Raw genomic sequence first — 72,089 nt, forward strand, 5'->3', positions numbered from 1 at the left:
TCTACTGTCCAATAGCTTCGTTCAACACATTTTTCTCCCATTTAAAGCAACATGCGCTTGTTCATAATTTCATGTTCAAGAGGCTGAAAACATGTCCAAATCCAAACAGTTTAAACTGCAATACATAACACTGAAACATAAACAAAGGAGTTCACACAGCGTTGATTAAGCTCCACATGAGTCTCTCTGTGAGTGTTTAGATCTTATTGCCTGACATTTTCGCGCTGCACACGGGGAAGTGAGTCAAGGCAGCAAGATTGAGTACAGTTGTGCTCATAACTTTACTTACCCTGGCATAATTTATGATTCCTTAACCACTTGTAAGAGAATTTGAATGAAAACACAAAAACTTTTCTTTCACTCAAGGTTAGTGGTTGGCTGAAGCCATTTATTGTCAATAAATGTAACCCTAACCCTACTCTTTTTAAATCATAATCACAACACAAACTACCAAAATGACTCTGATCAAAAGTTTACATGCCCTGGTGATTTGGCCTCTCTGGAAAAATGTTCTGGCTGTTTCAAGATGCACAATAAGGAGGCACTTGAACAAAGATGAGCTGCATGGTCGAGTTGCCAGAAGAAAGCCATTACTACACAAATGCAACAAAGTATCACGCTTACAACACACCAAACAGCACAGAGACAAGCCTCAAACCTTCTGGAACAAAGTCCTTTGGAGTGATGAGACCAAAACTAAACTTTTTGACCACAACCATAAACACTACATTTGGAGAGGAGTCAACAAGGCCTATTATGAAAGGTGCAGCATTCCTGCTGTGAAACACGGTGGTGGATCGCTGCTGTTTTGGGGATGTGTGAGCTACAAAGGACCAGGACATTTGGTCAGAATGAATGCAGAAAACAAGATGAATGCAGTAAGTTATGAAAAAATACTGGAGGAACATTTGCACTCATCAGCCTGGAAGCTGCTCATGGGACGTACTTGGACATTCCAACATGACAATGATCCAAAACACAAGGCCAAGTCCACCTGTCATTGACTACAGCAGAACAAAGTGAAGGTTCTGGAGTGACCATCTCAGTCTCCTGACCTCTATGTCATTGATCCACAGCCCAAGAATTTACAGGAACTGGAGACAACGACCACAAAAGACTTCAGGCTGTCATTGATGTTAAAGGGGGAAATACACACTATTAAGAACTGGGGTATGTAAACTTTTGATCAGGGTCATTTGGATAGTTTGTGTTGTCATTGTGATTTAGAGTAAACACAGTTGTTTGACAATAAATGGCTTCAGTCAACTACTAACCATGAGTGAAAGAAAAGTTTTTGTGTTTTCATTCATATTCTCTGATAAATGGTTAAGAAATCATAAATTCTGCCAGGGTATGTTAACTTATTAGTACAACTTTATGACGATCATGCTTCAGAAGTGACTTCTACTGATAGTTTTTGTACACAAAGATCAAATAGAGGCATACTTACATTAACAGCAACAAAATCACAAAATGTTAAATGCAAGTGACACATCTCTGAAGGTTCTCATTCATCCAGGTCATAATCATCTTCATGAGTTAGCTTGTTCTACTTGTATTTGTAGCAACTTTTACAACTATTTTTGTGATTGAGGAACTTGTTCATTGCTTTTGTGTGTGTGTGTGTGTGTGCATGCGCACGTGTGCGTGCATGTGTGTTGTTCTCATTTCTGGATCTTTGCTGAATAGTTTCCATTCTTAGCAGCTTAGGAAGCTGGAAAACAAATCACACACACATCATACTGTCTGCCAACTGCACCTGTTTTCCCTATTTTTGAGGCACTGGAGCAGAAGCCATGCAGTGACAACAATGATTCTTAGTTTTAGATTATTACACACTCATGAAAACACATGTATGAATTAGGACTGCAACTAACCACTTATTTCATAATCAATTAATCTGTCACTTGCTTTCTCGATAACTTGTGTGGTCTACAAAATGTCAGAAATTGTTGATACCTCAAAATGTTTATGTACTCAAATAAACTTCAGCACGTGAGGACTGGTGAAAGTAATGCAGGGTTCACATTGTGTTGAGCTATTTGGAGCAACTTACAAGATGCATTCAAAGACCCTGGTAAATGTCATGACTTCTGCGGGATGGATGATGGATAGATGGGAAACTTCCAGATGCATTTAAGAAATCTCGTTAACACACATGGATGGGCCCACGGTTGGTGTAGTGGTTAGCACTCGCCTTCGCAACAAGAAGACCCGGGTTCCTGGGTTCTAACCCCGGTTGGAACAACTTCTCTCTATGTGTGTATGAATGATAGTGGTGGTCAGAGGGGAGTTTGGCGCACAATTGGCAGCCTCGCTTCCGTCAGTCTGCTCCAGAGCAGCTGTGGCTACACGTAGCTTACCACCAGCTTAATTAATTAATTTATTTGTAAATTGTGCTTTGGGTATCTCCAAAAAACCTTCTGAGCGCTGTCTGTCTTTCTGATCCCCTGCCCCTATTTAAAGGTGCTCCACAAGGATCCATATTTTGTCCAACATTATTTATTTTCTATGTTAACAATATTGCATAGGCTGCAGGTGATTCTCACATACAGTACATCTATATGCTGACGACACCATTATTTATACATCTAGTTTCTCCCTTACTGCATTGTCTTCATTGCAGGCTAGTTTCAATAATGTCTAACATGCTTTTGTATTATATTAGTAGTGCAATCCTATTAGTGGACTTTTTGTCCACTAAAATGCATGTAAAATGATCAATATACAAGCTAATGTGAGTAGATAGCACCATACATTTAAATACCATGTGATGTTCATATAAGGTAGGCCACTTGATATTGTTGATTTGATCATTTGAGAGTCACAATTAACATAATGTTGGTGTAGTGGTTAGCACTCGCCTTTGCAACAAGAAGACCCGGGTTCCTGGGTTCTAACCCCGGTTGGAACAACTTCGAGCCCTGGTTGGAACTTACATGGGCATGTTTATCTCCCCGAGTGTGCACAGGTTTTCTCTGGGTTCTCTCTATGTTAACATGTTAATTGTGACTAAAATGAGCGACAGTTTTAGGCCACTTTATGACAAAACAAACAACACAGTCATACACCTGCAATCATGGATATATATAGATATGTATTACAGATGCATTATATTGTAGGCTGTATGCACAGTATACAACCAAGCATAGCATATTTATCTAGACCACATGGTCAGGATGAAGTCTGGATGCAGACAATGGCTGTTTCCTTCTTTACAGAGGCTACGCATGCATGCACGCGCACACACACACACACATCCATTTATGGATGGAATAATGAGACCTTTCTAGACTAAAACAGGACACTCTTTAATTGAAGCAGTCTGCAGAATGTGGGAGGAAGCTTCCATCCACCTTAATAAAACAGCAGGAGAAGGAATGCGAACACATGTCGTCCACCTTTGGGTTAAATGGCACCACAGTTGACTTTGGTCTATTGTTTTATTGTTGATGTGGTAAAACTGGCAGCTCCTCCAACCAATGTGGTATAGGGTTTGGTTTGGGCTGCAACTAAGGATTATTTTCACCATCAATTATATTTTCCCATAAATTAAATATAAACACAACTATTGTTGTAGACATAATGATTTTTGTTGTTGTTGTTGTTGTTGTTGTTTTTGTTCCAGATCAGAAATATGTGCAGAGATAAGTTATTTTCCAGGTTAGTAACATTTGCTTATGTAATGAAGAGATTTAAGGGGAAACTGTCTCCTGAGATACGTCACATGCTGGTTTCTTCATTTCCATTTCCTCCAGTATTCCATAAAATAGTAATAAACTAAAAAATACCACTATTAGTTCTACACCTATGTGGACAATGAAATGTTTATTTTATAACAGTATATATGTGATTTTTTTAGGATGTTTTAACTGATTAGGGGTCAAATCAGCAGTTAGGCTTCGAGGGGCATGAAAGAACCGAGATTTCTAACTCCAAACTGTGCAGGGCAGCTTTTTACTTTTTGGTGTGCAGCCTGCCAGAATTTATTAGGTGAAGAAGAAGGAGAATTGGTGAGTTGTGAGTGTGGACACAGCTACAGTCTTTCAAACACATGGATGAACACTTAAACATTGTGTGGCCAAAAGTAAAAAAACCAAAACATTTTCTTTTGGCCTCTTGGGGATTAAATTCCGTGTGTGTTATATGAGTTTAAGTCTAAAATCAAACTGTCAGTCACTGGGAGGTGAAACTATTTGTTTTAATTTATCTTTTATATGTGCTAACATGTTGTTTTGGTGTTTTCCCTGTAGGTAATGAGCCGGTGCTGCAGACACCACAGAAAAACCACACTTTCCACTCTGGCTCATCTGGAAATCTCTTGAGTAGCATTTCCTCAGCGTCTCCCTCACAGATGGACGTGTGCTTCCCACGCAGACGTTTGGAAGCATCAGTGTAGCTGTCGGTGAGAAACCCACCAAAAAGGCCCAGGATGCCAGGATGCCCATCACTCAGGACAACGCCTTCAGCATCCTCCCTCTGCTGGAGGACTGGCAGGGGGAGCAGAGCACGAGAACGCAGCAGGAGCGCAACCTGAGTCAGGACACGTCTGGCTACAAGGTACGATAGTGTCCTCACAACAACACATTACATAATAATTACATAGTGATGCTATTTAGGTCAGTTCTTGCAACTTCAAATGATTTTTTTGAAGGGTTAAGATTTGGTTTAAGTGTTAAGAGTTAGAATAAGGGGGAAACTTTACCTGCCACAAATAATATCAGATCATTTGAATAATTTGGATCTAAAGATGTTACAGTAGCATGGTGACATTAAAATTATATACAAAATATAAGACATAAAACAAGAATAAAATATACATAAAACCTAAGAAACATATGCAACAGCTATGCAATGAATAAATAATTATTATTATTTAATAAATAAAAATGTATAAAATATATGAAACAAAGTATTATTTGCAGGTATTAACATTATTATTTAATTTATCCTGCCATATTTACATATTTTTTTATTTTAGGGCTTTGTGGCGAATGTTTGAAATTCGCCAAAAATGGCGAGGGTTGCCATGGCCACAATGTTTTGAGTCTGCCAAACCTTTCAACACCATTTTGTCTTTGAAGTGTCTAGTACAAATGTGTGTGTTTTCAAACATTCAAAATGGCTGACTTCCTGTTGAATAGAGGCCATGGTTATGGTTGACCTTTTTATTCGTCTTGGTCTATAACATCTTCCTACCAAGTTTCGGGTAATTCGGTGGAACTCAATTTTGCCTATGTTTTCACTGTAGGGGGTGCTATAGAGCCCTTGAGCAACGCATGGGTTTGGAACCTACACCATGTGGCATTTTCGCTGGACCTGATCTCCATGCCAAAATAGAATAATAATCTGAAGCATAACAATACGAATAACTTGGGCTCTAATTAATCCAGCTTCTTTCACTGCTTTCGCCGTGTTTTTCTTCCTCCAGCATGTGGATCAGGACTGCAGCCAGACTGGAGAAGGGGACAGCGTGTGCAGCAGAAGCAGTGTCAACAGTGTGAGTGTGGAGGACGTGTCTCTGTGTCTGGCTGCCATCCAGAAGCTGGTGGAGTACATTAACTTCAACTTCATGGAGGATGAAGCAGTGCCATCAGTCAGTCCATCAACCAGCACCTCCTCCTGCAGGGGGGAGGGGTTAGACGTGGAGGTCCACGCCCTCTCTCTCACCAAAGATGAAGGGGACGCGCCCGAGTTTGGCCTCAGCTTTGGGAACATCCCCATTTTCGGGGACCCCGACGGAAGAAAGAAGGGGGGTCCGAGGAGGAGGCGGGACCAGGGGCCCGTCGTGGACGTGGGCTGCATCTGGGTTACAGAGGTGAAGAAGAAGAGCCCGGCTGCTCACTGTGGGAGGATCAAGCTGAGGGACGAAGTGCTGTCGCTGAACGGACAGCTGATGGTGGGAGTGGACGTCAGTGGAGCCAGGTAATGTTATTTTAAAGCGATTCTATCATAAATTGCGATAAAAGTGGTGAGTTGCAAATATATTGTGAATGTGGTAACACAACATTTCAACATTTTCTGACAGTTTTTCTTTATAATTAATCGAATAATGTGCAGATTTTTGAGAACACCTGATTCTGTCAGTCCACAGCAATTGTGCTTTTTTAAACGTCCTTACATTTAGCAAGAGAATGCAATGACAACCCCTTAACTGAGTCAAAATGCCACTAGCTTGCTTCAGTTCAGTTCCCCCCTCCCCAGCCCCTTTCACCCAGCTGGGTCCTCAAAATATACAACCTCTTTATCATGTTGAGGTTTGCTCACTGAACGGCATCTGTCATCATGTGGTTACTCTCTAAACATGACCTTCTCACCTCTGTCATGTCGGACAGAGCAGCTCCTGCAGGATCCCCTGTCACTAATGATTCAATGCGTGCTGGATTTCATGCTCTCGCTCACAAAAGGCTTATGTGTCAGTGTCGTGGTTAAGAAAGTCAAACAGCATCAATACAGATCCTGACCAGCACAGGTCTGCGTGGAAAGCAGCTCCGTGGACGTGTTCCAAGCTGGACAGCTTCCAGTGTGAAGATGGTTTCAAGAGATTTTCCAGCTCCCTGTGGTTTAACGTGATATCCATGTGATACTGCAAAAACCTAAGATCTCATTCCAGTTCATTTGTCCTCATGTGTGGATCCTCATCTCCCCGTTAAAATACACCAGACACCCGACAAACCTGATTAGCACACAGTAATAGTAGCTTTCCCAGAGTGTGTGGTTGCGGAATTCTCCAGGGACTCTTCCATCATGTCGTTAAAAAAAGAAATGTGGAAAGCTTCTGTTTGTGCTGTCGTTTGTATGAAGTCGACGGAGGTTAGCGTCTACCTCGTCTGCTACATCGACACACGGTGCCTTCACAAATGAGATCCAGAAATGCTTCTGTGAGCCTGAAGGCACTCAGACTGATGATCTACAGCCAACTTAGCCCACACATGAACCTTAAAGGATTGTTGATCCACTGCTGCCTCCATCAGGGGAGTTCAAATGTGTTATTTTGTGACGTCTGTGTTTGACATCATTGATATCGAGTCCTGTACAAATATAGGACTCCTTATACCTTAAACCAATACCTTGCCATTGGTGCTCTTCTCCTAACCAAACCCAACATATAAGAGATACTGTAGTACATTTACACTTTCTATATACTTACCTACATGTCTAATATTCTTGCAGTTACCTGGCTGACCAGTGCTGGAATGGAGGCTGCATCTACATGATCTTGCTGCGACGAGTCAAGCGAAAGGCTCCTCTCCCTCCGTGTGAAGTGAACGGCGGCGTCAGAGCCACTGTCTGTGACGACCAGCAGCCGGACAGGTCTGCGTCGCAGCCCGGCGATGCGTCAACAAACTGCAAACGCACCCGCAAGTTTGGCGTCATATCCCGATCGTCCTTCACCCGAGACAACAAGGACAGCACGGACTCAGAGCTCCAGAGCTGCTACAATGGTTTCAGCTCGCCTCTCCCCGCTGATCCCAGCGATGACTCAGGTTTTATTCCCTCCTCTCACGCGTCGATGGAGGAAAACTTTGTCCAGATGAGGGCCACTGCGCCGCATCTGCACAGTCGAGGCACTGCTACGCTGCCTGCGAGGTGTCACAGCGAGCTGTTGGACTGCAAAATGGATTCATTCAGCAGTGAACCCTCAAGCCAGGTGAGACACACAGCTGACATTCAGAGCTTTGTTACCTCACTTACACCAGTATGGTACAGTTTGTACTGGTAAAGCCCAGGGTCAGGCTTGCGCTTTGACTGAGAACAGTACCTCTACTTGGTAGGCGGCGTGTGCGTAGTGTGACATTGTACTGTTGCGACAACGATGAACGACGACATTGAACGCGACAGCGAACAGACAACAAAGCAGGACATCCAGCAGCTTTTTGTCCTGCTTGGTTTGTGGCTGTTGTTCTCAACAAGACTTCAAGCTTTGTAAGAGAATAGACTGCAGGTTTTTGCCTCGATTTCCATGATCGCAAGGGAGGGACATTTTTCACCCAATTAGCTGACTCTTGTGGGTGGAGCCCTTTGTGAAACTTTTAATTTTAAAGACCCCACTGTCATATTCCTGATCTTGTTCACAAGTTGTTTCCATGTTATGATTAAATGTCTTCTTTTGTCCACAAACCTTAATGTTGGGTTTGTGGACAGATTCAACAACGCACCACTATTTCTTTTATTCAAATATTAATAGGACACAAACATAGTCGACCTTTTTTGGCTTTCCTCTGTCTCGGGGTTGCCCTTCCTTTTCACAAGCCTCCCATTTTTCCAGGCTTGGGACCTGCACTACAAGTACACACTGGATGTGGCCAGGGTTTCGAACTGGCAATCTTTTGATTATAAGCCAAGATCCTTCTCTACAAGGCCAAGGCTGCCCCGAATTATAGACAGGATCAGGGTGAAACACTTAACTTGATCACTCCTCCTCCTTTGAGAAAGAAACGCAAATAGATACATACATTTAAAAGTGTGGTCACAATAGAGGTTGTGTGTTTCATTTTACACCTAGTCTTTAATAAAAGCCTGTATTTAGAGATTGATATTCTCTGGGAAAATAATGTATTATCAGCTCGTTGAGCTCTTATGGTACCTGAGCGTCAAATGCTTTGTATGTGTCCCACTGCCTTAACTAAAACAGATATACCATAATACTCTAAGCCATATGAAGGAAGTGAGGACTTTGACTGAGTCCCTGCCTGCATCATAGATAAATTTAGACTTCTTGATGAGAACCAGATCAAGTCTGGAGTATTGGGTTCTGGTTCTTACTGTACGCTGCATCTTAAAGACCTGGCTGTGATTCAGGAAAAGATTGTGGTTTCGGTGCTTGGAGTTGTCTAAACAGAAGCCTCGAACCATAAATCACGATCCAGTTACCAGAAGAACATACTGCAGGAAAAATATAGGCTACTGTACACAGGCAATGGATGCTTTACATATCCCACAAAACAGATTTGGTAATGCCAAGCTTGTGGTATAAAAATGTATCTTTTTATTGAGGTTGTTTTGATTTTTCTGTGTTATAGTGGCCCCAAATATAAACCCAATCTTGTTTTATATCTAACTCTGCTAACTTTAAGGTCATTTATATCACTTAATCAGGCTGTTCTGACTTGACATGTTGATAAATAAGTAAGATAATTGCATATGTTTATGCATTTTATAATAATAGAATAGAATACATGCTTCTCATCCTTCCATTTTCCAAGTTTGGTTTTTATCAGACTTACTATAGTGGAGTTATAACACTTTTGTGTGTTGTTGTTGTTTTTTTGTCAATTTGCTGCTACTTTTCTGCCCCCTAGTGCCCACACCATGTGACATTAAATGAAGCTTGTGATCGCAAGAAAGCTCGAGGACAATTTCATTCAAATTACACATTTGCGAAATCTCCATAATGAGCCCAAAATGGCCCGTTTGATCCAAAATGGCTGTCTGCCCACTGAAAACTGAAATCATTTAAAGCTCACATAGAGTGGTCCTGTTGCACATATAGTTATGGAGGTCTACTTACATACATTAACTTGTTTTTATGGTCAAAAACCTCCTTATTGCTGTAAACGAGCCGATTGAAATCTGTCTTTTCTGATGCTGTTCCTGAGTCACGATGTTTCAGAGTGAACTCTCACCCCCAGAAGACAAAGTCTTGTGATTGGCCAGTACTATTCAGCACATCCACTCTCAGAAGCGCAGCTCCCCCCTCTGGAACGGTGGATGCACTGCTCCTCATTAGCAAAACATTGTTTTAACAATGTTTAAAAATAGCTTCTTCACGACTCCCCGTCGCAGTCTCTTTTATGACTTTGACCCGGAGTCTGACCCAGAGTCAGAAGACACTGTTGCTCGTGAAACACCTCCACAACGGACGTTATTCTTCTTCTCCGGTTCAATGTACGGGTTTTTTCAGAGATCTCGCTGAGCCTGAGATTACAATAAAACACAGTGTTCTCAGCAGTGGCTGAACTATTTGTTTAGAACCTTCAGGGCTTCTTAAACAAGGTAATGACGCAGATACACACTAAAAAACAGCGTTAATTTGAACTTCCGGTCTAGGTCCGCTTTAAAGTGGGTGGGGCAACAAAACAATTTTCCCTTGAATTTTCACCAATTGAGTGCTTTGTTTATGTTCTTTTGCAGCCCAGAGAAGGCGGCCACATCTGGAAGATGCATATGGTGAAAGGTCAGGAGGGCTTGGGCATACAAATCACAGGGGGTCGGGGCTCCAAACGCTCTCCCCATGGCATAATTATAGCTCATATCGAGGAGGGCGGAGCCATTCACAGGTACACGTTCTTTGATGTGGCTCATATTTCTTTTATTTCTACCCTTTTTTTTCTTTTCTTTTTTTTTAAAAAGTAAAGAAATGCTTGAAATTTATCGAACAAAGTTAAAAAAAATCAAACATTTGATTAAAAAAATTATTGCATTAATCCTGATTGTGTTTCAGGGATGGTCGTCTCCATGCTGGTGATGAGTTGCTGATGATCAATGGTCAGTCTCTGGTCGGTCTCACTCATCAGGAGGCCGTTGCTATCCTCCGCTCCACAACTGGTCTGGTCCAGCTGGTGGTGGCCAGCAGTGTAAGTCTGGACACACACACACACACACACACACACACACACACACACACACACACACACACACACACACACACACACACAACAACAATGGACAAAAGACAACTGACAAACTTAAATATAGTTCATTACATCACTAGAGGAAAAGGGAAGCAGAGTGACCTCCTGCCAATGTGTTTTCCTGTTTGGTCACATACTAATAATAACAAGATAATAAGATAAATAAGTTCAACAAGAATTGTATTTATTCATTTATTGACTTATTTTGAATTATTCACCTATTTCTTTGTTGTTTTGACTTCTCGGTGATATAGACATTAGATTTCTCTCGGAAGGAGAAGTAAAATAGATATAAATGATTTCATGCCAGATGAAATCCCACACATCCCAGTATCTGTGTATACGTATAGAAATAGATTTAAAAAACTAGAAAAAACTAGAAACTATCATTTCAATGCGTATAGCAGCACTGTGAGGGAGAGGGAGGGAGCTACGGAAGCCCGAGAGGGACAGAAAGGTAACAGTAGCAGACAGGCTTCTTTTTTTTTTTTTACAGAGAAAACACACAGTAAACATACATTCACAAAATAATGGTAAATGTATCACAGTATCCTGTGTATTGTTGTCCCTGTAGGAGGAGTCAGACGTGGGTTTCGAGCGCTTCCCCTCCACCAGTCTGCCCGACCTGGTCAGCACCTGCAGTTCCTCATCCTCCCTCTCTCAGGCTGCTGCCGCTCGCTTGCCGCAGACGTCCAACAGCAGCATGAGTCTCTACAACCCTTTCCCGGTACACACACAACGTAGTGCAGGTTTATGTCTATCGAGCATATAGTTAGTGGTATTTGGGAAAAGGTTGGTTCCACCTTTTCATGGGACAGGTGGGAAACATAATCTGGGTCTGTGCCAGTTAATCCAGACGGAGGAATGAGTCAGATGCATTTTGATCACAGGGCTGGACCTTCAACAGATTCCTTCCACTCCACTCAAATGGAAAGGCCACCGAGGTGTATACAGGATATTTATTACTGTAGTTGCAGCATGATGGCAAATAAGTAATGGACAAAGTTATTCAATACAGATTATCTGTGTATGAAATTGGTTTATATTGGGGTTTATAACCCATTGCATGACTTTCAATCGGAAAACTAGGTGAAAAAAACTCAACCAAACTTCAGAACAATGACACTGACCAAAAATGTAAACCAAATTTATCACAGCAAAACATCCAGACTAAATAATGTATTCACTATTTCACCTCAGTCCAGTGGCCCTGACCTTAATTACCCTGAAATGAAATCAATATTTTTGTATTTTTGTGTGTGTTTTTGTCCGTGCAGTCGACTAATGTGCAGAAACTAGAAGAACAGAGTCAGGTCGAGGCTTCTAAAGGATCCTGCAACAACCCCACACCCATGAAGCTCTGCAGCAGATCCCAAGGTGGCTCCCTCACACCACATGACCTACATCACATGACATATAGTCATTTGGCAGTGACTTACACACTCAAACAGCCACTGCTCTGAGAAAATAAGAAGAAGAAAATTAAAAGTAGTAACATACCAACGTACTTGAAGATTGTTCTTTTGTCTTTTCTCAGGAGGGAGCAGTCGGCTGGAGTCAGTGGGTGAGGACGATGAGCTGTTTGTGGAGAACGGCTTGAGCGGCTGCGACGTAACGGAGAAGCCTCCGCCTGGTCGACGTAAACATTCTCTACCTCAACAACTCGACACTGCTGGAGTGAGACAGGTCAGTCACCCGTATGCTGTATACTGAAAGATTGCGTACTCACAAAATTTAAAAAGAAAGAAAAACGCTAAGAAATTCTCAGATTTATAAAACCTGGCATACACCGAGTCCTGTGCACCTTTTCTTTATACGTCCCATCATACGTGAAACTGAGCAGAGGTGAAAGAGCAACACACCACGCTCTTGTTCCACCCACATATAAAAAATATATAATATTATATATAACTTTTTTGCAGTTATTTTGTTAACGTATGGATTCAAATGGGATAAGGAAATGTGCTAAGTCTCAGCAGCTGTTTGTCTAGTTACATAAAGAATAGATTCATCTGTGGAAAATCAATTTCAGTCGTTTGCTCAAAGTAAGACTGAGAGAAAAGTGTGACACTCACACGTTTGTAGTGTGTGTTTGCGCACTGGATCAGTATTGTCTTCAATGTCCTCTCTGATCTTATCCACGCATGTTTAAATGCATGTGGTGTATCAGTGTTGTCACAGAATAATTCACTGTGTTAAATTTCAGAGCTTAGTATTGCAGTGGCTCCACCTGACAAGATTTTGCAGAGCTAATCCTAACCCTTAACTGAACCCTAATCATCACAACTAAATGCCTAACCCTAACCCTTAACTAAACCCTAACCATCACAACTAAATGCCTAACCCTAACCCTTTACTGAACCCTAACCATCACAACTAAATGCCTAATCCTAACCCTTAACCCAAATATAAACCTAAAACTTTAAGCTTTAAACCATAAACAACCCTTTTAATGAGTGACAGAATGTGAGGACAAGCCAAAATGTCCTCACTTTCCCAATATGTCCTCACTTCCTGTAGTTGGTGTGTGTACAAGTGCACACACACACGCAGACACACACAGATCAAAGCCTGCTCACTCACTGTCACAACAATATCAAGAATAGTCTTTCTACAAACGTTACAATGCTAAGTCAAGTCATCAAACCACAATGTGTACATGTGTGATACATTTTTTGATGATTGTAACTGTTTCTTCTTTTGCTGCTTTTCATATTCATCACTCCTTTAGGATTATCCGATCATTAAGAAATCCGCCCGCTCCCTGAGCACTGTTCAAGTGGAGTCGCCATGGCGACTGGCACAGCCATCTATTATCTCGAGTATAGTGCTAATGAAAGGCCAGGGCAAGGTGAGTGCTCTCCTTTTGACATGTAAGCATGGATAAAGCTCACTGTGTGTGTGTGTGTGTGTGTGTGAGTGTTGTCAAACAATAACACATGCGACCATGTGCACTCACACTACATATCATTCTGTTGCTTTTATATTGTCATGTGCTTTAATAATGCATGCTTGGGTTGTGCAACATAGGCAAAAAGCCTGTCATGACAAAGATATTCACTCTTGTGATTGTTAATTTTGTTTCGACGTGAAGTCGTCGTCATACTTTGAAGATGTGCAGAAATTGGGTTTCCAGTACAAAACGACAGGTGTTCATGCAACACAGACACATTTGCACCAAAGAGAGGAGCCGTGTCTGTAGTTCATAAAATTTTTTGAGATTAAAAAGTCTGACGTTGACTAAACAACGATTTACTGCAATTGTCATCGGGCCTAATTTGTTGCTGGAGGCGTAAACACAAGCAATTTACACACATCTACACTACTTCCTCTCTCATGCTAAATAAATACTGTTGTATAAAAATTGGAGAAATACAGTGATGTAAATCTGTATATAATGTGTTGTGGTGGTGCTGTTTCAGGGCCTGGGTTTCAGTATTGTTGGTGGTCAGGACTCAGCACGTGGTCAGATGGGAATTTTTGTCAAAACCATTTTCCCTCATGGAGCTGCAGCAGCTGATGGACGACTGAAAGAGGGTAAACCTTACTTTCTTTCTCTGTTACTGACGGGAATATTTATGTCATGGGGAATGATGGTCTTTTGATTATATGCTTCTCTGTGTAGGAGATGAGATTCTAGAAGTGAACGGAGAATCTCTTCAAGGACTCACACACCAACAGGCCATCCAGACCTTTAAGGTGAACTTCATGTTTACACTCTGTTCAGACCTGGACTACTTTCATTGTCCCAGATTACAAGCAGAGAGGAAGCCATTATATTTAATGAATTGTATCTCATTTTGCCCCATTTTAGTTTGTGGGTATCGAGCAGACATGTGGACTCAGGTCACATGACTTGGACGAGTCGTTATTTTAATGACTTCGGACTTAACTTGATAAAATTCGCCATGACTTCGACTCAACTCGGACTCGGACTTTGCCTCTTTGACTTGTGATGACTTGAAATGTCTCCAGTCATAAACTACATTTCCTGATCGTTGTTCAGGAAATAGAGAGACTCATTCACTTCCGCAAGGTGAAAAAACATTTTTATCACTCTACGACCAAGATTCACGGATACAGCCCCAAAATAAGAGCAAAACAACAACTCATTTTCAAGAAATACAAGCAGAAATGTTGTTTTACCTTTGCTGTTTATCAAAACAAGTTATTTCCACCGGAACAAAACCGCTTCTAATGTAGAACTACACTTCCCAGCATGCTTTGGGGACGTCTGATTGATCATTACAGATTGACATTAGATCGTTCTGATTAAAGAAGGGCGAATGTCCGCACAAATGCGTCATACGTGCTGACTTACAACACTGTGATTGATGGGTCTGATTTATTTATTTTTTATTATCTGAAGCAGAGAAAAATCAAGTTCAGTGTTGTATTGCTCAGAAATTCTTAGTTTGTTTTAGTTTGACAATAACACAGCAGAATGTAAATGGCTTTGTCAAAATAATAAATAACTTTATAAAGCCACTTTTTGTTATCAAGCTTTTAATTTGCCACAATAATGTAATAATGAATTAAAATGAATATATCTCAAGCTGAGGGCTTTTCTCAGCTATTTTTAGGTGAGATTAAAAATTTGATTAATTAGATTAATTAATTACAGATCATAACGCAATTTTTTTGATATGTTGAAATTTTGATCGTTAGTCTAATAATGGGATTATTAAGTGAAGAGTACATGATGACTTGTTCAGGACTCGAAAAAGCTTGGGACTTGGACATGGACTCGACTGCTGAGACTTGGGACTTACTTGGGATTTACCAAACAGTGACTTGGTCCCACCTCTGGTATCGCTGTTTCCCTGTTAGCTAGTTGGTACCAGGTCAAACACCATTTTTATTCTCTATGCTGACTGAGCATAAATTCAGTATTCTTGTGAGTGACATATTTTTCTTCGTTGTGCCAGCTTCAATTATTCAATTACTTAATTATTGTCTGGTCAAAAACTGCAGCATATCTAGCTACATTTTTACATTTACAGCTGTATCTACAATACTAATATCATTTTTGAAAATATTTGAAACATATACACATAAATATTAACTAAAAGGATTGGAAAATGTGTTTGGGGGTCCAAAAAATATAAACTGCGGCCCATCTGTGGGTCCGGACCCAGTCTTTGGGAACCACTGTTCTAAAATGCCTATAAAATGTCTGTGCTTTGGATTATTTTAGTGGAAAAACACTAAGTCATCCATCTTGTATTTTTCCAACAGCAACTGAAAAAGGGTGTCGTGACGCTGACCATTCGAACACGTCTGCGCAGTCCCAGCCTGACGCCGTGTCCGACCCCGACCCTCCTCAGTCGCTCCAGTTCTCCTAACTCCAACACCAGTGGAGGAACTCCTGTCCCACCGGGGTCTGAAGAGACAGATGGACGTAAGGGTCCCGGTCCTGGTCCAAAAGACTGCATCATCATGGAGGTCACACTGAACAAAGGTTGGCTCCTGCGATATTGGTGTAGGTCCCAAACCTGTGCGTGGCTCAAGGGCTCTATAGCGCCCCCTAAGGTGAAAACATAGGCAAAATTGGTTTCACCGAATGACCCAAAACTTGGTGGGAAGATGTTATAGACCAAGACGAACAAAAAAGTCGACTGTAACTATGACCTCAACGCAACAGGAAGTCAGCCATTTTTAATTTTGGAGTCCATTATGGTCATTTGCACCCTACGTAATGAGCAAATTCGTTCGAGCACGCTTGTCGTACCGACATAAAATAAGTACCCAATTTGTAGTAGACACATCAAAGATGAAATGTTGTTGAAAGGTTTGGCGGATTCAAAAGTTTAGAGTATAGTAATGACTGCTCTATTGTACGGTACACTTGCGTAGATAATATTTATTTTATCATACATTCATGCTGATTCATACAGAGCCTGGTGTTGGTTTGGGGATTGGAGTTTGCTGTCTGACCCTGGAGAACTCTGCTCCTGGAATCTACATCCACAGCTTGGCACTGGGATCTGTGGCCAAGATGGACAGCAGGCTCAGGTTAATAATAAGTGCACGATTTGTGTCACTGATAACAGAGTATTCATGGACTGTTTCTTGGTTCTATTCTTGTGTTTTGTTGGACACCTTTGCTCCTCTGTGCAGTCGTGGAGATCAGATACTGGAGGTGGACTCGGTCAGTCTACGTCATGCTGCTCTCAGTGAGGCTTATGCCATCCTCAGTGAATGTGGCCCGGGACCAGTCAGTCTCATTATAAGCAGACACCCTAACCCCAAGGTAAGAGTCTATACTCTTTGAACATAATTCAAGCCGAGCCACGAATGGCAGGGGCCACAACGGTATTGTTATCCTTAAGATTATTCTATCTGTGGCTTTCCGGTCATTTTTGAGGGGGTTAACATGCATACAAACTCCTGAAAATTGGCATGGAGGTCAGGTCTGGTGAAAATGCGATATTGGCATAGGTCCTTTACCTGTAAACTCAAGGGCCCTATAGCACCCCCTAAGGTGAAAACAAATTGGTTTCACCAAATTACGAGAAACTTGGTTTCTATTGGCTCGTTTACAGCAACTGGGAGGTTTTTTGACCATAAAAACAAGTTAATGTATTTAAGTAGACCTCCATAACTAACATATATATATATATATATATTATGTGCAACAGGACCACTCTATGTGAGCTTTAATAGCAATTCTGCCATATTCGTTTCCACAGTAAATCAGCCGTACACATAGTACTGTTTAATTTTTAAACACTGTCTGTGGAACACGTTGAAATCGGCACCGATGTCACTCCCAGGTTCCAAACAGGGTTATTATAGTTAACCAAAACTAAGTCTAAAACTAAAACTCGCAGTGAAAAAATAATTTAGTTGAAGTAAAAATAAAAACGACAATTAAAAAAAGAAAGAAAGAAAAAATACAATGAACAAAGCAAAACTACCTGCAGGTGTTAAAGGTTAAAGAATGAAATTAAAGGATTTGATAATCCATATTTAGTGTCACACATTCCTTAATCCTTTTCAACGTCAAGTCTTTCTCTTAATACCTGAAAACTAATACTAAAACTAAACTGAAACTAGTCAATTCCTCAAAATAAAAACTAAACTAAAACTACTAAATCATTTGTTGAATGAAGTAAAGCTAAACTGAAATAAAAATTGAAAAAATTTAATTGAAAAACTACATACAAATAAAAACTTGAAAACTATAATAACCTTGGTTCCAACTTCTAAATCCCAAGGTAAATGGAATACAGCATTAGTGGTGAGGGTTAGGGGAAAAGTACTTGGTCAATTCCCAACAATAATAAAAATAATATAATATAATAAACTTTATTCATATAGCACTTTTCTTCACAAATTTACAAAGTGCTTAACAAGAAAATTAAAGAAGAAGAGAGAGAGCAACAGAAAAAGTCTCTTTCTAACACGTGGTCAATAATACATTTTGTGAAACCCTAAATGGGGAAAACTATAACCTATATAATTGTGATTTGCATATCTTTTTAATCTCAGGTGTCAGAACAGGAGATGGATTCCATGATCGCTCGATCCACACACCGGGACAAAAGCAGCAGGAACAGAAACTCGCCTCAGTCACAAGGTCTGACGTGTTTGCTTTTCCTCTCCTATCATATCATTCCACTGATGAGCAGTAAGACTGTGTGTGTGACCTCTGTGGCTTTCACTGCAGGTCTGTCCTATAAGAGTCCCTGTCTAACCATGAAGGACAGACAGGGAAGTGTGTCTCCTGCTCTCAGCTGGACCATGAAGAGATTCCTGGAGCCCGCCAGCAGAGTAAGTGTCCCCTCTGTGAAATAGCTGTATTCGAATGTGTTTATTTCAATGTTGCTTCCACTTGATGTGATCTTGTTGCATGTTCATGTTTCTGAAGCAGGGATCCCTGAGCTCTGAGGCAGAGCTGTCTCAGTATTTCTCCCAGGACACGTCCAGCCACTCCTTCCTGTCCGACTCCATGCTGAGCGGCTTGAACAGCATGGAGGCTCTCCCTCAGCAGAGCAGCCGCACCCCCATGGAAGACAACACGTCACATCCACATGGTAAAGTTTCCAGAGGACATTGACTGAATTGACCAAACAACTAAAGGATTCATTGAGAAAAAACAATCTACAGATTAACCAGTTATGGAAATAACAATAATAATAATTGTTTGTTGTAACCCTATCGGTGAATGTGAAATATTTTAGGATGGAGAGATGAGTATGCACATGCTGCACGTATTTATATATATATGCATACATATATACATACACGTATAAAATGGATGAACCTGTCATACTCTGTCAAGTACTGTATTTTACTATAATATACTATACTACATATTGTTATATGCTATACTAAACTATGCTGTACTTTGCTATACTATACGTATACTACTATATATACTTATACAACTATACTACTATACGATACTTAACTATAGTACACTTCACTGCACTGTACTGTACTGTACTACACTAAACTTTACTATACTATATTGTATTTTGCTATACTATACTATATGGTACTTATTTAACTATACTACACTAAACTATACTATACTTGCTCTACTATACTATACTAATGCTTTTCTATACTATATTTATCTAAACTATACTATACTTTGCAATATTATACTATACTATACTTTGCTATACTATACCTTGCTATACTATACTGTACTACACTTTGCTATACTATACTATGCTATACTACACTGTACTATGCTATACTATACTCTACTATACTGTACTTTCCTGAGATATTATACTGTACTTTGCTGAGATGCTATACTGTGCTACACTGTACTATACTTCATTATACCATATGATGCTTTCACATGTGTTTTGTTGCATTTGTTGAAATCATTACTTTACTTGTGATGGTTATCCAGATGTGACAAGGATTTTACAACAAAAAATGTTTCACAAGCAAATGACAGACTGGAGCTTTAATTGTAACATTGTCTTATTGTCTTATGTGGCCTCTTCTCAGTACTCAGCCCCTCCCAAGCAGAAGTGGGGAGCAGTTCTGTGTGCCAGGCAGCCCGCGGCGCAACGCCGCTCCCTCACAATCACCACAGAGAGGAAGTTTGCCAGCCTGTTATCGTCACCTCCAGTCCCACGTCGGTGCGGAGCCCGCTGCTCCGTCAGCGACGGGTGATGTGCTTTGACGACGAGTTCAGCGACGACGAGGAGTCAGAAAACGCTGGAAACACCGCACGCTTCCACAGAGCCACAAGATCTGACTCTGTCAGCTTGACTGACGCGCCGAGAGCCCACATTTCCAAAACCGAACAAGTCGCTGGAGTCCTCACATCAACGACATCATCGCTAGATGTGGATGGAGAGAGTGAAGATGGTGGGGATTTGCAGAGGTGTGGATGTGTTGACGTGTCGACAACACCATGTGAGGAAGGTATTGCCGATAAGTCGCCTGGTTCTGAGTCACCGTTTATGCCCATCCGCTGCCCGTTTGAAGAGAAAGAGGACGCCAGGGTGGCGAGCAGTGCGGCCACTGTGTCTCATAATCTGACCATTGTGAATGACAACCATACAAACCAGGACGACGGACAGCTGGAGTCAAAGCGCTCGCCCAAGCTCGAGCACAAAGCAGTGACACGAGTCAAAAGTATGATGAGCATTGAAGCACCAAACCTGACCCAGCAGCAAAAGTCTAAAGGTGATGAGCCTTCTCTGTCCCAGCCCCCAGCTCCGCCCACACAGTGTGGACGAATCCCTGGGACAGTTGGCAGCTCGATGACCCATCAGCTCTGTAAGAAGGGGGACGTCAGTGAGCTCGCAGGCGTCTGTGCCATCGATGCCGTGATTCTGACCAGAAGACAGGGCGAGTCTTTCGGACTCGACCTGGAGATCATATCATCTCCTTTGAGAGTCGTCATCACTGGGTTAAAGCCTGGCACTGCAACAGAGAGGGTACGTTTGAACGCTTGCATCAGATGCTGAAATTCTCAGTTTGAATTATTCAAAGCCGCAGTGGGATTTTCCAATCCAATCCAGATGTATTTATGAAGCATATTTAAAATCAACAAAGTTGACTAAAGTGCTGTACCGTTAGACATACACACAAAAACACTAAGACCAACACAACAACATCAAAACATTAAAATAATAAAAGCGTTAAGACCAATAGGAAAGGAAAAAAGGATTAGAAGAGGCAACTCTGCCGAGCCAAAAGCCAAGTGAATAAAAGTGCGTGTTTGAGGTTTGATTTTGGTGAATTTTGTCATTGTTGACCTTGTTATTTGGTTTTTGTGAACAGAAATAATGTAACACGACAGTATTTCGGTTTGGTACAGTATGAATTTCCATTTCCATTAGGAATAGTACCTGGATAACCAGCCCCAACTGTTCCATTCTCTGGCACCCTTTCCCTTGGGATATGAGATTGAAATAGTACAGTACGGTCAGCTGATTGGGTGACTGTACTCTTCATAAGTTTCCATTATAATTATATATTGGGGACACACGTCTTCCCCATTTTTGGCGTCGGTAAACCTGTGATCAACCTTAGGGACGTGAATGCACACCAGGATAAGGTACACCTGGCTTGACCAAGCCGCACCTTCTCATCCTGGTTTGACGTTCAGGATGAACTTGGCATAGGTTAAGGCTCGCTTTCTCACCTATCCTGGATATCTTAATTCTACGTTTGACTTTTTGTTCTATGTTGTGTCCTTCATCTGGTCAAGGGTTACAATCAGACATGACTGAGACAATGACAATGCCTCTTTTCTGCAATTGCATCCCCAGGTATCTCCAGCTCTGCTGTGTCCTGGAGATGAAATTGTCAAAATTGGAGAAATGCTGGTATGTTCCTCGAGCTACCAGGAGATCTGCGAACTGATGCACAACCTCCCTATGACTCTGTCTCTGGAGGTCAAGAGACCAGTGTCAGGTGAGACTTTGTACTGTAATCCCTACTTTGGAGTAAACGTTTTCTGTCCCTGTGCAGCTAAAATGATCTATCTGGAAACAAATGCAGAGGCCTTAAAAGAACTGTATGTAAGAATGTGGCCAAAAACGGTTACTACATTCAAATTCAAAATACTGAGGTCTTTTAGGTTTCGTTTTCTGACGTAACTGGCAACCTGTGGTTGCTCAGCAGCTGAGACTCTATTGACTGCAATGACTCGTAGACGGCGGTAGGTGGCGCCACATGCCAAAACATGATTTCAAAACATAAACATGATTTGCAGTGTGCAAAATATTTTTTTTAATGCAAATATTTTGTCTGTACTGTTGTTGTTGGTGAGTTCAGTTTGTTATATGAACATTATTCCTGAGCCTCTGTGACATATTAGGAGGATTTTATGGCCAGTTTATATTTATTACATAATGCACCTTTAAGAAAGCCACCTTAAAGTATTTGTTCAGTCTTTTTGATCTGTGGTTGTTTGATGTACTGATGTATGATGTGAGACATGGATGCTCCTCCTCTCTGAAAACATGGCTGCCAGCAGGAACACAACGATGAACAGATGACGAGTATAGCACAAGGCTTGCCAAATTAAATACATGCTCCTTAAGTCTATTTTTGGATAGTCGTCTTCAGGAATGGCCCGTCATCAACCATAGCAAGTTTGGTTCAGATCCGACCGTCCATCACAAAGTTAAAAATTCGGAATTTTGCCGCCCCCATCTCGTACGCCATGCGACATATTAGCACTTAAGCTCCTCAACTGGTCCACAGTGAGCTCACCAAGTTTGAAGGTGATCGCATGAAAGCTCTAGGACAAGTTTGTTCAAATATCATTGGTGCAAAATGGCCAAAATAGGCAAAAATGGTTGTTCAGCCCAAGATGGCAGTCTTCCTCTAGGACTTATGACAAAGTCATCATTGACTGTTTGGACCATCCTGACATGATTAACATGTGTAACCAAGTTTTGTTCATGTGCGTGAAACACTAGAAAAAATTCTTATTCATGGTCCTTGAGGTCCCAAAGAAATTACACTTTTGCCATATCTCAGAAACTAATGATGATATTTACTAATGACCATATTTATATTCAACTTCAATTGATAATATAGGGCTAAATCCATTATGTTATTGAAGAAAAACAGATTTTTCTGCCCAGATTTAAGGCCGCCACAGGCACTTAACTTCAGAGGCTTGGTGGGCCCAGTGGACATCAATAGAATTTCATAAAATATCTCATGGAAGTTTACTTGGCAAGCATAAAAAAATGATACTTGGTACAAATTGATTTTCACAAATGGTGCACCCTAGTGGTCATTGGTAGTGCCTTATATCCACACCTCAAAAGGTCTGAACTCTACCTTTAAAATTCTGAATTTAATTTTTTTTTTCTTTTTAAGAAGAACTGGGATATGACTCTTTATGTGGTTATGTTCACGACCCAAGGGTGTAGGACACGGCTGTCACCTTGAGTGAATTTAGACTCCTGTTATGGTAAGAAACAAAAAAACAGGAAATCAACAAGAAAAAAATTTACAGAAAACAACAATGCATTGTTTCACACTTAAAACTGAGCAAGCTATTCTTAGAGGGAATATCCCACAATATTTTAACTTAGAATATGATCATTTGTTGCTTCTGGGACCAAGTCAGAGCTGCACGTGTGTCTCAGTGACACAGCTGGGATCGCTCTGAACCACAGAGACGTCTAGATTTTCCAGGACTGGAAGAATTCCTCACGTCCTGGTCAGATGACTGGCCAAGTGCAACAGACCAGTGTAAAAATGCAGCAAAGTAAAATGTGCAAATCAAAATGAAAACATCATGGTTGAGCTATGAACACAGGCCTGGTTCAAGGCATAATGATTAGTCTAACTGACAGACTTCAAGACTCATTAATGTCTATATTATTACGACATCATTGGGGTTGTCACTGTAACTGTAACTGTAACCTGGGTACTTTGTAATCTCAGGGAGTAAAATGATCTGCTCATCACATAAATATCCCAAATCTCTTGAGTCTACAGATTATAAATGGGTGTTTCAGGTCTCCATATCTGGTCTCCATGGTTTCGTCAACATTTAGCAGAGTGTGTTGGACCCAGCAGTTATCTTGGGTGTTTGAAGGTATCTGGAAATGACTTCCCATTGAGCCTCCAGAGCTGTTTTTGTGCGGGTTTAAAAAAAAAAGAAAAGAAAAAAAAAGGACATTGTTGAGATAGCTTAAGATACTTTTGTAATTTTACTTCCCTCTAAGGTTAAAAAATAATGCAATTTATAGTATTACATTTGTATCTATAGTATCAATAATCTGAAACAGGTCACCTAAAAAATTCAGTTCAGCTATAAATAGATTTGTGGTTTGTGGTTTCTTTTCATCCCCATCGATGCCGTTTTGTTAGGCCTTGTTCCGACATGAGATGTGGTGGTGTGTGTAATTATATGCTTGCTGTGATTCTAAGTCATTAGTGGCAGAATGCTGCTCAGTATGCTATTAAATAGAGAAAACCATCTCTTTCCCTTTTTACGCTGTTCTAAGATGTAGGACCAACCCTCCCTCACTCACTTTCCCAAAGCAGCCTGCAGGCTTCTGGCTTTCTATCCATGGTGACTATATCATACAGTATTACTTGACCTTTAGTTGTAGTATATTTACCCTGTAGTTCAACCCCCATGTATGCATGTAATAATAACTCCGCTTAATGTAGATTTTCAGTAGAGGTGCTGTTAGACGGCTTTTTCCAACACAAAACACCAACTTCACTGTGCTGCTTTTTTTGGAAATGTCATGTGAAATGATGAACTCCACACATACCTGCTTATCCTTTATCTCTGGTCCCAGCTGTAGATCATCTCTCCAGTTTGAAGATGTCATCAGTGAGCAGTGATGGAGCATCCAGACTGAATGCAGCCAGATGTGTGCAGGGGAAATCTGGGACACATTCAGGGAATTCCAACCACGTAACCCAAACAGGCCATGACTGTCAAACGCCAGTCACCAACATAGATGACATTTTCCTTGAAGTGAACCTCTGCGATGATAAAAACCACACACACACTCACCCTTCCAACGAAACATCGTCCCGATGTGTCGTCCAGCATCCTGTCACCGTGTCTGAGGAAGCCGTCACTCACAAACAGTCCGATATCCTGGATACTTTGGATGAAAGAGATGAGAAATGTTCCGTTCTTCCCTTGGAGCGAATGCACGTGACCCAAACAAAAGAAAATACTTCTTGTAAAAATATGTACCCCTTAGATGACGACAGTGATTCCAACAGCGACATTGACAGCTCTCAAATGGTCAGCAGGAACATGAAGGTGAGTTGTCGTGGAGGTCTTCATGAGTCGTCCTCGGACGAGGAAGAAGTGGAGTTTTGTTTGCAAGATGCACAGAAACCTGCTATTGGTCGACAATTTGATTTAAGCCTGTCGCTTAATGCAACTTCACCTTTACAGCAGCACGGCAGCTGTCTGGACACAAACACAGATCAGACCTCTGATCTGACTTCCACAGAGGTCTTGGTAAAAAACAGGAACAAATCTGTGACAACAACCCCCTTCTCTACAGAACATCCAGTCCAGTCTGAAAACAGCCCACCACCTGTGTCCTCTACAGTGTCACAAAATGGCACTACCACTGAATCATGTGACAAAGTTAAAGAGTACAATATTTACAGCAGGCCTTCCTCACCAGATACCCAGTGTGTAACACAGAGCTTATCTGCAAATTTGCAAGCAGATACCTCACTATTCTCAGATTCACCGGATCATTTGAATAGAGAAACGAGTCTCTCGCCTTCAACAGAGACCCCATGCTCCAGCATCAGCAGGTCAGACACAAGAGACTCACCATCAGTGACAACCAGAGACAAGACTTTTGAATGTGAAGCTAATATTAAGCCCCTCACTTGCTCCTCACTCATGAAGAGCTCCAGCCTAAAAGAGCTTGAGAATCCAGACCTGTGTCCTGTGTGGCGCAGTGTGCCTCCACTTCAAGTTCAAGTACCTCAAAGCAGAGCAAACTTGGATGATCCCAAACTGAAAGGCTTCAGTATAAAGAGTGAGAACAGACCACAGGAAGAGCTTGTCCCAAAACCTGCCATGAGTGAAAGTCCAATTCCTTTAAATGACAATGTTTCCCTGAGCCAGGCAACAAAATCAGACATTTCCAGGAACCAGACTGATCTGAACAGCTGCCTTCCTTTGCCCAGTGTAAGCAATACAAGGCAAGATTCACCCGAGCACTGTGCAGGTGGTACATTACAAACTGTACAGGCCAACCATTTATGCTCCAAGACAACAGACAATCCTCAAGGACAACCACCCCAACCTTCCACTCAGAGGACATTTATAGAGGTTCAACTGTCCTCCTCACCCTCACCAGTCCTGCCACACTGTGAATCAGTGAATTTAGACTCTAAACACACTCAAAGGGGCACCAATCCAAAACCGGAACCTGTGCCGTCTCATGACTTTTCCAGTGAAGAAAGAACAAATACCGTGGTCTCTAATGCACTTTGTCCCAGTGAAGAATCGAATGCAACCACAAGTAACTGCTCAAATCCTAGTTTTAATGTAAATGAGAGCCCAAAGTCCAGCTCCTCTAGACTCTATGTAAAAGTATCAGAAAGGCAAAGCTTCTCCAAAGACTCTAGCCTGTCCACAGACTACAAACCCTTCTCTGTCCGACATAAAATCAAATCTTTTGAGAACTTGGCTCACTTTGACAAGCCTGTGGCTAAAAGCAGTGACATTCAGTCATACGCACTGGCATACAGAGCCTCCATTAACCAAAGGATTGCTGGTTATATGGGTTCGGTTAACTCTACTGGCTGCAGGACACGGCAAAGGAGTTTTAGTTCTTACATGGAGAATCGAACCCCGATCACACTCTACTCACCTCTTCTTGGTAAACCCCCATCTAACATTGCCCTCATGAACCTTGAGTATCCACACAAACACTTCAGCACGGCTCCTGCTCTGGAGAACAGTCCTGCTGCTGAGGTTCCACAGACGCCTCCAGTGCTGCGGAGGAAACATGGCAGACTTCCACGCAGCAGGTTGCAGCAGCTTAGAGCTCTCAGTATGCCTGAACTTGAGAAGCTATGCACCGAGGACTTTACCAGCAGCCATGGTACAGCTGGAGATAAAACTGAGACTCACATCTATCCCGCAGGAGATCTCATGAAAGACAGTTTTCCATCCTCTGAAGCTCTGCCCACAGTAGATATGATGAGCCAAGGTGAACCAGGATCCACAGAAGAGAGTCTTCAGGGAAGCCCAGAGACTTGTGGACAACAGGTTGGCTGGTCCATCAGGTGAGGACTTGTCTGAGACAGACTGCAGTGAGGTCATGGTAGATTATTAGAGAAACTCATGGTTATCAATACAACCTCAGGGTGTTTCCAACGCCGCTGAGATGAAGATCAAATTTCAGTCATTCCTAAAGCCTAGTTCTATATCCTCGTATGTTCCATTTGTAGTCAGAACTCAGAGTATCCTGACACAGGAACTTGGATTTCCAACCTCACCAACCCAGACATGGGTTAGGGTTGGGGTTGGGGTTGGGGATTCCAAGATGGCCGCCTCCATACAAACACTGCTATGTTCACCATTAATAGCACATTTGTCATATTTGTCTCACAGTAAATCAGTCATACACATAGTATTGTTTTTAACCTCAGACATTTTCGATTCATATCAGCTCCAAGGGAAGCATGTGTACCACAGTTTGAGAACCATGGCTATACACAGTTCTACACTATGGAACAGGGATGAGCACATGTGCCAAAAGTGTTTATAAATATCATAAAGTATTAAAATAACTAGCTTCTTCTTATTCTGTACATGATTTGGCGTGGAAGTGAATAGAACAGGAGAAAAGTGAGTAATGACAACTGGATAGGATATCAGGAAAAGGAAAATAAAAAGGGAAATATGACACAATCCTGATACAAAAACCCTTAATATTACATAAATACTAGGCAATACTTCTTGAGACTTGGATCATTATGTTTTTGAAATGGCTGGTTATAGTGAGGTTGTAGTAAATGGTATTGCAAAAATCCTTGTGCATCATTGTGTAATAAGCATTTTTTTTGGTTTCTCTTTTGTCACATTTTTATTAACATTATTTTAAGGACAAATGAAGTATTGGCATCCTGGTTTGGAACCATGGAACACATGATCTACATAGCTGATATATGAAACATTGGTTTATTGCTGGATTAGTTTAATTTTCATTTTAGAATAGTTATGGATGTCATAATTTAATGACATTTGTGTAAACTCTTCATTCAACTTTGCAAAAAAAATAAACATAAGAATAATGCTGTGTCATGATTGTTGCTCCTTTTGTCCACAGTTTAAAGGAGCTGGTGAGTTCTCCTGTGAGTCAGCATGAGCTGCAGACATTGCTGCTCTCTCCGACAGCAAGGTTGTTCGTGAAGAACCTGATTCAGGAGGCGGAGGATGAGTCCTTCTCTGAGGTAACACCAGATTCTTTAGACTGTGTCATTTCAGTCCTACTTTCTGTAAAAAATAATTTGTTAAGTGGATTTTGTGTCTGAACTCTCTGCAGGTTACTGGAGACACTCATCTTGTTGTGCTGTGTAAAGAGGAGGGTTCAGGACTTGGCTTTAGTATTGCTGGTGGAGTTGACCTTGAGCAGAGGGCAGTAATTGTAAGTAAAAATGTGAATGGAGAGAATCTTACTGTATGAACTTCTATTCATATTTGTTGTCATTCATTAGCTCTTGGTAAATCTAGTCTGAATCCATGATTTACCACGAGCTAACCATGAAAACAAATTACTGATAACAGTTTAAAAAAATTTTTTGCCTGAGCATGGCCCAGTCTTGAGATGGTATCCATGCTCTACTGTGGACATACTGTTAAAAAATGATTCATGGTTATCTCTTGGACTAGATTTAACCAATAATTAGTCTGCACAGCAACAGTTTACCTCACACTGTGATTACTAAAGTTATGCTACATTGTGTCCATTCGTTTCCCTCCAGGCTTGTAAACGTTCAGTGACTCTTTGGAGTGCGATGAAGGGAAGTTAATCTGTAACATATAGTGTAACTCTGTCAAATTAAATCTACTTTTATATATGCTGCACTACTTTTATATATATTTAAATAAATTTATACACAAAAAACGTATTTATATACAGTTGTTTTAAACCCAATGCTGCCTCTTATTTCTTCTACCGATATGCCATTTCGTTGCCAGTTTTTCACTGTTGTGTTCTCTATATGCAATGACAATAAAAGGAAGTTCTAAGTCCTACTTAGCACCAAATCACAACATACTTTATCTCAAGGCACTTTCCATAGTAAGTCCGAGACCAACAATGTGTATACCTTTGTGTCCAGGTTCATCGGGTCTTCACCAAAGGTGCAGCAAGTCTGGAAGGAACAATCCAGAGAGGGGACAGGCTGGTCTCCATAAACGGTACAAGTCTGGAGGATAAAACCCATGCAGAGGCCGTGTCCTTCCTTCATCAAGCCAGGCTGTCCAGTCAAACCTTAGTGGTCATTAGGAGAGACAAGGATTTGGGAACGAGTGTCTCTGTCAGACACAACTCAGTCAACCATCTAAAGAGTGAGCATTCTCCTAAGAAGTTTTTGGAAGCTGGAGCATGTAAATCCTCAGATTTCACCTTAGCTTTTCTTTCTAACTAGAGATCAGAATCACAAAATCACAGAACAGGATAACAAAATACTTTACGTTTAATAATTGAGGATAATTCAGTATTATCTCATTCATCCACAATGATCATATTCATGTCAGGTGATCTTATCACTTTGACTGTTTTGTTTCAATTATCTTAAATCCTACATGAATGGACCTTCAACTTATTTCTCTCGTTGTGGGTGGTGAATATCTCTTAGCAACAGATGTTGGTCCATGTGGTGTTTTAACGGTGGAGCTTCAGAAGAACTCAGCAGGCCTGGGCTTCAGTCTGGAGGGGGGGAAGTCTCCCAAATATGGAGACAGCAGGCCTCTCCTGGTCAAACGTATCTTCAAAGGTGACCTGCTCTCCATAAGTCTCTCAGAAAGTAGATATTAGAGGTAAATGCTCATCTAGAATCACATGTTGCATGTTTATATCACTTTACCTGTGTTTCTCCTAGTTTTTAGAAGTGTGGTTGTATGAGGTACTGACAAGGGATTATTCCTCTCCAACAGAAGGCACTACAGAGCTGTCAGAACTTATCCAGGTCAGGGATTTGGTCCTGTCTGTCAACAACTATTCTCTGGGAGGTCTCACGCACCAGGACGCTTGGAAAACCACCGTCAAAGCCACTAGTGACCGTAGTGATCAAGAATATGGAAAGGAACAATGTGAAACAGGATGTTGATGAGCAGCAGAAACAAAGACAATATGACCACTTTTTAAAATATATATGTATAAATTCTCTGATAGACTTGATTTAAGATTGTGTTTTATCTTGTGTTGTTCCTATAAAAAAAAGGTAAACGTGGATGGACCACTAATTATTATTATTTTTTTTTTAAATGCTGAATTATTATGGTGAGAAGTGCAGCGTGTGTACAGTAGATTTACTTTGGAGTGCTAAAAGAAATGGTTTGGTTGTCATTTCTGCTTTTCTTAAAATAATAATAAAAAAAAAACAAAGTCACCATGTGAAAAGATTATTCGTTAAGTGATAGAATCCAGATTTGGACGATTCAGAGGAACTTCAGAGTGCATAGAAGTACCACAGCCCTTGACATGTCAGGGTTTCTGACGTGATGACAATATGATGTTCAAGATATGATGAAGTGAAGATGAGGTATTTTTTTGCAGGATGGGAAGGAGAAAGCAGTCATTGTGGAACAGGTGAGTATAGGTAAGTGAAGAGGAGCCCAAAGGTCACACACTTGTGGGTTGAACACCGTGTGTGGATGTCGTGAAACAGTCAAGCAAACCTGAAATGTAGAAAATCATATCTGTAAGGTTTAGTCCTGTACGTAATAATAACAACAAAAAGTGATTGTGTAAGTTAAGTTTTGTCCTGCAGAGGGCAGTAATACTTGTAGTTGCATCCACGCTGCCATATCCTACAAGAAGGAGAAGAACTGAGGAACTAAATGAAAATACTTGATAGTAACTGGTCAGGTATGATGTGTAAAAATAACTGCTCACATTTACAGCTTTCATTGTCTTAAAATTGTGAGAAAAAAAAAATGATGTATCTGATCTCCTATTGTTATTCAATGTAATCAAAATGTAGCTTACAAAGTGCTTCACGGGGAAAAAGTGGATGAAAGAATGCAATAATTTAAGATTACATGACCGAAAAAAAAAAACTCACTCAAGGTAAAGATGGTTATTTAATACCTTTCTATGATAATGATGATGATTAAGGGAAGGAAACGCTTATGTATGCTTATTATATGATCTATTCTTTTATTTCAAAACAAATATAATATTCAACTGGCCTGAAGACGAGGCAAAAATATACTCTACAAATAATGATTTAAAAAAAAAATGCACTCAAACAAGACACCATGGAGCTTCTTCATTCATGCTGTAGCTTAGATCTGTGGACATAAGATGGCGCCATATCTCCATAAAACATGTTTATCATTCCTGTTAAACATGAGAGTGAGCGTCTCCTTAAGGAAAAGAACCCAAAATCTGAGATTCCAATTAAAAAATGTGGAAATTTCTTACCAAACAGAGAAGTTTGTTCAGCAGCATTAGCTTTTAACCACTTCTAACCCTGCTTTTTTTATACTTAGACGTACAAGTATATCACCAGAGTGTCTTTTATTTCAGCACAACCTCTGTAATCTGATGAAAAAAAAAGATATTAATTTCACCTGAGCAAAAACTACTCAAAATGTTTAAAAATCGGATTTAATTTGTGAAATTTGGAAATACGTCACAGTTCAAAGTTTGCTTGGCTCATTTTTATGAACAATAATACAATTTAAAAATGGTCTGTTTTGTGACGTCTGCACAATTATTGCTACGTTATATCACTACTAAAATCAGATATAAAATTAGTCATAACTTAGACTCAACAACACATAAGAAGACGGAAAAAAACAACAGCACATTTTGTAAAGCCTGAATATGTGACCTATAAACAAAATATGTTGGATTCTCTTTGAATTTAATGTAATTCTTCCACTATGTGTGCATTATAAAGTTCATTATATTATTGTCTGTATTTATATAGCCCTTTTCTAGTTTTGATGACCACTCAAAGCTGTTTTACACTACATTTTTCAGCGATTCACTCATTCACACTGCACATTCAACACACATCTTTCATATCCATTCACATGCTACCAGAGAATTGAAGCCACTACTTTTCAGTTTGGACAATGACAATCACTCATTTTTATGATATATATACACATATGCAGTACTGTGCAAAGTTATAACGACAATAAAGTATAATTATTTCTATTTAATTTTACCCGAACACATCCAGAAAATATGTCTGGAGTTTTTTGTTGTTGTCGCTAATATATAAGAGCAGCTTAAAGTAGCATTACGTCATTCCAAATTCACATGATCACAGAATTTGACAGACAGAAAAAAACAGCAGAGCTGGTGGTGCCTGAAACGTTTGCATAGTACAGTATATATGTGTGTGTATATATACACACATATACATACATACAATATAGCGATAAAAATGTAGTATGAAATAATCACTTTTTTCTCATTCAGTTTCAAAATAAAGCAGCGTTGAAAATAAGCTACAATTCAGGCTCTTTCATGTTTAAGATAAATAAAAAGTTAATATCTGTATTGCATTATGTAAATATTATATTGTTTATTGATGGTTAGTGCAGTACATGTATTGATTTGTTTACTTGACTCCCATTCTGATCACATGACCACTAGATATCAAACAGTGTGGCCATTTTGAGTATTTTAAACAAGGGTCGTGTTTGGAGGAATAAGTTTCTTCAGCTAATTAATTTGCATCTTGTTTCAACTCAATAATGATTAAACATAATACATGGTTACAGGTTCTGTAGGTGTTCTAGTCATAGATCATTGACAGTAATGTGCACCAGCCTCCACAAATGCAGTTTTAGGCTTTTCAGACACAGTTTGGTCTTGTATGAGCACTATCGAGTACTTGTATGCACATCTCATATACTTTTTTAATCTTTTAATTAACTGAGGGACTTAAGTTACTGTTTAAATGATGTTAAATTATGTATTATGTTATCTGTCTCATTTAAAGCTTTAGTTTAGTTGTTTAGTTGTTAAGTTGTTTAGTTTTACACCGAAAAAACTAAAACTAAAAATAAAAACAATTTCAAAAAACCCATAAACAGAGCAGCATTGAGGACAAACCTCCTCTGTGACCAAACTGGGTTCCCACAGACTACGCTGCATCTAACAGCTGAAAGATGTCATTACATGACAAGGTGCTGACTTCAGTTTAATGACCGCAATTGCGAAATATCTCGCCTGTGTAATTTCAGATAAAGACGGCACAGAATTATGCCTTACATCCAGTATAATACCTTACCTTTTTCATGTAACCATGTAATGAATGTAATGATTTTAAGTGGAATGAGAGCTGTGGAAAACATTGGCATGTACGTCAGAAAAAATTCCACTCAACTTGCCAGCAAACAAAATGTGTCTTCTGAGAGACTTGGTAGGTGAGTCATTAGTGACACATGTTAATGTGCCATGATAAGTGCGAAGCTGCTAATTGAGCAGAGCATGAGAACTGAGGGTGGTGTTATTTCTTTTTTTTCTGTAGAAGCATAAACAGTTCATAAAACTCTACTCAACATTGAAATCAGAACAAGAACTGCTTGAATGTACAGTGCAGAAACACAATTTGTACATAATTATTGCACTTGTATTTCCATTTTATATACCACTACAGCCATTCAAGAGTTGGGCTTGTACAAACGAAACAACCTGCAAAATATATTCACAAAATAATGTAGGAGCAGCTGTGGATCAGTGAAGTGAGGTTATCTTCTGAGCAGAAGGGCAGGGGTTCAATCCCTAGGTAGGTAGGTAGGTTGATTGGTAGGTTGTTTGGTAGGTTGTCTGGTAGGTAGGTTGGTCGGTTGGCTGGTAGGTAGGTAGGTAGGTAGGTAGGTAGGTAGGTAGGTAGGTAGGTAGGTAGGTAGGTAGGTAGGAAGGTAGTTTGTCTGGTAGGCAGGTAGGTAGGTAGGTTGGTTGTCTGGTTGTCTGGTTGGTAGTTAGATAGGTGGACAGGTAGGTAGGTAGGTAGGTAGGTAGGTAGGTATGTAGGTAGGTAGGTAGGTAGGTAGGTAGGTAGGTAGGTAGGTAGGTAGGTAGGTAGGTAGGTAGGTAGGTAGGTAGGTTGGTAGATAGATAGATAGATAGATAGATAGATAGATAGATAGATAGATAGATAGATAGATAGATAGATAGATAGATAGATAGATAGATAGATAGATAGATAGATAGATAGATAGATAGATAGATAGATAGATAGATAGATGTTTGAGAGGGTGTTTGCCATAAATGTGTTGAGGACTCATCACAACAATTGTGTAGCGGTTAAGTGGTAACACTTTTTCACTTGTTTAAAATTTGGTAGAAATAATGACAAATCACAACCATAGTTGCATCTGATGTCTCAGCCTCATGATTCCGCTCTATGTGTGAGAGTATTAATCCTGTTCAGCTCAATACGTTCACAGGTTTAAAGGCTCCTAAATATGTCCTGAATGTGTTTTCAAATCTAATCTGTCTCTGGGACACCCGTGGCCACATTCTTGTACGTGTGTGGACGGAAATCCGTCCCCAGGACGCATAAAAGTCCACCTCCTAAGTTGACATCCTCTGACTAGCTGCAGTTTAACAGTGAACTGAAGGCATTTTTTAGAATTTCTTGTTGTCCATGTGTTGATTTATTTGAAGCCACAATATTAACACTGATCAACACATGATATATTTTTTTATGGTTAAAATATAACTAACTGTTACAGCTGCGTGCAGAGTGCTTTGATTCACTGGGTCTCTCTTGACTTTTCTCTTTCTGCCTTTCATTTGTGGCAATACACAGACACGCACACATAAAAACACATTGACAACAGACACATCTGTACAACCAGGCTGGTTAAAAAACATTATTTTGCCCTTGCAATAAAGAGTGACGACTGTGAGTATTAGCATTCATTTACATGAGACAAAAGGTGTTCAGAAACACAATTACAGAGTCTAGATTTAATGTATTCATTAGTATAATATACACATACAAAATGGCATTGAAGACAGAATTTATCTTAGTAACTTACTTATTCCAACAACATGAGGTTGCAGAGATTCACCAGCTGCTGCTCTGTAAATGACGCTGCCAGGCTTCGGCATTAAACATTAACATTAAACCACAGACAGCTGTGCCTGAAACCTCCAGGATGACACCTGAAACTGACTCCACTTCATTCATATTCAAACCAAAGTTGCAGCAGTGCAGTAAGTCTCCTGAATACTCTGCATTCCTAACTCACCATGACATTCTTTCACAAATACAAAGGTTGTTTCTCAGAAAAGTTCCTGAAGTTTATGCTGGAGATCACTGCAGAGCTTGTCGCTTAAAGTTAGGTTGAGGACATGAAGCGATCATTGTCAAACTTTCTTTACATGTTTTAGGTTGCTTTGCAGAGTAGGTAGTTGGAACTAAAGAAACATGTACATGCAGCTTTGTCCAACAGCCTCGGAACACCTTCTCTGAATTACCCTGATTTGATCCATTTCTCCCACCACAGGCTAGATTTCAGGGCTGGGAACAGAGTCTAGAGGAGGTGCTGGAGTATAGTTCTCTCCAGATCACTTGGTTTGCAAAATCCTGAAGGGTTATAAGGGAATGATTTATCAATAATGACAAAAATATCACACCTAGCTCAGCTTTAACATAACTTTTAGTGAGTGTGGAAACAACGGTGACCTTCACGTAACAGAGAGGATGTGACCTCTCTTTGCCATTCACCCCTGCTTCTTCATTAGTTTGTGCGTCAGGTTTGTGTGGGCGGAGCCTCTGCATTGTTAGCTAAACAGTACTGGGTGTGCACACACACACATTGACATCCTTGTTAGAGTGAACTCCAGTGCAAACTCTGATCATCAGTGCCACTCGCACAACTGGTATCCCTTATTTAATTGACGTAACTAGCTTGCGCGGTTGACGTGGAACACTGCTACACACAATGTTAGCTCAACACAGTCTCTGTCACAACCAGGAGCTGTTTTTTTTTTTCTTCTTTTTGCGTAATAATCTGTCATTTCAAAATCAAGTAAAACACCTCCATTCTGGCTGCTGGAGGAACACGGTGGCACAAGATGGCAGCCTCTGCAAAGCAAGGCCCTTGCTTCAATAAAAGTCTTATTCTCAGGCTAGAAAAACAAAAGCTTTTTTTATTTTAAAGCGATTATACACTATACAAACATATGTGTAGTATATCAATAAACATCTGCCAGTAAAACATTTAACACTTTAAAGGCCTGTAAAGAATTATTAGCTTTATTATCAATTAATATGTGTTTTGTTTCCTCTCAGTGATCAGTGGTTTTGTCCATCAAAATATCAACCTTTGTTCCACAAATCTCAAAATGACAGAGTCTATTACTGCATTTTGACCACAAACCACAAAGATTATTCACTTTATTGTCACAGATGAGCAAAGAGGCCAGAACATATTCATATTTAAGTAGTCACACAATTTGATTTTATTATTATAAAAACCGAATAAAGTAAGATTATAGTCATAACTTAATTGATTAACTGTAGCAGCTTTACACTTTGACTTCATTACTATCATCTATCATGGGCTTCATGAATACATAACCCAGAGAGCAGTTGTGTGTTTTTATTTGCGTCCACACTGCAAAACGCTTGACTGCACATTTACAATAAATGAAATGAAATGAAATAAAATATATTTACTGTCTCCTAGATACTGTGATTACCAAAGACTGGGTCGGGGCCAACTGGTAGGTCGCAGGAGATATTTTTTGGGTCCCCCAAACAAATTTGCTGAATATTCCAAACCTTTCATTTCAAAGATGAAGATGTTTTATAAAACATACACAATCATTTTGGAAATGATTTGTTCTCCAATTCTAAATGATATTAGCTGATGTGGATTCGGCTATAAATTGGTCGCAAAATTCATGATTTATATTTTAATTTGGGTCACAATGGTTTAATATCTTTAAAATGAGGTCCCCATGCAGATGTAATTTGGTTTTCACAGGGTCACTCTATCATTTTATGGTCGACTACTGTAACTTAACATGTTGACAACGTTGCTTTATTGTAACTTCACAATTATGCCAAATATTTCTGTAATTTAGCACTTTTTTCCTTTAGAAATACCATATACATACATGTCACCACAACAGTAGCCAAATGTCCTACAGTATATCACTGCTATTTAGCATTATTTCTCCCTCTCTGTAAAGTATAAATGCTTTAAGGGAGTTTTAATAACCACATCTAATTCCACACAGGGTTACTGTATCATTACTGTATTTCATTTTATTATAACTTCACAATTAGGCCAAATATTGATGTAATTTAGAAATATTTCCATTTGGGTTATGACCCAGTGATTATGACATTGGCGATATATGATTGAGGAGCCTTACTAAAGGTGCATTATGTAATAAATCTAAAGCAACTGGTCATAAAATCCTCCTAATATGTCACAGAGACTCAGGAATAATGTTCATATAACAAACTGAACTCACCACCAACAACAGTACAGACAAAATATTCACATTAAAAAAAATATTTTGCAGACTGCAAATCATGTTTATGTTTTGAAATCATGTTTTGGCATGTGGCGCCACTTACTGCCGTCTACCAGTCATTGCAGTCAGTAGCATCTCAGCTGCAGAGCAACCACGGGTTGCCAGTTATGTCAGAAAACAAAACCTAAAAGACCTTGGTATTTTGAATTTGAATGTAGTGACCACATTCTTACATATGGTACCTTTTATATCACATAACATGTCCAGTGTTATGAATAACATATTAGCAATGATATCAGGATATCGTGCAGAGGTTTGGGCTTAAGGGCTCTGAACCCTGAGTAGGCTCATTAAGTAATCTATCCTTATCCAGGTAATGTATTGCATTGGATAAATGACACTTAAGTGTAATTTTACTAACCACATCTGTGGTACTTTCACAATAAAACACAAAATGACGGTATTTCATGGTAAATTACCAAAGTTAAAGCGAGAGAAATGATTCACGGTGAAATTCCCATGAAGAAGAAGTACAGTGAATGTGAGTCGAGTTAAAGCGGCTCATTGTGGAGCTGTGCGGCGGCGGTGCGTGTCGCTTTAAGAAGGAGGTGGGCAGCGCTGCGATGACGCAGGAATAATCCTGAGAAGATGCTTCAAAACTCCAGGCCGGAGCCAGAGTGTGGTGTGAGTGTGTGAGTGTGTGTTTGCGCTGCAGGCTGAGCCGAGCCGAGCTGAGCTGAGCTGGAAGGGTCTGACTGTAGATCCACACAGAGGAAGAAGCAGCAGGTCCACGCACACTCAGACACACACACATACATGCTCTTCACTGTGCGCACGCTGTGCCAAGTGGACGCAACTTTCTTGAAAGAATCATTTTGAATTGGAGACTTGGAGACGCGCGTCATGGCACACTTGAGCGCACTGTGCGTGTGCTTGCTGGCGCTCCTGAGTCCAGTCATGACCACCAGCATCACCGAGGACATAGAGGTGATGGTGTTTTTGCCACAAAATAACTCGTATCTCTTCTCACGCGCTAGAGTTGTGCCCGCGATCCTTTACGCGCAGCGCAGACTCTTAGAGGACGCCGGACTCTACTCCGGCTTCCACTTCAACATCCACTTTGAAAACTCCGACTGTGTTAATGATGCTGTGCTGACGTTAGTGGACAGGTCGTGCCAACGAAAGCCGGACCTGATTCTGGGTCCCGTGTGCGAGTACGAAGCGGCGGCGATGATTCGGCTCGCGTCCCACTGGAACATCCCGGTGGTGTCGGCAGGTGCGCTGGCCGCCGGCTTCAGCAACAAGAAAGGCGAGTACTCGCACCTGACCCGCATCGCCCCGTCCTACATGAAGATGGCAGAGACGTTCAGCGCGATGTTCGAGCACTTCACGTGGAAGAGCGCGCTGCTCGTCTACGAGGACGACAAGGAGGAGCGCAACTGCTACTTCACCATGGAGGGGATCTATCACCTGATGAGCGACTTTAACCTCAAGTCGATTTCCGTGGAGGAGCGACTGGACACTGACAGCATCCTCCAGAACATATATGACACTGAAGGTAACGCACTGTTCTACAGATTACATGCAGTTATATCTCAGACAATCAGTGGTGTGCACAGACATTTCAGGGGCAGGGGCTCAAGTGGAAAAAGGCACCAACCTTATTATTAGTTATATACAGTAGCAAAGCTTGTATTTGCTTGCAAATTATTTATTTTTTACAAAATTACCACATAAAAATTTATTTTTGGAGCATTATTACACAATTTTGAAAGTCCATGCTATGGACAATGTAATAATATATACCATTAGAAACCTAAATGAATAGAAATGCTTTATTTCATGTCGAAAAATATCTACTTTGAAAAGATTATGCCAAGTTTATTCAAGGCGTGATTGAGCCTTACATACACATGTTGTATGAGCTTGCTAATATATAGCTATATATGACTTGAAAGTCCCATCATTCCACTCAAAATGACAATAGATCACCAAGTTATCACAAATATGAAATCATAATGTTGCAGTATCAGGTCAACATCACAGGCAAATTGGTAAATAAACTGCAATATGTGGTTTCAAGCTGTAAAGAAGGACATACATAGGAGTGGATGCCCAAGAAAACATCTTATTTCAAAATCTGATGAGACGTTCCCCAGAGTATATTCTTTAAGTATAGAAGTCCATAAAGACCTGTTTATGTATCCAGTCTCTCATGGATGTATCTTTATAAAGACTTTCACAGTAAATAATGAAGCCTATCAGTTGAAATATAGTCTTAAATGACTAATTAGCAAGTGTGAAATGATCCCGTTAATGTCATTATTGACCCAATTAATTGTGCTTCACAATATTATTGCTATAATTGCTGGTGGAGCTAATAGCAATTAGCGGATAAAGCAATTAGCGGATAAAGCATAAAACGGATAAAGAACAGGCATCTGTGTGTGTGTGTGTGTGTGTGTGTGTGTGTGTGTGTGTGTGTGTGTGTGTGTGTGTGTGTGTGTGTGTGTGTGTGTATGTGTGTGTGTGTGTGTGTGTGCACATGCTGGGGTGAATGGTGCGTATGTGTCACATGGCATTTGTTTGAGAATGATTTTTGGAAAAACTGGCAGCCCTAACAACCACACTTCAAAAAACACTAAACTATTCCTCATTATGAGCCATTACATTCTGGAGTTAGTTCAAAGAGTAGAGCTCACTGTTGTGGCACTTCAAAATAAATCACTAGAACTGTATGGTGGTGAACAAGACAGACATTCCAAGTTACTCTCCTGAAAGATTAATGACGATTTATTCCAATTATGTAAATTCAACCACAGTCAACTTCACACGTCACACAACCAAGGTAACGCCCTCTCGCAAGAACCAACGCTGTTCACCTCTAGACGTATATACTCAACAGCACATGGATCAGACAACCCATCTCTTTATCGACTGTTTTCATCATAAAAGTGAAGATGGTGGATAGAATAACTGGATCCCCACAGATCCAGAGAGACGGTTAGACCACAATGAGCAGAAGAAGATGGCGTGATGGGAACAAATACAAGCAACAGATTTTCTGGTTCTTGGTAAATCATGGACTCAGACTAGATTGACCCACAGCAACATTAACAAAGCAATTACTTACATTTTACTGCCCATTGCTAATGCTAATGTTATGCTAATACAACAGTGACAACAACACTATTTTTAGCCGGTGGACTTCAGAGTTGAATGTTTGTCACAAAGCCAGATTGTGTCCATTTGTTTCCCCTCAGAAACAGGAAGTTGAAGATGTCAGGATACTGCAGGTCTGGAATAATGTCCTCTACACCTGTTAATAAACTCATAAAAACCAAGTTGGATCAACTATAGTCCATTTTTGCGATACATCAGTCAATATTTGTGGACTCTGACAGGTGGAATCTTGCTACATCTTAGGCTTCCAACATGGCGGCTCATAGAAACATAATCACGTGATTATGTTTCTATGAGCCGCTGCATATGATCACTATGAATAGCTGCATATGATCACATCCCTAACCCGGCAGCTGAAAATACACAACAGTTATAGTAACTGATTAGAGGAAATGACTCTAATCAATGACAGGTTAAACAACAAATACCCATCATCAAACAGCAAATCCTCAGGTAAGTCTTTAGTCCACAGGTTATGTCCTGATCGATTCCGTAAAGGATTCCTGGAAAGAACGGATTTGTCTGGTTGCGATTACGGCACATAAAATACATACATAAAATGTTCAATGACTTCCAGAGGAATTTTTCCACGAAAGCAGCTCCACATTTAACCCAGTGCATATCTGCTACTCATTTATTACTGTAAACGTCGTGTTTCATTGGTGCTGCCGCGTTGTGTGTTTCAGTTGAAGACACATTCCACATCCTGCACGTGCAGCACGTCTGCTGTAAAAGGCTGTGCTGTATTAACAGAAAGAGTGAGTTCACGCTGTTTTTATCTAAACCCAAATATCAAACATCTCAGAAGATTAGATGGGAAATACAATCACATGCTTAGTATTTATAATAACTTACATTAAAACAGTGACAAATATATGGCTGTGTTCCTTTTTCTTAACTGCTAGCCCGAGAACTCGGGGGAAATATTCGTTATCACAGTCCAATGAAGTCTCATTTCAGCTTCCGTTGAAATTAAACTTACAGTGTGAATTTAAAGGGAAAAAAAAAGATTTTAGCCACTTGCCCAAAAAAATTCATGCCAGATTAAGTCTACAATACCTTAAGAATATGTTCATCCCTTTATCAAATAAAGGATCTGTCTGTCACCATGTAAATTGCTCACTCCTCTGCACCAAAGTCTCTGAAAAAATGAGGGATTTTACACAGGAGTTGCTGAGTTCAAATGTTATTTGTAGATTTCGGTGTTAGTTAGTTTTAACTACAAGCGAAGCAAACGTAGCAAATGAGACAAAGATAAAAACAAAGATTTCCTGTATGGACTTTGGTGTGGGGAGTGAGCAGTTTTTAGAAAGTGAGAAAAGGAGCAGAAATACAAGCTGGCATTGGTTTTATTAGGTGGGCCTTTTGTTAAGTGACTAAAATCTGTTTTTCCTTGTGTGTTTCAGTGAGCACTCACATGCCCATCTTTATGTAGACTCTCAGCTCAGAGGACATGTTAATTACATGCAGTGTTGACTATGTGTCAGGAATTTATAAACCCACACTTCATCGAACCTGAACTATGCCTTTAATGCATCTGTCCCCAATGAAAGAAATGTACAGTATATCTGTTACATTGATGAAATAGACATAGACAAAACATTTTTTTTTAATCTGGATTAATAATGAAAACATTTCATGTATTCATTACAATCATGTTCCTCTGCAGATGTTCTGAGTAAAGCCTCGTGATCCTTTCCTCATGTAGCAGGAGCTGATGCTGAGGAGAAAACTGATTGATGAGCATTCGCACCCTTCAGCACCAAGACACACTTACATAACACCTCGCGTACTGTTGGCACAGAACATCAAGTCATGTCTGCAGACTTCAGAGATGAGACACATGGCTTAGCTGCTTGGAATTCTTTAGAAGACAGAAAGAAAGTGAGCAAAACAGGACGCCTTCACTCCTGTGAATGATTACAGCACTGACAGCCAAGCAGTAGCTTACACATTATACTAGTGTGGGGCTGACCAATGCATTGTTTTTCAAATCAAAATGTGCTTTTGATAATACTTATAAATATGTGTGTTTGTATGTGTGTATAAGCATATATACACATATATATATATTTATAAATATATATATTTATGTCTGGTAATGATAAAATATAAATAATAATAATGATAAAACAATTAAAAAAGACCCATAAATGAATTACAGAAAAATTAATAATGAAAGTGTAAGTTCATACCAATAAAAAGTAACACAGAAACGGGGTTTATGTCAAAGATATGCCACATAAAAGCAGGACCAGTGACGAACAAAGACATAACTCACTTGGGTTCACTTGCAAACGTGATGGTACTGAACATTTTTTGCGGATATCCAATTGAAAGTGCTTGGGTCGTTAATCAATACCGATACTACTTAGTAGGGTTTGGTACCAAAAGCTGGTACTTTTTGTACTTGGTAATGATTCACGTTGAGCCGAAAGTGGTCGAAGTTTTGACGCAGACAGCGCTCATTTATTTATGTTTATTTATTTTCTGTTCTTAAATCTTCTGAAACTGAAACAGAGAAACTTGAGCAACTGTTTTACAATTGAAAAACATTTTAAAAGTACCAAAATAAGGTACAATTATGGACGGCACCTGACTCTATCATTTAGTCTCTTCTGTAAACTTGTGAAATTAACAAATACTTTTTTCATGCTCATATCACAGCAGATGTGCTGTATAGCCATAAAATATATATTATTGGCGAGGGAGCCAGCATAAAAGTCCATTATTCATTGGACCTGGAGAGTTTCAAAATAAATCAACTGATAAGTATTTATTAATTGGCCAATCATTACACATTATGAAAAGTTTAACAGTTTTAAATGACCTATTTCATGTATTTAATAGTTTAGTTGATGTATTGTTTTAATTTTATTTTAAAATATATAAGATTTTAGAGTGCAGACTCAAGAGACAGACCATAAGTGTTTGATATATATTTATTTAAATGTCACACAGAGTGGTCCTGTTGCACATATATGTTAGTTATGGAGGTCTACTTACATACATTAACTTGTTTTTATGGTCAAAAACCTCCTAGTTGCTGTAACAGAGCCGATTGAAATCCTCTTTTCTGACGGTGTTCTGGAACGGTGGATGCACTGCTCCTGATTATCAAAACATTGTTTAAACAATGTTTAAAAATAGTTTCTTCACGACTCCCCACCGCAGTCCCTTTTATGACTTTGACCCGGAGTCAGACCCAGAGTCAGAAGACACTGTCGCTTGTGAAACACATCCACAACGGACGTTATTCTTCTTTTGTGGTTCAATGTACGCAACCGGATGTGCCCGGACTAGTGCCCGGAGCAGGAGGATCTGCTGTTCAGGAGAACCGCTGTTTATGTAACTATAACGGGATTTTCAGAGATCTCGTTGAGCCCCGAGATTACAATAAACACAGTGTTCTCAGCAATGGTTGAACTGTTTGTTTCGAAACTTCAGGGCTTCATGACGCTGATACACACCAAAAAACAGCGTTAATAGGAACTTCCGGTCGAGTTCCGCTTTAAAAAAAGAAATTAGGTGTATTGTTTGTTCTTGTTAAACTGCATTTTATCATATAAAGAAAAAAAAATCATACTGGACAACCACTATCTGCATCATACCCGGCACAGAAAAATCCGTATTTGACTATTTCTACTTAAACCCCAGTATTTACCCTTCAACTATTAGTGAACCTAAATCATCTGCAAGAATAATCATTCCTCAGGAAATGTAACTGATAATTGCAGTTTGTTAGTCATGTGGTAACGTCATTAGACAGGGTTGTACTGTAGTAGCAGAGGCAGAGAAAAGTAGACTTCTGTACTGGTGTAGCTTAACGTAAAATACTGTATTTGCTTTGCGTTAAAGAGCCAAATGATAAATCTGGTGCCACTGATTTCTCCTCACGACAAAATCAAGTGAAAATCAGTGGCAACGCTGTTTCTCGCTGGGTTGATGAGCATCTTTGTTGGCTCTGGTCATAACAGATCCTTGTTACATCACTTCATATCACAGGAGTGGATGTTGTATAAATTAGCATATATTATACACGCTTAACGCCAAAGAGCCACAAAGAGCACCTGATGGCAGGGAATTAGTATTCCCGGCATGTCAGGTGCTTAACTGCGACGTTTGAAGGGCTCGAGCAGAGGTTGTGCAGCTTCTCAGCACAACTGAGCAGTGTTTGAGAAGAGGCAGGAGGCGTCAGTGGCTCACTTCAGCCACGTTGTATCAGCAACACATTCACATGTGTAAATATGTTAATAAACCAATGCAAACAAAACAGGGTTTTCTCCAAAGTCTCCAGGTCCTCGTCTGGGACGTTGAAATGAGAGATCTCATATTTGACCGTGATGCATTTCTCAGCTTTGCCAACACTAATCATGCAGACAACCTTCAGCACTCTCCGGCCCTCAGATTAGATGTGACTGTGCAGAACACTGCCAGCAATCATGACTGTCAGTGTCGCATTCACAGAACACACCGTCGTACACATGCAGACAACTTTCAACCTGGGTTTTTTTTTTTTCCCTAGAACACGGTGAACGTATACGTTCAAAAACAGTGTGTTCGTTGTTATTTGTCATTAAGAGTCATTGGAAATTTTAGTTCACAGACTTGAGCCAAACTGATCATGGAAACAGTGTCCTTGTCCTCGCACTGATATTGCTCTTCAACAGCAACAGAGTCCTGCTCCACATTGCTGCTACTGTACTATCTCCACTGTCAAAGCTCATGGAAACATTTATGTTATCATTTATTTATTAATTCTTCTGGTCATTGTGTACCTCTGCAGTTTACTGTGGTAAACCCACTCCTTATAAGTCAGTGGTGTTAGCCACTGTATACTAAGATGCAGTAAAACCTGTCAACCTGAGTTCACGGCCACTTTAAATCCATGGAGATCTACGGGTATAATCTCAAGACTTGACTGACCAAACGCCCCCAAAGTTTGTCAACAGGTGGAGAGGACATTATTCCAGACCTGTGGTATCCTCGCATCTGATTAACATCGCTGCATCTTACTCCTGAGAGAGTCACTAAAAGTTTACAAGAGCCTGGAGAGAAATGGACGCGATCTGGCTTTGTGACAAATATTCAACTCTGGAGTCTACCGGCTAAAGATAGCGTTGTTGTTAACCACGAAATCCGTTTGCTTGTATTTGTTCCCATTGCTTCGTCTTCTTCCGCTTACTGTGAGCATGTTTCATATCTGTATGTCTGAACTGCATCGTTTCCCTGCCAGAGGGCGTGACCTTTGTTGCGTGACGTCACCTACGGATGAGATAAATGCATATTTTAAGGCGGTAAAAAGCACTCACGCAAAGTTTATTGTGGTCCATTTCCATTAGCGCTGCACAATTAATCCACCCGCAATTGCAAATGTGAGCCTGCTCAATTATAGAACTGTGTAAAGGCCAGTGATTTACAGTTATAATTTAAATAAATGTGTATGACTGCAAAGGTTGCTACATCATGTGGCCTCACAACCAATCTGTATCAACGCCCACACTTATAAAATATGATGTATGAATCCATGTGAAAGCCCAGGAAAGGAAAGTCAAAGACAGAAAGTCAGCAGAAGCATCTCAAAATAAAACGACGAAACCCTAATTTAGTTTTTTTGATCAAAAATCTGATTAGACAAACCCTCATGTTGAAGGATAAAGAGGTACATATTTTAAAATCCGCATTTAACCTAAAATGTAAATGTTATAAAACTGAAAACCAAATTAGAAAGAAAACATTATAGGTAGTTTAGAAGTGAATCGTTAGGTTGTCGTAGATGTCATTTGAGTCACGTAGAAGAAGACACTTGATGTGTAGTGCTTTAGTTGCCTCAGCCATGAGCAGAAAATTGTTATTATCACACTTATTTCTGCCAAAAGCGTCCACAAGCAGTTAAAAAAACATCCGTCGGCATGTAAAGTAACCTGATTTTTGATTCAGAAAAGGGAGCTCACATATTTTACTTCTGATGTGCAAATTATTAAAAACGATTGAATCAGTTAACCCTTTTCTAGAATAACAATTTAAAATGAAGAAAAAAACACTGAAGTTGTACACGAATAATGAATACATTTGAACAGTATAAAACGTATTTGAAATAACTTTTGTAAAAATGGAAACAGCCGTTTTTTCCAACTCTCTCCTCTCTGGTGACAAAGACACTGAATCGCCAGCTTCCTGCAACAGCGCAAGTGCAAATTACCATAATAACCACACGTTGGCTTTGACGTGCAACTTCTCAGCTTTCAGAAACCTTGGAAATTTTTCGATAGCAGAAAGAACATAGATGAATTGATTGATTGATGAAAGTATTTATGAATCGCGACTGGCCAAACTGCGGTGTAAAGCAGCTTATCTTTGTGCAGTTATTGAACTGACAGACAAACTGACCCCCAACACAGTTATCAACACTGCTGTTTGTTTTTCTGTTGACATCAGGATGTTTGCTTTTCTTATCAACCACCAAGATGTGAACAGAGGTGACGTCATTCGCAGTGCCGTGTGCTCTCTGTCAACTTTGCATGTGTGATTAGTTGGCTAATTATAAAGGCTGATATCTGCCAGTTTGAGATAACTTGCATCAGCCGAGTGTGTGCTATAAAGCTAAAAAAAAAAAAAAACAGATTCTGAAGTATATAGAGTTACCACTGCGGTGATAACCTCCCGTGTCGTTCTGGTTTTCTCTGTGGAGTTTTGTTAAGCCTGGCTCTGTTAATCTGAATTAGATGAGAGTAACAAGTATTATCCAACATAAAAGAACGTAGTGTCACATGTTACATAAAGCGTAACGTAAAGCACAATACACTCTTTTCCAAAGAAAGATATTCTGTTTCTTCTATACATTAAGTGCAATGCTTTTGTGTCATAGTACTTGTAATGTCTGTAGCTTCAAGAGATAAAACTAGGTAAAACTGTGTAAATATTATTATTATTATTTTACAGCTCATTTCTATTGTAACTGAACTTCACATTAAATGTGGTGCTGCGTTCACGTCACGCCGCTCACTCTGCTCTGCTCCAGACGACAGTATAATTTCCTGCAGAAATCCATTTATTTGTTGACCTGTTGTTGTCATGCGTCACTGTGATTGGATCAGCTCTTGCATGTCAGAGTTATGACACTCTGGCTCACTGTGTGTTCATTAATCACCATCCTCAGATTTATTTTCCACTGGGGTCTTTTTTTGTACTTTGCATAGAACCACACAGTCTGTTCAGCCAGGACCTAACATGTATTGCACATGTTGAATGAACTGTGATATCTTCTTCTGGTTTCTGGTCTCTGTCCTGATGTGACAGGCCTCCTTGTTCTTACTCCAGCTCTCTGATGACCTCCAACCCTTTCCCAGTCCGTGTTGTGCGTAGTTTCAGTCTGGTGGTCACAGTCAGCTGATGTTGTCTTTCTTTCCAGTGTTCACTAAGTGTCCGCTTCACCACGATCACATCTCATCACATATGTCACTCCAGTCATAGAGAGGTTCTGTCTTGAGGTTTGAGGGTTGAGTTGCAGATCTTACAGTGGATCACAGTCAAATAACACACTGTATTACGACCTGCTGCCAGATCACCTAATAGAAGTTTTTAGTATCAGTTTTGAACCCTTTCCTTTTCACTTTACTGCATCCATTCACTGAAACACCACTTTCAAACGTTAATGTTCACTACAACTGATACATGTGGCAAATTTTGTTTTCGTGGCATGTCGAGCTAAATTTTTCAAGAATAATATAGTTATAAACATTCTTTCAATAGAAAGTTTCAATAGATAGGGTCTTTCGCACTTTGTGTGCTCTGACTGTAAATATGTCTAACAGATGTGATGTGTCAATGATATTAGTACTACTACTTCTATTATTATTATTATTAGCAGGTGTTGCCTGACAAAAGGCATATTTATCTAGTTAAGGCCAACAACTAACAGCTAAATTAGATAAATTTAGCTAGTTAAGGTTTAAAACTAACTAAATGTAACTAGTTAAACTAGTTACATCTAGCGAGTTGAGGCATACAACTAGCTAAATGTAAACCGCTAAACTAGCTAAATTTAGCTAGTTAAGGCTTACAACTAGCTAAATGTACTTTTTTGTCAGTACATTTAACAGGGAGAACCTGTTAAGGATCGGTTACTAAATTAATTGTCAACTATTTAATCATAAAATAGGTTTGATAGGTTTGACTTTTTTTTAATTGTTCTTTTTTTAAATAATAAAAACGCATTTTCTGATTTTTCAGGTTCTTAAATGTTTAATATTTGTATTAGTTTCTTTGCTCCATATAACATATAATGTATCATTTTTGGTTTGTGGGCAAAACAAGACTGAGAACATCATTTCCAGGTTTGAAAAAAAAACAAAAAAACCTTTTCAATATTTTTCTGACATTTTATGCTCCAAACGATTAATTGAGAAAATAAACAACAGATTAATTTGTTATGAAAATAATTTTTAGTTGCAGCCTTACAGTTGGATTAATGAGTTTACTGTAGATATGTCAAGGCACTAGTAAGAAAACGCTTAACAGGCAGGTGCTGCAGATCATTTACGAAGTCAATGCAAGATGGAGCGTAGGGTATTTATTAGTGCTGGGCATGTTTATGGTGTTAACAGCGTTACTGTCATTACTGGTGTTAGCGTTAATGTGTGACGCATTTCCATGACGACTGACCGGAAAAGAAGACGCGTGTGATGTTTACGTGACTCCCAATTGTTAGAATCAGTCTCTAAAGTAACTAAACTAAAAACAGAGGCGCTGCTCTTTTCGTTGAACAGACCGCTCCAGTTCAACTGTTGCCACACTAGCAGCGCTAAAGGAGCTAACGCAGCTAACGGAGCTAACGGAGCTAACTGGTAAACGGTGCCTGGACTCAGGTGGCAGTGGCACGAAAAACTGCTTTACTTTCGAGATTTTAACAACCGGGAGTCACGTAAACATGAAGTCATGTGTATCGTTTTCCAGACAGTCGTCTGACGTTAAGTTCCTCAAATTTTCAATGTTTTGTTTTTTTTCGTATTTGCTGTTAGTGCAGCTGTCGATTAGTGAGTTGGTGTCTTTTCAGACTGGCCACTGGCTCATAATCCGTCCCAGGGCTCAACTGGTTTTAGCTCTCACGGTGACAACAAGGTGAGAGGTGTGGCTGCTAACACAAGTGCTCTCGGTCATCGTCCCACAGCTTGTCGTCAAAACAGACACAAGTGGTGAAGTATGACATGGTTTCACTCACAAAGATGACAGCCAGAGGCAAACCCACACCCACACAACCACAGAGCTTGTCTGTTCAAAATGTTTCAAACCTGCACTGACCAATGAGCTGACACTGCAACAACATGCAAACGCATCTCACAGACAGAGACAACCCATGTCCTCAAATGTGCAGTATGATTTCTGAGTGTTTAATGAGGTGTAGTCAGGTACACAGTGCATGCATGCACCAGTGTAAACAGGAAGCTGTGTTTTGCCTCTACAGTTGTTTGATCAGATCCAGGAAAGAATACTGACAAGCAACAACAATGGTGAAAAGCAAGAGCCAGGAAAATGGAAGTAAAGCCCCTTTTCCACCTATGGTCCCAGCTCGTCTCGACACGCCTCGGCATGGTTTAGGTTGGTTTTCCACTATAAAATAGTGTAATATATATAGTGTAGTGTAATTCAGTGTAACTGAATCATTAGAATCAGTTTATTAAAACTATCTGTTAAGTACTTCCTCCATGACCACTGGAAAGCTGGAAAATAATTTAATTATTATAACTATTGTGAGACCTTCCTTTAATTATTCTTTAATTAAATTAGATTGGATTAGATTACATAGAATAATCCATTGTGTTTGCCAGCATGTTGACATTCCCCAGTATGGTGGGGACCAGTGGTTTAAGAGTGAAGATCAACAGCAGCAGTCGTAAATGATGAGGTGGGACTAAGTAGTGAGAATCATGCAAATGAAGTTCCTGCTCTAAATCAAGCAAGTCATAAGACAAGTCATAAATCATTGTCTTGATCTACACCAGTTTCCATATTTAAGCCAGTCAAATGTCCCTGGGTTTTATCTTCATTATTACCGTAAGCAGAAGTGCTGTGGCCTGGTTACAATTCACAAATCTTATTAGTCATATTTGACATTTTGGGATGTAAATTTGGCAAAAACATATATATATATATAAAAAAGAAGTGTCTGGACAAATTAAAAACCAATCGTCAGTCCTACAGAAGCAGGAAACACACGATAAACTTCCACTCAATGACAGAAAATGTTTGCAGGGCAGTGTTGTTACTCAACCATAAGGTCATCTGTGTATTGTGTTACATGTTTTTTTTTTTACATTAATGCTGCGTTCCATTTACATCGTAACTCTATAACAATGCTAGCAACATGGTATTTTGTATAGCAACATGTCTATGGTTAAGAATTCAACAATACTATGTGTGGTTGGTGAGTGAGGCTGTCCCCCTATGGTCGTGGTGAACACGCTGAAGACGCTGCTCCCAATACCTTCCATCCATCCATTATCTAGCGCTCTATCCTCCACCAGAGGGTTGTGGGGGTACTGTGCCTATCTCAGCTAACATAGGGCGATAGACGGGGTACACCCTGACAGCTCGCCAGTGAAGCAGCATCTTGTCAAAAATAAAATCAGAACTAACATGGCTAAACCATGCGTGGTTTCTTTTGAAAAAGCGGACACATGAAGTGCGTAAGTTCACACTGTTCACACAGTTTGACAGAAGTCGCATGGCTGACTACAAACTGTTAATGAGCAGCAGGCTTGATAAGAAACTATTTATAATTAATTGCGGTGTTGTTACAGGTTGATTTAAGCACCGTGTTGAAAATCAACAAAATATTCACGAGCTGGTTGATCTGACATTTGCTGTGGTGTGAATAATTCAAAAGCTCATTATAAATTGTGTACTTGTGAAAGGTTAGTATGCATTTAATTCAACAAAATATCTGTTTAATGTTTCCTATTAATCAAGGGTTGATTCTCTAAAGGCTGATATCTGCCAGTTTGAGATGTATATCTGTAGTGTAGAAGAGTGTTAAAAATTTTACTTATAATATCCTTTCTCAAATGACGACCACTGGTCGGCCAAGACAATCCTTAATTGGGGCGGGACTATTGGTGAGGTCCATTCTGAGTCCTAACTACAAATGGAACACATTATAAGCTTGACAAACACACTTAGTTAAGTTCTGAGTTCACACATCACATCACACTCAAAGATAATGTCCACTTCAAAAGATTTCTATTGGGAGACTTATTAGATCTATAAATCTGGACTGGAGACACCCTCCTCTACCTCAGTCCAGTTTACACATTCACTGTCCGGTGTTGTCTTAACGTGTTGATTAGCATTAACCATGAACCCACCATCACCACTTAACACGGCATAAACAACCATGGTCCTTTCCGTGACACAGTTTGTGCTAATTTCAAAGCAGGTGGAATCCAGTTGTTAAGTTCTTATATGAGCTGATGATGCGCTGTGGTTTTTTTTCATTACCCCGTCGTCGGAAAGCAGCATGTTGCCATGGTTTCTGCTTGTACTGTTTACAAACATGTGCAATGTTAATGACGTCATGCACACAGATGTAAAATGTAAATGTATGTGACGAAACATGTGTACTCAGGCTGACGCAACCAGTGTGACTTAACCCAGCGGCTAAGGCAGTGGAAGCAGTAGAACGTGAATTAATGAATACAGTCGAGGGTGGTGACATGCACTTGGCACTTTACTTCATTAGCAGGAGATACCGGCAAACTTCACTTGCAAACATCTGTATAGCTGCCCCCTTGTGTTCAGATGAGGATTTGACAGCCTATTGTAATATACAATGAACAAAAACATAAATGGAACACTTTTTGTTAGCGTGTGTTATATCGAGCTGCTGATTAGACAGCATGAATGATATACTGTCTAATCAGCGCTCACTAACACAGATTTAAGGCAGATTTGTGAAAAATATTTGAGAGGAATTATTCTATTGTGTATATAGAAAATGTTTTGATGACAGATTGAATAATCCTGCTGACTGACAGTCTGACAGACTAGTGAACGGTCATAAAGTTCTTTAGTCGCGGTAGAAACTGAAAACAATAAGTCACTAATCCGACCCTGTCAGTCTGGTGTTTGACCCAGTCATCCATCACAGCTTCCTTGACTGACTTCCAGGCAGAGAAAGCACTGAAGACAAATTTGTCCCACCACGGTGTGAAATATAGAAACATAGCAAAGAGTGCGCAGATGAAGGGTTGACATTCTTAGCATGCTCTCAGGTTCAGTGTTCTCGGCAGCAGGCATACCTCATGCGCGCTGTTTGCTGTTGTGTCATAGTCAGTGGACTCACAAGCAGTTAGTTGACAAAATACTACACACTTCACCATCTTTCCTTGGACTCTATATATCGCTTCTTTTACCAATGTGCACTAACGTGTATAATCTGCTGTAAGCGATGTATATCATTTAAAGAGGAAAAACAGCGACGCTTTCTACTGGAAAAGTGACATTCCTGAATATTTTTAAACATGGCTAATGAAAAAGACTGACGACCAATGCAGGATTCAATAAGACATTTGTTAACCTCAGTTTAACAAGTCCATATATTTTATTTACCACACGGTTACAGTATCTCATATACAGTATTACTTTTTTAACCATTTTCAATTTAGCCCTTTAAACCAGTTGAGAAACTGCCTTTAATAGTGACACAAGAGGAGTGTGCCTCTCTTTTCTGTCATTTACTTTCAGTTTTTAAAATACTTTATGCCCTTTTACCACTTTCCTTACTATATCTATCTATAAAGCAAGTTGTGTCTGTGTCTGTCTGTCTGTGACGGGCATATCTCGCTGACCGTTTCTCAGATCGCCCTAAGACTTTGGATATGGGTTCAGCATGGCCCGATGGTGTGCATCCTTGATTTTCAAATTTTTTGGAGGAATTTTAAGTTTCACTGATTTATCATACTGCACTTTCACTGATTTATCACGCTACACCAGGCAGGCAGTGGCTCATCAGCAGCAGCTGCGCTGTCTGGAGTGGGGAGGTGGGAGTGAAGAGGCTGTCCTCATGGTGGGTGAGACATTTTCACACAGTTCACCGCAGAACATGGTGTTATACTGAAACGACGAAGTGTCCATTCACCAATACGTGAGCACATATTTATTTTGCATTAGCATGCTACTACTTTGCGGCTAACTTGGCGAACCTGTTTCCAAAGTTAAGCTAGTGAGGCTATGATTAGCATTAGCGTAGGGATAACATAATACAAACATAGCTGCCAACTTTCATGCATTGTCCGTGAGACTCACGCATTGGATTGACTTCTCACGCCACACCTCCAATTTCTCACACTGAAGTAAACATCACGATTAAAAAAGATTCTGAATATATCTGACAGCTGAGTTTATCTGTGATCTAAGCCAATCCATGGGCACGCGCTAAGCATATGGTGCGAACATCATCCATCCTCTGAAAGGTTTTAAAACGGCTCGCACCCGCGATATCTAGACAGTTCGGTTACGATCAGTTGCATCATCCTGGACTGAGCGGCAAGAGAGGTGTCCGAGGAATTCAGCCAAGCACACAAGCGCAGAGCGGATCGAGTTTCCGGTACAGGTGGGGAATAACATGCACCACACCAACCGACATTATTACATACATCTTCTTTTGCGTATGACACTGCACTTAAAGGGGAAGTAAGTAGTTTATAGTGCCATCTAGAGGAAAGGCTGAAATTTACAACAAAGAACTGCTCCACTGCTCACCCCTCCCTTCCCTGAGCGCTACGGTATCCTCAGCTGGTCAAATGTCGTCCTCGCCGTCTTTCTCCGTGTCAGCAGATGAGGTTCGTGAGGTGAGGGAGAGGGCGAGCTACCGCGGCCGTAGCAGACGAAGCGGAGAGAGAGGAAGCGGGACTTCTGCTACAAGTAAAGAGACACTTGATTTGTTCTCTCTGGTTTGTCCTTACAGGCTCCGGTAGAAACATGGCGTCTCGCTGCTAACAGTGGCAATGCAACAATCGGCCCGCGACCATGTTATTTTACATGACTTTTTGAAAAACTACGAAAATGAAACAAAAACTATTATACACCGACTAGACAATGCAGGAGCACATAATATGTAAAAAAAAGTGGATTTTGGGTTATATAAACCCATAAATACTACACAGTGTCCCTTTAAACAGTGGTAGTCCAGTAGTTAAGTAACAGGACGGGAAGGTTGTAAAATTGAATCCAGCTCCCAATGTACCTATATTATTGTAACGTGAGGGTTCGATGTGTGGTGGTTGGATCACTCGAGGTGTGAATAAACAGCCAGATGGAGATGGATATTTTCTTAAGCAGCACTTTACTGTTCTCCCCATTTCAGCAGCTCCACAACAACAACACTTCCTGTTTACTTCCTTGTTAAGCATCACATGTCTCTGAAGAAACCACTAAGAAGCTAGAAGGACCTAGACAGGTAAATGTGAGTCAGAACCACAAAGGCAGATTCAGCTTATTATTTAATGTTTTAAACATGCTGCTATAAATATTTGAACATGTAAATATGCAAATAATAATTAGGAACATACATGTGTAAATAGCTAACTGTATACACAATTTATTTTTAGTAAATTAACTAAAATATATAAACTAACAACTTGTAAACCTTACATTATTTACCATATTATTGTATAGGTCATTATGAGTAATAAGCATTAATAATACGTAAAGCGTATTGTTTAAAGCATTAATAAGCTTGGGCTGCATAAAATATTACTATAAATAAATATATTGGGTGTGTGGTGGTAACCTCGACTGGGCCAGCCATAAATTTGCCCCGCATGCCACGATGTCTCACTCCAAGGTTTTCTCAAAAGTTGGCAGCCCTGATATAAACACTGTGCAACCTCATTAGGCACAACACAAATGTTTTAATTTTCGATTAGCATTAGTGTAGCTAGCTGTTTAGTGATTGTCACAAAGTGGCCTTTACATTCCTTACCATGCATTATCATAACGGAAAAACCTTCTTCAGCTCCCACTATAGGAATACATACTTCATACAGGCACTGCACTAGTTATTACTATAATATTTATGCACTTTATCATATGTGTTTTATGCACTTTGAGCTGCATTAATGAAAAGCCATATACATGTAAATGAAATAATTATTACTTAACTACCCACACTGTGTTGTCCATCACAGAATTGAAGCAGATTTGTTATTATTGAGGTGAAATGAGTCTTTTCTTTACAGTCGTAATAAACCAACTCTCTGCAAACCACAAACACATGTGAGCTCACGTTTCTGAACCTAAATTACGTGACTTATTTACATGCAGTGCTTTTGTTGTGAACAGGAAATGAGAACGATGATGATGACCATTCCCTGGTTATGAATGTGGTTAACTTGAGGCACCTGGTTAGAGCCAGGGAAAGAGCATGGTCTTTCCTCATAGCGTCAACATCCTCTCCCTAAAAACACATCCGAATGTCCTCATACTAGCGCCACAACAGTCTTTCAATTCCGATGTTTGTTCTCAAACTGTGGTCTGCTGCCTGTCGAACATCCCGTGGACGTCACGCCACCACAAACCCTTGAGAATTTTTCTTCAAATACTTGTGAAATACGTCATTTTGGAGATGCTTTAATGCCAAAACGTCACATTTAAACGTTTGTTTTCCTGCACAGAATGTACAAATGTAACATTTCCCATGAAAAATGAAGACCATTCAGCAATAAACTTCCCCGTCATCCTCTGTGTATCCTCAACTGAAAGGTCAACAAAAAGGTGCACTGGCAGCTTCTGTGCAACAGGTCTGGCAAATGTAGAGCCCGAGGCTGTACATTTATAATTACATTAGAGATAAATGTTTGGCTTAGGTCAACAACGTGATGTGATCAGAGCACTTTCAGTGGTAGGACAGGAGACACGTTAAAAGAAAATGCAGTTTATGCAATAATGACGTACAGTATAATGTGACTCTAAATTTTATTATTGTACGCATCAGGATTTGGTTGTGAATACATAAAAAAAGGTCACATACTGTATGTAGCACGTGCTGTGCTGTGTGTGTTCGTCTGTGACAAATACAGACATGTGGAGCCCGTGTGTCTCAGTCGTCCAGGTCCTGGTATCTTCAGTCACTGCTCTGGGCTACGCAGTCGCTCTGAGAACAGAAGGAGCCTCTTAAATGAGAGGTGAAACGTCAAGTTAGTTTCCTACAGCTGCATCTACTTCCTAAAGACTTGTGGAGCCATATAATATATATCACAGGGTTGCTAGGCCATCACATGACTACAACTGTCAATGCAACCTTTTCTCCTAACATGAATTACCACTGGATTATTTTATATTATGCATAGAAGGGAGAGTTCAGAGGTTGTTTTCAATCCAGCTTGCTAGGGGGAAGGGAAGTAACATAAACATCTGATGGAAAATCAAAAGGTCATTGAATGATAATTGATTGATAAATAAACATATATATATACATATATGTATATATATACATATATGTATATATATATAGTCTGGACAGCTAAAACACACATGAGATCCTGATTTAAACCACATTGAAAACACACACATTCTGATCAGATTTTCATAGATCTGTTTTCGATCTGAATGTCTTGGTGACTTAAAAGTTTCTATCCTGAATGTATATCTTTAGTGCAGCGTCTACGTTGTGGTATCCGAAGTGATATGCATCCTAACCCTGGATTTCCACTGGACGCGTTACAGCCACGGCACGTCAGCGGTGCGGTCGCCGTTGCAAATAGCTTCCATTCTAATCAATGAGAGCATTTCCACTCAGCAGCGTCCCAGAAGCGCCGCATCGCTTTCGATAGGTAGCAGTTCTATTAGCAGTTCTTTACGTCTCGGAGAGTCATAATGTACGAAGAGAAACATAAAATCAATTATGACACCAGATCAACAGTTCTTCCACGTCGGAGAATGAAAAGAAGCTTGTTGTTGTTGTTGTTTCCTTTAAACACACAGTCTATCGCAGGATCTGGCGAACTCGCGTCTGTCGAGATTATCCCGCGATCGCGCAAATACCGCTGGCTCCCAAGGCACCACGCCGCTGCTGTAACGTGCCCGGTAGGGATTGCCGTTGGCCAGATGTCGAAGCAGAACCGCTGATGTGCCGCGGCTGTAACGCGTCCAGTGGAAATCCGGGGTTAGTCATTATCAGCTTCCAGTTTAAGGTTTCAGAACAGTGAAAACATGGCCGCCAGTGTGAGCTCCAGGAAAAACAAATCCTAGCCGCTGGTCAAAGCGCTCATCTACTAAACTCTACCCCAACTTAAATGAACACCATCACAATAAAAGCTGTAAATGTCCTCATTGTGGGACAATAAAGGACAATCTTACCTAATTTTTTAGCCTTTTTTCTTTTTATTTTTCTTGTCTCTACTTCGAGCACCTCCACTTCAAAAAGCTTGAACTATACCTTTAACTTGTAATTTAATTTAAGCCAGGTTGTGTTCTCTAGAGCTGCACTTGTAAGGATGATGAAATACGATGTTTTCTCACCCCCCCACAGCTCTTGGTTGAGCTCAGTGAACTATTCTGCTCTGATTTAAAACAGAAAAGGTTCATATGGACAACAAACCCAAACTTTTTAACCAAAATAAAAAATTTTTTAACCAAAACTTGGGTTGTGAAGGAGGTAAAGTAGGTCGACTTAAACAGGAAAACAGCACCAGTTTTCTTAAATCTCGTGTTCACTTTGTTATCCTCTTTGTTACTGGAACCCAGTTTTCACATAAAAATGGCAACTTGATTTACAGTGTGAAGGAATTGTATTATTGCATAACAAATGCAATCAAGAGAACAGTCTTTTCCTGATAAAGTGCTCCATAAACGCAGTCAATTTTCCATTCAACATAAGTGTTTTCTGATGCCGGAGCCACAGACAGGAATCTACAGCATGAGGATGTGAACCTTGGGCCCATCCATTCCAATCACCAACAATATGCAGCCTCTGAACATTATTCATGGCAGCAATTATGTGTCATACATAATGTAACCACTGTTGCAGCTTAGTCATATAGAATCATCACTTCAACGAGAGGCTTACTAAGTGTTTTCCCTTTTTCGCTAACGAGGAACAGATTCTCCGTCAGTTCATGTGCTTTATTTCAAGCTATTAAGATAAAAAACAAATCTGTATCTGTTTATAAGCTGTGAAATCTAACATGGATAAATCAAAGAGAAGAGGTGAGGAATAACGTTAACTGACCACTGATGACGTCATGTCTACGTGACTCCCAATTGTTAAAATGAGTCTCTAAAGTAACACTAAACTTTAAAAACAGAGGCACACATACGCAGTACACAGGTACTCTGGTTATTTGTAGCGCTGCTCTTTTTGTTTAATAAACAGACCGCTCCAGTTTGACAGTAGGCGCGCTAACGGCGCTAAAGGAGCTAACGGAGCTAACGGAGCTAACTGGACTCTGATGCCGCGGCACCAAAACTGCGTTACTTAGGAGACTAATTTTAACAATCGGCACTCACTTAAAATTGATGTCACGAGCGTCTTTTTCCAGTCAGTCGTCATGGAAACGTGCCCAGCACTAATTCCATTACTTTATAGTACCTTCTCAATGCACGGCGGTGCGAAAACTGCTGTGATGTCGTTTTATACACGACACAAACAAACACTTCTTTGAGGTGTACTGAATCATTAAATGTTGGCAATTTACCCATAATTTTCAGGATTTTATTGTCTTTTTAACTCATCTACAGCATTGTTTCGGTTTGCTTCTTGTGATGACGTTGCACACTCACAACTCCTCCGGCGAAGACGCTCTCTGCCAGTGGCTGGCAGATTTTTGTATCAGTATCAGGTACCAACTGTAGAATAGAAACACACCATATGAGTCTGCAATAGTGTTTTTCTTTTTTTACTCCCTCTGTCAGGGTCACCTCACCTGCATATTTGATTTGGCAGAGATTTTGTGCCCCCCCCCCCCAGTTTATCTAGGCTTGGGGTCAATATTGAATGTATAATTTTCCCATCAATGGGGAGTAATGGGTATTGGGTACCTTGGTGAGAGGTTATGAACCAACAACCTTCCGGTTACAAGCTACTAGGCCACAGCGTTTTAATTTTCAGTCTGGTGAGGACAACATTTTGGCTAACGACAAAATCTCTGAAAAAATCTGCATAGAATTCACGCAGACCATTGCAAAAATGCAGTTTACTCACTGGCCCACCCAGCCAAGTGTGATAAAAATGTATTTTGTGACAAAAAAAATAAAAACATGCATGTAAAGGAAATACATTTCAGAGTCATTAGCCCACAAGAAGGTTAGCCCAGCCCCTGACGTTTGTTCCCCGGCACAGTTGCTCTCTCCCGGTGAACTTAACTCACTGGGTTTACCTGCGGATTTATCCCTGCACTGCACTGACGCTGCCCCCGCCCATTGTTATCACTCTATGACCAAGATTCACGGATCCAGCCCCAAAATAAGAGCAAAACAACAACTGACTTTCAAAAAATACAAGCAGAAATGTTGTCTTACCTTTGCTGTTTATCAAAACAAGTTATGTCCACCGGAACAAAAACACTTCTAATGAAGAACTACACTTCCCAGCATGCTTTGGGGACTAGTACGGTCTGATTGATCGTTACAGAGCGACATTAATTGTTCTGAATAGAGAAGGGCGAATGTCCGCTAAATGCCTCGACATCTCTTTAATAAAACCTCTGTAATTTCACTCTGCTTCACTTCAGCAGCATCAGACTTTGCACAGCTCATGTCCACATGTTGTTACATGACCTCCATGTGTTTTTACTGCATATTTTAAAGGTGATATTTGCTTTAAAATGCAATATTTTTTTAGGCGAGAAGAAAAAAATTCTTAATTTATGCTGTTTTCCATGTACATTTACTCTGACACATAGGGATCTACAGTGAAACTTACACCTCTGGTGGAATCTCACAAGTGTTATCTTTATTTTGATACCAAGATAATTCACATAGAGCTTGTAACTGCAGAGATTTACTCTATTTAGTTTGGGCATGTCATTTTCGAGCAGGGACTACAAAAAGAGGGTCAGGGAAGAAGAGATGTGAGAATTCTGTCTGATGTAGGCCTATGTTATACTGTATGTTAACAATTGTTGTACTGTTTGGGTTTACTGGCACTTTGGGCAATAAAATTATAAATTGTGTCGTGCAATAGCGCCGATATGAAAATAACGTTTTTTGTCTACACTGTTGTATTGTGTACAAGCCTAACTATGATGGTAGAGCTTTTATTATAGGCAGTGTTTTGCCTGCATTGCCTTAGTAATGCATAAAGTAAAATAGTCATTGTTTTTCCAGTTTGTAATTTTTCTAGTTCTAATGGGCAAAGATGGCCCACCCACTTTTGTACTGGCCGACCCAAAATATTATTTTTGCCTACGCCAATGCTACCTCCTACAGCCAACTTAAAATTTGAACATTAATTAACTCAAAATTTTAAAAATAAGTTGTATACTCTGTTATCTGTGTTTCCTTCTCATTAAACATTTCCGCTGACACATAAACACCACATGCTTTACATCTAAAAAAGCCTCCTTTTTACACTATTAACCACACAATATTACAACATGCAACAACCACTTAGGAGGGAAAACGAAGCACCTCACTCACGATTGGTCCATTTCTGATGTTAATCCTCCTGAGACACGCACTCCCATCCTGAGTCTGTATGAAGTCTTTGTGTTTGGAGAGAACTCCCCTTGGGCTGCCTGCACACTTGTAAGGCAGTGACTCGCTCTCTTACTGTACAACCACAAATGCATTAGGGCTCAGCCTGAGGGCAGAGACAGCAATAGGGACTAAACTGTTCATATAAGACCAATTTAATCACTATTCGGTCATTATTAGGAAGTTGCATTTTAGTTAGTTACACATTTGCATATATGTTTTAACTTTTCAGGTTCATGTCCAACACAGTGCACTAGAAATACACTGTGGGCACTCAGTTAGTAGTGCACCATGTGCTGCCCCATTCCTCAGTTAATTTGTAACTAGCATCAGTGCCCTAGCGAAAAAGGAAAATCCAGAAGCTTTAAAATGTTGCTGGCTGCGAGCACTGCCCCATGGAATGGGTTGCAGAGCATACACAGGGCCAGTAGTGTGTGTAGAGCCCAGTGTAATTAAAGGGTGCTATAGTGCTGGCAGGACTGAGGTGAAGTTTGTCCCACTGACTCAAGGGATATTTCAGGAGGTGTGTTTAAGTGACAGAGTTGTGAGGAATGTTCCAGCAAGACTCTGAATCTTCCTTATTAAAAGGGACGCTGGGGTTACTGTGTTTTCAATCGCAAGCCTTGTTTATAGAGCTGCTTGTTTGTTGGTTTATTTATTTTCAATTTTCACACGGACACTAAAGGGGAAATTTATATCAACTCAGGAACTGAAAATCTACAGAATATTTACATTTATTCGGTGTATGCTTTCCCCTCACTGCATTAGGGACAGTAAATGTGTAGTTTATCACAAATAAGAGCTCCAGCGAGAATAGTTTTCCATCAGCTTTGTATCACTGGACTGCTCACTCTCGCTGAGACTTTTTTGGAAACACATGGATAAATAAAGGGGGAATTCGAACTATGGGGAGAATTAGTGCTGTAACTGCACTAACTTTCTCTCTCTGTCTGTCACTGACCTGCTCCTTCTTTTTGTCTGCAAAAGTCAAGAATGTGAAGAGGAGATACTTGGGTTTATCGTTCACAAACAGATGTTGGAATTTACTCTTAAAAGTAACCAATTACGTGACAAAAGGAGTGAAATTTAGAAGTATGTTCTCTACATTATGGAGTTATTGTGGAGGTTGTTACCACAAATGAAAACCTCTTTGATGTACAGTATGTACCTGCTTTATCTCACCAGCAACTATGTGACACTTGAGGACACATTCCTTAGTTGCATGGCTGTAATCTGTCCTCAGACAGGATTGGAGACCTCCTTCTCAGCTGACCAGCTGCAATAGAGCTCCGCGAGCTGATGTCACACAAGCAAGGTAACGCCCTCTGGCAGGCAACAATGCTGTTCACCTCTAGAGACGTATAGACAACACATAAATCAGGCAATATGTCCGACAACTTGTCTCTTCGCTGGCTGCTTTCATCATAAAAGTGAAAATGGTGGACAGATGTTGTGCCAATACAGTCAGAGACAGGCCCTGAGAACATTTTACTGGATCCCCACAGATCCAGAGCTGCTATGAAACATGCTCACGGTGAGCTGAAAAATACGACGAAACGATGGAAACAGACATGAGCAACAGATTTCATGATTCGCTCTTGGTAAATCACGGACTCAAACTAGATTTACCAAGAGCTTGTCTGCACAGCAACATTAACGCAGCAATTATTTGCACTACACTGCCCGTTGTCAATGCATACGGTATGCTACATTATGTTAACACGACACTTACCCTTCCATTGACAACACTCTTTAAAACTTCACATAGGGGTTCATAGTAACTGAGTCATGTGTTTGTATATTATTCAGCATCCATACCTTCATGTATTTGCTGAATAATAACACTTATCGCATATGATTTTTTTTTTTCAGCCAAAATCTTATTTCATGTTATAGCAGGGTGAGTAGTGCTTTAATTTGCTTAATTTGTTTCCTGCCTCTGTTTTTCTCTCTCTCACTCATGCTCACGCACACACACACACACACACACACACACACACACACACACACACACACACACACTGACATCAGACACATCTGTACAGTTAGACTCATTAAAAACATTGTTTTGTTCTTGCTTACAGACATGACATCAGTGTGTATTTGAATAAAGGGTGGGGAAGTCAGAGCCAATCTCATGTGGTCACAGTAAACTCATCCAGGACGCACGTTAATGCCAGGTGTGAATCGTCATACTTACGTCTGGCTGAATATGAGAGTTTTTCTTTCCTATTCTCCATAAACATTTATCTGAATATGAATTCAGATTAATAAAAAAAAACTCTTTTGGTCTCCACACAGCCTCGTCAAACTTGATTGGTCAAACAAAAAAAAATGGCAACATGAAGGCTTTTCCCTTGCCAAAAGATTCTGTTTATACAGATTATTGGACCCATCTGCCATCATCAGATGACTGGTGCTAATATGTTGGGTCTTCTTGTATCAGCAACCAATATCCAGGCCAAGACTTGCAGAATAGAGTTGTAGTTTCCGAGACGATATCTACAATCTGTTTAGGGGTTTTTTGTTTGTTTGTTTCTGGCTAATCTCTAAAATCTAATTAAGAGTAATCTGTAATCAAAGTTTGCTGAAATGTGATTGGTGAAACTAGAAATGGAAACCAGAAAGCTTCTGGTCTCAAACATTTACAGTGGTGGATTAATATTATAATCAGCCGCCAACAGTTTATCTGGATTGATCAAGTGGTTTTGTTGCCATGCGTGTGATTTGGCTGCGCAGTGCAAAGCAGCAGCTGCTTTAGTTTTTCTATTATGAAGGTGCAGTCAGGTTATGGAGTCGTTCCACAGCGTGTGTTGACTGCTGCTGATTCTGTTTATCTGTTGTATCAGACAGGCCTGAGATGAATGACTGGAAAATGTGACTTCATGCCCTCCATGTGTAGACACTGCATCTGGTTCCTCATCTGTGGCACTTTGGTATGCTGATGACTCACTGTGCACCCCAAAGTGATGTGAGGCACAGGAGAGGGTCTCTTAATGCCAGAAACCACTGTAGCATAGTGGACGTACTATAGTTCTGAGCTATCCACCGTTTGCCTTTGTGCAGCACCAGATATTCAAATCAATTATCCTCTAATATCTCATAGGGGTGCACAATAAATCACTGAAACAATGTGCACATACACAATAGTCTCAATGCAGGGACATGCAATGTTATGTTGAGCCAAATATATGAAACAATAGCTGCTAGCACAGCAAGAAGGTCCTGGCTGTGTGGAGTTTGCATGTTGAGTTCCTCCGGGTTCTCCGGTTTACGAGGTACCAGGTACTAACCCTAATCGAAAGGTAAAAACAAAAAACGAGCCGAGTCGAGTCGTGCTAGAACTGTATAATGGTAACTATGATCACATTCATTCAGTTTCACGTTCACAACGAGAACCAGTAGCTATGATCACAACTTGAAGATGAGCAAAGAATAGACACATTTGCAATTTGTTGACACCAATAGAAATGTTTGATAACATATTTTTGGTGTGCAAAACTGTACAAATGAAGAGTATTCAGTGTACCACACTGCTGCCCCCTCAAAGTTAAATAAGGATAATCAAAAATAAATACTTGACAATCACTGCTTCCCAAATCTAGACCAGAAACCAGAACATATCCACGTTAATGAAACCACTGAAATGACAATGAAAAATTGATTATCAAGGTAGTTGGCAATTCACTTAGTCATAATCAGTCATTGCTGCCCTACTGTACTGTATTCTCCTGTATTTTCATCATTATATACTTTTCTATGTAGATGATATATCAAGTCTTAAAATAAATGTTCCCAAGTATTGTTGCTGTATTGTATTAATATTAATAGTGGTATTATCATTATTATTATTAATATTATTATTATTGTTAGTATTAGTATTAGTATTAGTATTATTATTATTATTATTGTTATTATTATTAGTAATAATAATACTAATAATAATAATAATAATAAATGATAATGGTAATGATAATACCAATATTAATATTAATACAATACATCAACATTACATATATTTTAATAATAAACTTTATTTGTACACCTTTCATACAATGATTGCAGCTCAAAGTGCTTCACTATAAAAGGAAAATAAAATTTAAAAAGGAAAACACAACCATACAACCCAAAAATAACATTTAAAAAGCAAATTCAGCAATACAACACAACACAGAAGGGAATGAAAAGGAAGCGTCAAAAAGTAAAAACCCTGTTTTAACTTTGAAATCCAACAAAAGATGCAAATAAAACAGTGAAACGCAACACAGGGTGGAATAACATTGGAAAAGGCTAGAGTCCCTTTTAACTTTAAAATAAACTAAAAAAATGCAAATAAAACACAACACATGGCGGAATAAAAAGGGCCTTTTAAGTATTTTGAGTCGAATGTACTTTTGTACATTTGAATGAATGAATGAATTAGTGTTTTGTGTGGTTGTTAAGATGAGGAAAACTATTTAAAACAAATGGTAGGCATTTATAGATTTCCTCATTTCCAAGATGGGTCAAATGGGCTGTATGACCACACATATACATATTTAATGAGATGATGGCATTGAATATTTCTGTGAACTGAAATAAAAAAATAGAGATTGTGCAATTCCTGCAAAAGCAGTGTGTTGCATGGAGTCCGTCAGCCTTAACTAAAGGTGCTGGGTGTCTGTTCCATCTGCCAGTGCTAATTAGAGTGATGTTCACTGCGAAGCCAGACTCTCGCTCAACAGATCCACTCGTCACAGTTTGTACAACTAGCACCGGGCTGTTACTAATTAGCCACAGCGAGGTCTGTGCTTATGTGCACATCATACGTTTGTGGTTATGATTAATTTAGATCGACGGGCGTGTTGGCGACTGCAGGCCAATTAACACATGTCCTTTCTCTACCACCTCCTCCAGGACCATCCAGTTCTCTTCCACTGAAAAAAGAGACACGCGAGATGTGTTCAGCTCTGTCTAAAAAGAATAAAATAGTCTTTAATCACAACTTCACATGAGAACACAAGGAATCCAAAAAGGCAGATGAGAGCAGGGTGAAATAAAAAAAAACATAGTGCAGAATACTGGTGATGTAGGAACACTGGTGTTAACCACTGAACAAAGGGAGCAGGGATTTTAAATACACTAGTTGTGGAATCTTCTTCTTTGTTGTCTTCTTTTAATATATTATTATTATTATTATTACTACTATTACTAATAATAATAAATTCTGGCAGACTGTGCCCTGAAAGGTATAACACTGCCCTCCACAGTTTGAACTTCTTAATCACAGTTTGAAGTCCTTTATCAAAGCTTTTCACATAACTCCCATCTCCTCTTTATTGCAGTCCAAAGATACACTGATAAGATTTTTTCAGGGCCAATACCGATACCGATTATTAGTAGTCAAGGAGGCCGATAACCGATATTTGGAGCCGTAAAAGTGAAAATATTGGCGTCCAAATTTTGAACAATACAAACTTAACTTTGTTTAAATGCCTTTAAGCATGTTTATGAAACAGCTTTTCAGATTTACATGTTAAAGCTTCCTGAAGTTTTATAAAGCAAATAAAACAAAAGTTAAGTAAAATGTGAACAGAAATGTAAGTCTCAACTCAATTAGTGGTCCCATTTGAGCAGCAACAGCTTGTGATGCAAAAAGCAGAGTTGTTCAGCATGATCTCCAGTGAGACGGACTTCACAGTAGACGCTCACACAAAAAAAAACTTACTGCAGACAGAGAGGCATCCGAGCCAAAATAAGTTTCAAAATTGATCTCTTATTGGGCCTTCGGATTAAAAAAAAAAGGCAGATGCCGATTTAATGCCGAATAATCAGCCCAGTTGGCTAACCCTAACCCTAACCCTAAGTTATTTATCGCAGATCAAGGTTATTTATCACAGTTCCAAAGTTCTTCATTGCAATTCCAAAGTTATTTATCGCAGATCAAAGTTCTTCAACGTTGCATATAGTTCTTCATCGCACCTCAAAGTTGTTTGTCGCAGTTCAAAGTTCTTTATCTCAATTCAAAGTTCTTTATTGTAGTTCAAGGTTCTTCAACGTAGCTCAAAGTTATTTATTGCAGCTCAAATTTCTCCCTTCTCATCCTTGTTCCTTAATCTTTCTGGATTTTTCCTCTCTCTGAAAGCTCCTCTCGTCTCCTCAGTCCACTCCCCCACCTTCCTCCCCAGCGCAGTTCAAAGTTCTTCGGCCCAGTGTTTCTCTCGCTCATGAACTCGTGTTTACGACAGGAAACACAACATGCTTGCCATTCAGATGTAAAATTCTTGACCCTTGACACCTTTGCTATTGGCAATGGCAACGGAAGCTTGCATGCAAATAAGATACGCAACAGAGTAATAAACAATTGTGAACTCTGTATGACCAAACCTAACATATATTCACTCTCAACCACCAGAAATCTACATTCAATTGGTGCCTTTTTTTTTAAGTCAGCAAAAACATGTGAAACAACTGAAATCCAAACTTCAATTGTATTCCTAATAAATTGTTTTCTCATTAGAAACCTTTTCGTGTTTATATTTATAATAAAAGTAGATATGTATGAATGTTTGTGTTGATCAGCATCATGTCATAGAGGAAATGTTATAATAATAATAATAATTCATTTCATTTAAGGGTACCTTTCAGAGCACTCAAGAACACCTTACAATATGTGAGTAAAACACCAGAAAATACAATAAAAATAAATACAATACAGGCAGTTAAAAAATACAATATTCAAAGCTGAAAATGTTTAAAAACTTAAAAAACAACAAGAGAGTTTTGAAAGTGGAACGCAGCAAACGTGTCTTGTACAAGGAGTGTCAGACAGTCTTGAAGTCTAGTGCATAAGTACTTTACCTAAATTAAACTGTATATATTCTACTTAAACTATTACTTACTTGAAAATAAAAACATTTAAAAAGTTGCATTTTTGGCAAATCAATTGTATTTTTTCCAATATCTTTCAAAATAATAATAAAAATGATAATAAAATGACCTGTTTTATTGTGACAGTCCACTAAATTGTTTATAGGTTTTTTTATTTACTTCCTATATGGTTGGAATGGTGAAAATTGTAAATGTTGCATATTGGTCCATGGGACGACAGCTATTGAGCTATTAGCTGCATTTGGTGAGATGGTCTGGTCCTGATCTGTCTAACATCTTGACATGTCTATAATGAAGAGATTGAAACTATGTCAATTATTACTTATGCAATTTAGGCATCTTTATCAATGTGATATTATTTTTTGTATCATATTTGGTGTTAAAGCAAAACTGTTCATCATTTGTCTCTGTCATTTTCCTGCAGTGGTGATCATGTGCATGGGAGCGGACAGAATACGAGAGATCATGCTGGCTGCACACAGACGACGCTTGACCAATGGAAATTATATGTTCTTTAATGTTGAACTCTTCAACGCCTCTTCTTATGGTAAGTAGTGGTGATAAAATCCAGGTGAATTAATGATACATAGTCATCCTATTAATCTGCAATACAATGTAGGCATGGATAATGTGAGCATTTCATGTCACTTTTTTTTTTCTTTTTTCTTTTTTTTAATGGAATCTATTGCTGTTAGTGTGCACAGAATGCTAGGTAGAGTGCTGGGCTAGCTTGAGACATGTTTTCCGACTTGTCAACTGGAACATGCTGAACCTGGGGATGACGTCACTCCATGCAGCATAAAACTGATCATGTGGAATGTGGAGTCTCTCACTCTGTCCTTTTTAATAAATTGTAGGCAATGGCTCGTGGAAGAGAGGAGATAAATACGACAGTGACGCGAGGCAGGCGTACGCCTCTCTGAACACCGTGACACTGCTCAGGACGATCAAGCCCGAGTTTGAGAACTTCTCCATGGAAATGAAAAAGTCCAGTGAGATAGCCGGACTTCATGACTGCAAGGACTGCGAAAGTGTATGTATCTTTGTCTGTCTCACACTAGTCTACAACTAACTTATCCTTAACTTGGCCCTGAGGTGCAAAACACAAATCACAAAACACAAGCGAAAATCACAAACGCAAAACAAAAAACACAAACGCAAATCACAAACACAAATCACAAAAGCAAAACAAAAAACATGAACTCTTGTTTTTGTTTTGCGTTTGTGTTTTTTGATTTGCGTTTGTGTTTTGCACCTCAGGGCCACCGTAGTCCCACACTAGTCTACAACTAACTTATCCTTAACTTGGCCCTGAGGTGCAAAACACAAATCACAAGCGAAAAACACAAGCGAAAATCACAAACGCAAAACAAAAAACACAAACGCAAATCACAAAACACAAATGCAAAACAAAAAAACATGAACTCTTTTTGATTTGCGTTTGTGTTTTGCACCTCAGGGCCACCGTAGTCGCACACATGTCTACAACTAACTTATGTACCAACAAATATCTCTAAGAGGCTGAGAAAATAAGATATTTGTCTCTTTGCCTCTGTGACAGTGTTTCACAAGTTTCAGTCATTGTCTAATAAAGACTCGTGTCATCAGCTACTGTACAATTACATTCTCAATGTTTTATCATCGCAGGTTAACATGTTTGTGGAGGGATTCCATGACGCCATGCTGCTGTACGCCATCGCTCTGCACGAGGCCATGAAAAATGGATACTCGAAGAGAAACGGGACAGCGATCACCGCTCACATGTGGAACAGAACGTTTGAGGGTAAAACACACGCTGCTCACACTGATTCAGTGATCATGTCGTTGTCTCTAGGCACTTGAAATATCAAAAAAATTTAAATTTGTGAAAAAGAGAGGAGAGATAGACCAATTATTCAGGCCAACTGATCATCCATCCATCCATTTTCTACCACTTTATCCTCCACATGAGGATCACAGGGGCTGCTGTGCCTATCTCAGCTGACATAGGGCGATAGGCGGGGGTTACAGTTCACCAGTCCATCACAGGGCCACATAGAGGCTCACACCTACGGTCACTTTAGGGTGTCCAATTGACCTAATCACCCATATTGCATGTTTTTGGAATTGTGGGAGGGACCGATTCCCGATTATGATTAATGTTTTCGTTCTGGTAGCTTGTAGCGGGGATCCTGCACATGAAGCAAATGTCGGAATATCAGGACCATGTCTGTTGCAATGTGAAACGCGACTGAATCCATAATATTTTTCCACCTCCTTTCGGTCTTGTCATATGGTACACCACGTGAAAACGAAACCGGCAGAGTTACTTGCTTCGGAGCTGGTGGTGGTGTACATGTTTTTTCTGGAGGTTTTTAACTGCCACGGACTTAAGACAGACTTTGCTTTTCATCCAAAGTGTCCAAGCCGTACCACTTCCACACAACTGACATGCTCTTCTTTTGTGCAACGAAATCCAACACAGACATTACAATCTGGGGGTAGAGCGTGCGCTATGGGAGGATGGAGGCGGAACACAGCGTAGCCTAGATACATGAACAGGAGTTGTACCGTAAATGCCCTAGTTAAAGTCATTTTTTTATTTTTTTTTATTTTCACGTTTCAACATCATCCTAGTTAAAAAATATGTCGTTTCAATTTCACACACTGGTGCCCTGAGTAAGACACATGCCAACAGTTTGATGGCCTATTTCATGCATTTAATATGTATTAATGCGAGTCGCCAGTCAACCTTATTTACATGACGTGAACAATGAATGGAGGCAAAGGCAGATGGATGGATGGAGGGGGCGTTTGTTGTTACAGCTGCAGCCGTCTTTGCACATCATTACATTTCATAAATAAGCACGTTGTTAGGAATGCGGGTACGCTGCTTGGATCCAAGCGCACGAGACAGAAGGCACGATGACTGAGTTTCAAGAGTTTTATTGGTTCTCTGGAACGGCAAGGCAAAAAAACAAAATCACGTCTCAACGAGAAGGAAACCACAAAACAAAACTTAACACGTGGGCTGAAAAACAAAATCACTTCGTCTAGAGAAGGCAAAAACCAAAGCGGAGATCTAGGGCTAACTATAAGATAAGATAAGATTAATCCTGCAGTGGGGAAATTCCAATTACTGCAACCGTGAATTAGTGAACACACACAGCACACAGTGAGGTGAAGTACACGCTAACCCAGGGTTAGGTGCCTTACTCAGGCTACCCTGCGGTCTCAAGCTCGAAGCCCTAACCACTAGGCCACAGCTGCCCTATAGGGTGAGCTGCCTGCATTGTGCGGCGCTCGGGGAGCAGTGACGGGGGGGTTAGGTGCCTTGCTCAGGGGCACTTCATGGCAACTGACAGGGGAACTGGCAACACTATATAGGGGCGAGGGAATCAAGGGCAGGTGTGAGTGATTGACTAAGGATCACCAGGTGAAGCTCATGGGGGAATTAGGGGAAATATGTCATGCTGGATGATGTGACAGTATAACAGGAAACCCTGAACATTTACCAAAATAAAAGGGAAAAGGAAAATCAAAACCCAACACCAAAAGCGACATGACTTTAACGTGACTTTTAACATAAACTAAACACAAAGAACTGACTTAAACAAAGAAAACACTAACAGACTTGACGCCTCGTGACACTCGTATAAATATTTGTGTACACATGACAACATATTACAGATAAATACATGTGTATATATACATGTATATATATATGAAATATAAGTCAAATTAAATCCTAAAATGTGCTTTTCAGCTAGTGCATTTATACGTGCCAGTACTCCCTTTATCCATATGAGGCGTGTATGGCTTTTACGACATCTATTTATTTAAATATTTAGTCCATATTAAACTAACTAAAAACTGGACTCATGTCGCCCATTTTGCCAACATGTATATTTACATCATGGTCTCATTGCTGGACAGGAATCGCTGGGCCGGTGTCCATGGATGTTAACGGTGACAGAAATGGAGATTTCTCCTTGATGTCCATGACTGATGTCGAGGCAGGAACTTATGAGGTAACACTGTGATCTTCCCTATAACAGATGATAGTATATGTCTGGACCGT

General features: G+C 39.9%; 2 protein-coding genes across 2 annotated transcripts in view; both read left to right on the plus strand.

The window, feature by feature from the left end:
* Positions 1 to 4,440: 4,440 nt before the first annotated feature.
* On the plus strand, positions 4,441 to 30,131 carry pdzd2 (PDZ domain containing 2; the record flags this gene model as incomplete). Its single annotated transcript, XM_083886830.1, has 24 exons — positions 4,441 to 4,560; positions 5,432 to 5,925; positions 7,174 to 7,651; positions 10,135 to 10,280; positions 10,445 to 10,577; positions 11,209 to 11,361; positions 11,912 to 12,011; positions 12,172 to 12,320; positions 13,366 to 13,485; positions 14,057 to 14,171; positions 14,260 to 14,333; positions 15,873 to 16,095; positions 16,532 to 16,649; positions 16,755 to 16,887; positions 18,129 to 18,410; positions 18,508 to 18,673; positions 19,608 to 20,548; positions 21,386 to 21,530; positions 24,395 to 26,873; positions 27,920 to 28,043; positions 28,136 to 28,237; positions 28,935 to 29,163; positions 29,454 to 29,591; positions 29,752 to 30,131. The coding sequence occupies 24 exons, from the start codon at positions 4,441 to 4,443 to the stop codon at positions 29,922 to 29,924; spliced, it is 7,335 nt and encodes a 2,444-aa protein (XP_083742956.1). The 3' UTR covers positions 29,925 to 30,131.
* An 8,057-nt stretch (positions 30,132 to 38,188) lies between these two features.
* Positions 38,189 to 72,089, plus strand: part of npr3 (natriuretic peptide receptor 3) — a gene marked incomplete at both ends in the record, with an annotated part of 35,700 nt that continues 1,799 nt past the window's right edge. The window contains 5 exons of the mRNA XM_083887354.1: positions 38,189 to 38,843; positions 68,454 to 68,576; positions 68,887 to 69,062; positions 69,677 to 69,812; positions 71,945 to 72,039. Coding sequence (XP_083743480.1) covers positions 38,189 to 38,843; positions 68,454 to 68,576; positions 68,887 to 69,062; positions 69,677 to 69,812; positions 71,945 to 72,039 — 1,185 coding nt within the window. The remainder of the gene's footprint in view (positions 38,844 to 68,453; positions 68,577 to 68,886; positions 69,063 to 69,676; positions 69,813 to 71,944; positions 72,040 to 72,089) is intronic.

The sequence above is a fragment of the Microchirus variegatus genome, assembly GCF_963457635.1.
Source record: "Microchirus variegatus genome assembly, chromosome: 3".
Classification (NCBI taxonomy): Eukaryota; Metazoa; Chordata; class Actinopteri; order Pleuronectiformes; family Soleidae; genus Microchirus; species Microchirus variegatus.